This window comes from Oncorhynchus tshawytscha, linkage group LG01 (genome assembly GCF_018296145.1).
Source record: "Oncorhynchus tshawytscha isolate Ot180627B linkage group LG01, Otsh_v2.0, whole genome shotgun sequence".
NCBI classification, from domain to species: Eukaryota; Metazoa; Chordata; class Actinopteri; order Salmoniformes; family Salmonidae; genus Oncorhynchus; species Oncorhynchus tshawytscha.
The window spans coordinates 49,319,143-49,387,000 of NC_056429.1; the positions used below are offsets into that span (position 1 = coordinate 49,319,143).

The 67,858-nt window shown below is 42.0% G+C and overlaps 1 protein-coding gene across 1 annotated transcript; it reads right to left on the minus strand.

The window, feature by feature from the left end:
* Positions 1-12,737: 12,737 nt before the first annotated feature.
* LOC112260678 (peroxisome proliferator-activated receptor gamma coactivator-related protein 1) lies at positions 12,738-49,797 on the minus strand. Its single transcript, XM_024435972.2, has 14 exons — positions 49,673-49,797; positions 45,158-45,295; positions 44,811-44,963; positions 40,208-40,288; positions 37,884-39,966; positions 37,681-37,734; positions 32,563-32,623; positions 32,226-32,293; positions 31,202-31,901; positions 23,635-23,823; positions 22,775-22,853; positions 22,374-22,495; positions 19,042-19,193; positions 12,738-13,440 (listed from the first exon to the last, which is right to left on the minus strand). Exons 1-14 carry the CDS (start codon positions 49,751-49,753, stop codon positions 13,337-13,339), a joined length of 4,065 nt encoding a protein of 1,354 aa, XP_024291740.2. The 5' UTR covers positions 49,754-49,797; the 3' UTR covers positions 12,738-13,336.
* Between the last annotated feature and the right edge of the window lie 18,061 nt (positions 49,798-67,858).

Here is a 67,858-nt window from a genome sequence, read left to right on the forward strand (position 1 = left end):
GCTCTGACCGTCGAAGGTATAAACCGGCTGGACCAGTCTTTTCACCAGCTCCTCAAAATGGTTGAAGTAGTACCGTGGGGGGGTCGTATAAACATGGATGTCGTCGTTGGCTGGGGTGTTTGAGCTCACAACCGATGCATTTTTCTTATATACTCTTCAATCACCATGTCTAAAAGTGCAGCTACAGAGGCCTTGATGGCGTCCACCAAAATAGTACTGACCACCCCATCAAACACATCCTCAGGCGGTGTACATCTAGGTGGTGTTGGGGGTCTTGCCTGAGGGGAGTAGAATGGAGGGCTGTGAAGCATAGAGTCCTTAGGGTCTGGTACCCATGACATATTGGAGTCCTGGTATATGAATATCCATGGTATATGCTGAAATGAAGAACTGGAGGCTTTATGGGCACTCCTTTTATTGTTGAACCAGTCCTTTGGTATCAGGGCGTGGTTAACGTAGCAGCCGCGTACTTAGTTCTTCGGGGGCTGAACCTTCTGAGGATGACCCTTCTTGGGGTTCCTTTTAATCATGCACTTCCTTAGCCAAACAATGCTCTGCCATTGTTGGCTCTGTACAAAAAGAGCATCCACCAACTCACATTTTTAATTCCATTAGATCCCAACTTTTAAAAGGAATAAGCATACGCAACCTAAAATCCCCAGTCAGGCCACCATCCGTGTTGTTGCCGTTGCGGATTTCCTCGTTGCTGATATAGAACTCCACGCCCCCACATGGAAGTCAATTCTTTCTTTGTATTTTCACCCTATGAAATATTCTTCCTGAGGAGTCAGAGGCACCTTCCCAACGGGTCTCGTAGCCCGTGAACAAGCCACCTTGCGAAAAACCTGCCATTCTTCAAGCCTGTAGTCCACTCCTTAAGTCTGGTCTGTATATTCTTCTCCTTCGGCTACGGTATAGAGTTTCACTCTACAAGCCGGGTAATCAAACAGATAACCCCATTACTGTCCATTAGACATCATCACTTGATCTTTCAGCGCCGTTGCGGGCGGTATTTGGGTTCTATACATATTTAGAAACCGCTTTTTTGGTGCATCGTATATTGATGCTTTATACTCAGACCTTTCTCTATGTTTCAACCGAGGTCCTGCTTCCGCTGTTACGGTCTTCACGTGTGTCGCTGCTCACAAAAAACATGTTTAATTTCTTTAGTGGTTTATCATGGGCGCTTGTGGTGTTCTGGGGCTTATTTATAATGCGTCTGTCCCCCCCAATACCCCCAGACATTCCTGTTTCATAGACAACAGCCCTAAGGTCACTAAAACAGGGTGGGGGCCATACTCTTTCAAATGTTGTAACACATCCCTCAGTTCAACGAGGTCACTACACATCAAACATCATGACAGCTTTAAAGGAACAGATGAAATACATGCACAAATTAACACTCACTCTAAAGCGTGAGAACAGGAATGACAGGATGCCCATATATGGGCACTCCCTAGAGCACGTGATAACTTCCAGCAAGGATGTCCTGACAGGATGCCCATATATGGGCATACACGTGACCCATGACAAAGGGTCATACATCACATTTGTTTGACGTGTGCCGTCTACTATATTCTCTCTCACAGCAGTAGGCTATAAGCATGAATGTTTCAGAATGCAATCAATTAGCGGGAAAACACCATTTTTAAAAGCTACCGCAAATGCGATTATGCATGTAATGCTTTATTATAAAAGGTGCATTTTTATGGTGAAAATTATCTTCCCAAAACTTGAAACTCACAGCTGCGTATGTATGCCAGTTAGGCTCTACACCCGTTGTAAAGTAGATAAATGTTATTAATTTAGTTATTTGGCCACTTTAGTTGTGATACAAACCTTAGAGGCCTATGGGCTAGGGAACAGGAGGTGTGCGACTACGATTAGAAAAAGTAGCAAAAAAAGGCTTTTCTTTCCTTACTGTACATAAGCTGGCCATCATTCACAAGTGATAATATATCATACACAAGTGATATGCTAATATTGTTGCCTATCAGACTATTCTTTATTTAATCTGGTCTTTACATATATTAAAAATGAATGGACCATTATCATGCACCTGTCTCGGAGCAGAGGGAAAAAATACATGTCATCTATGGACTTAAATACCGAATGGAGGACGCTTTTCCCTTGGTTAATTTTCATGCCAGCCAGGTAGGCTATTTTATTTGACCTTTATTTAACTATTTAAAGTATTTAACTAGGCAAATCAGTTAAGGAGAAATACTTATTTTCAATGACGGCCTAGGAATAGTGGGTTAACTGCCTTTTGTACCTTTTCAGCTTGGGGATTTGAACTGGCAACCTTTCGGTTATTAGTCCAATGCTCTAACCACTAGGCTACGCTGCTGCCCCAGTGAAGCAATGTGCTTAATATTAGTCAAGTTGATAAATAAATATACAGTATACTAAGGCCTAGCCTATAAAAAGCTGATGGGATTCTCCTCAAAGTTCGTGTTTTCTCACGCAATTGTATAGCCTATAGAAATGTTGAGCTCATGGGCTCTCATGAAGTGTTTGATTCAATTCTCAATTACATTTGCATTGATGTCAGAGTTATTATAGGGAAAATAGAGTGCTGAGTAGCAGGCAGTTAGCAAGTTTGGTAGACTACTAATGACCATCAGCAGCATCAGAGCTTGGAGAAGCCTAGTTTCCATTTTCTGAATGGTCACGTTGGATTTGACTATGGTCATGACTCATAACCACTGGTGTGGCAGTGACCAGTGTGGCAGTAATATGGTCACCATAATAGCCCAAGGCTTGGATTATTGAATCATTATTAGTTTTACACTTCAGACTTGACTCTGCCATTGTGCTGTAGAATTTGTGAATGTTGTTTCTTGTATAATAAATTATATACATTCATTAATACTGGATTAAGTGTACATTTTCGTTCACTGTAATCTCGTTAGTTACAGTGCATTCGGAAAGTATTCAGACCCCTAACCTTTTTCCACATTTTGTTATGTTACAGCTAGGGATGCGCGATAAATCGGTGAACATATCGGAATTGGCCGATGTTAGCGAAAAATGCCAACATCCGTATCGGCCAATGTCTAGTTTAACGCCCAATGTGCAAAATCGATGTCAAAGCTGACGTGCATACCTATATAATGAAGGTACATGACGGAATTCATTGCCCTTGACAATTAACTGTTCTCTGTCGCGTGGGTGATGTTGGCTTTCGCCGACTGGTCGAGTACCGGTTAACACTACCAAGTGCGCTATTTTTCCGATGTTGCCCTACCGGAGTAACACAGTAATAGCATCCCTGCTATTAGCTTCACGACATACATATTATGGAATGCCATTTGGGTCTTTGCGTGTCAAAAAATATACAGTAACACTGTCAAAGCTGTACAAAAAAGTCAGCAATCACCGGCCACGAATGTGTTTACAATACTGCGTTGGTAATAAAGCATCATTAGTTCGACCACAACTTCTGGGGTAGCTAGCTTTAGCCAGCCTGAAAACCTGTTTCTAGTAGAAACTGCAATCATTATCATTATTCTTAGCAATGATTTAGGAATCCTTGTATGTATTTGCTAGGTTGCCACTTGTTCGCCTCTTGAAATTGAATTTAAGTTCATGAAAATAAATAGCTAGCCAGCTACTTAACCCTGTTTCCCAAAGCTAATGTTATAAGCAGCCAGCTAGCTTCATCTGGCTAGTAAGGCTCGACCGGACTGGGTTATGTGTTGTGAAGCTAGACACGATAAGGATTAGGCACAATAGTGGAATTTGCGGGTTGCTTTCAAAATAGAAGTATGAAATTGACAGTAATGCAAATGAATACAAATAGTAGAACCATACCATACTTTTAAATGTATTTTTATTTTACCTTTATTTAACTAGGCAAGTCAGTTAAGAACAAATTCTTAATTTCAATGACGGCCTAGGAACAGTGGGTTAACTGCCTGTTCAGGGGCAGAACGACAGATTTGTAGTGTCAGCTCGGGGGTTTGAACTTGCAACCTTCCGGTCACTAGTCCAACACTCTAAGCACTAGGCTACGTTGCCGCTAACCGCAAAGTCCACTGTTGTGGCTAATCCTTATTGTGGCTAGCTTCACATAGATGGGTCTGATCACCATTAATCAAATAAGAACAGTCTTATAAAATTTGGGTTATTTTAGATGACACCTATCTATAAAAAACCCAGCAAAAATAAATAAACGTCCTCTCACTGTCAACTGCATTTATTTTCAGAAAACTTAACATGTGTAAATATTTGTATTTAACATCAGATTCAACAACTGAGCAGGGACCCTGGGCATCTTTCTTTTGGTGTTTTTCCAGAGTCAGTAGAAAGGCCTCTTTAGTGTCCTAAGTTTTCATAACTGTGACCTTAATTGCCTACCGTCTGTAAGCTGTTAGTCTTAATGACCGTTCCACAGGTTCATAACATTTGTATGATTAATTGAACAAGCTTGGGAAAGTGTTTAAACCCTTTACAATGAAGATCTGTGAAGTTTTTTGGATTTTCACGAATTATCTTTGAAAGACAGGGTTTTGAAAAAGGACGTTTCTTTTTGCTGAGTTTAGTTAGCTCGCTAACTATAGCTACTGAAACAGATTGTCGTTTTGCTATTTTTTTGGGGAAGAACATTGTTTGCATCCATGAGCTAGCTAGCTTTTTTTATGACCAGCACTGTACGTGCGCGAGACAACTTTACCAGCATCACAGCATATGTATTGATGAATCGCTGTGACACATGAAATACGAGTGAGTGTAATCAATGTTTAATAACTATGTAAAAAATGTATGAAAGCGTTAAAATTATTATGTGACGTGCAGTCATTTCAGGTCCTGATTGGTCAATAAGCTTATTTGACACGTCAAAGACCCATACGGTGTTCCATAGAAATCCTGTTTGAGAATGAAACGACTGAACAAATGAACAAAACAGCACAGCAAGAAAGTGAAAGAAATAGGTTGATTGTTTTACTGGTAATGGGGACATACGTAAATGCCAACAAAATCACTTTTTGTTCAGTGTGGTGTGAGTAACCTTTATTTAACTAGGGAAGTCAGTTAAGAACAAATTGTTATTTACAATGACTGCCTACCCCGGTCAACGTTGGACCAATTGTGCGCCGCCCAATATGGGACTCCCAATCACGGCCGGATGTGATATAGCCTGGATTTGAACCAGGGACTGTGGTGACACCTCCTGCACTGAGATGCAATGCCTTAGACTGCTGCGTCCATGTGTGTGTGTTAACTATTTAACTGTACTAGAAAGCTTAGAAGGTTATCGGTATTATTTTGGGGGGCAAGGAAAATATCAGATATCGGCCAAAAATGTCATATCGGTGCATCACTAGCTACAGCCTTTTCCTCATCAATCTACACACAATACCCCATAATGACAAAGCAAAACAGGTTTTCAGAAATGTTGTCAAATAAAAAACACTGAATAATCACATTTCCATAAGTATTCAGACTCTTTATTCAATACTTTGTTGCAGCACCTTTGGCAGCGATTACAGCCTCAGTTCTTCTTGGGTATGAAGCTACAAGCTTGGCACACCAGTATTTGGGGACTTTCTCCCAGTCTTCTCCACAGATCCTCCCAAGCTCTGTCAGGCTGGATGGGGAGCGTCGCTGCACAGCTATTTTCAGGTGTCTCCTAGAGATGTTTGGGCCACTCAAGGACATTCAGAGACTTGTCCCGAAGCCACTCCTGCTTGGCTGGGTGCTTAGGGTCGTTGTCCTGTTGGAAGATGAACCATCGCCCCAGTCTGAGGTCCTGAGCACTCTGGAGCAAGTTTTCATCAAGGATCTCTCTGTACTTTGCTCTGTTCATTTTTCCCTCAAACCTGACTAGTCTCCCAGTCCCTGTCGCTGAAAAACAGAAATACCGGTCATAACTCTCCAAGGCCTCAGATCAGCTTGGCAAATGGCAGACGATGACCAGACCCCTCTCAAATTAGGGAGGGGAATCTCCCTCCTGCTTTTCATTATCAATGAAAGTAATGCCTTTGTCCCCCAGAAGACTTTTGCCGCCAAAACTAACACCCAAAAAGTGAATATTGGAACAATATTTCTAAGATGAGAATGTTAAGAATGGTCATTAGGGAATAATCATGTCACAGTTTATTATTTTGTGATGTCATTAAGAATGGTAGCAAGAAAATACTGTAACTCAAAGTGTACCCATTTTATGTCAAGTTTCCTTCCAATACGTTGTCTATGTAATATGAAAATGGATGAAACTATTTTTTGTTAAGATAGGAATATGATTTTAGTGTCTAATGACAATTGTTTTTCATATAAACTATGCACACTGACTAGCCATGCCCCGAGTGAGATCAGAGATTGTGTCAGCATGATGGAACGCCCCTTTTTAGCCAGAGGGCAAAAGCCTTGGTAAGGAAATTCACACGAGACCAGTGAAGTGCGGAGCAACACGAGTTGAAGAAAATAACCTCACCTACCAGATCAGAAACACTGTCAATCTGCAGCTGCAAGGTGTAAAGTGGTGTGGAACTTTGACTATCTACCCGAGGATGAAAATAGGTGAGAATCTCACCTCAGACAATCCCTAGTACAGCTGATTAGCTTTTCTTGATATCTAATGTCAGACAGCTAATTTAAACAACTATACTACTACGCTCATCACAATTGGAGATGGGACAACTAAGAAGGACATTGTGACTTCTGGTGGACAATCGGAGCATGTACAAGTGGCCCACAGGAAAGACTCACCGAAACAACTTTCCGAGAGGGCTTCGTTCTGACAGAGAAAGGGGAACATTCAACACGTAAATTAATTTCTTATCCCCAAACAGGCAGAAGTTCATGTGCAAGGTATGTGATTAATGTGAGGACAGTCCTAGAATGTATCCACGATAAAGGTCCCCTTTCACTATCTCTTTCCCCAACCCTCTCCATATTTGTAACAAGCAGTCATACCTTGTTAGTCCACTAGGGACTTGTGTCATGAAAGAGTGTATGTGTATTCTGTGTTATTATTTAGTTAGTTAGTAAATACAGTGCCTTGCGAAAGCCCCCTTGAACTTTGCGACCTTTTGCCACATTTCAGGCTTCAAACATAAAGATATAAAACTGTATTTTTTTGTGAAGAATCAACAACAAGTGGGACACAATCATGAAGTGGAACGACATTTATTGGATATTTCAAACTTTTTAACAAATCAAAAACTGAAAAATTGGGCGTGCAAAATTATTCAGCCCCCTTAAGTTAATACTTTGTAGCGCCACCTTTTGCTGCGATTACAGCTGTAAGTCGCTTGGGGTATGTCTATCAGTTTTGCACATTGAGAGACTGAAATTTTTTCCCATTCCTCCTTGCAAAACAGCTCGAGCTCAGTAAGGTTGGATGGAGAACATTTGTGAACAGCAGTTTTCAGTTCTTTCCACAGATTCTCGATTGGATTCAAGTCTGGACTTTGACTTGGCCATTCTAACACCTGGATATGTTTATTTTTGAACCATTCCATTGTAGATTTTGCTTTATGTTTTGGATCAGTGTCTTGTTGGAAGACAAATCTCCGTCCCAGTCTCAGGTCTTTTGCAGACTCCATCAGGTTTTCTTCCAGAATGGTCCTGTATTTGGCTCCATCCATCTTCCCATCAATTTGAACCATCTTCCCTGTCCCTGCTGAAGAAAAGCAGGCCCAAACCATGATGCTGCCACCACCATGTTTGACAGTGGGGATGTTGTGTTCAGGGTGATGAGCTGTGTTGCTTTTACGCCAAACATAACGTTTTGCACTGTTGCCAAAAAGTTCAATTTTGGTTTCATCTGACCAGAGCACCTTCTTCCACATGTTTGGTGTGTCTCCCAGGTGGCTTGTGGCGAACTTTAAACAACACTTTTTATGGATATCTTTAAGAAATGTCTTTCTTCTTGCCACTCTTCCATAAAGGCCAGATTTGTGCAATATACGACTGATTGTTGTCCTATGGACAGAGTCTCCCACCTCAGCTGTAGATCTCTGCAGTTCATCCAGAGTGATCATGGGCCTCTTGGCTGCATCTTTGATCAGTCTTCTCCTTGTATGAGCTGAAAGTTTAGAGGGACGGCCAGGTCTTGGTAGATTTGCAGTGGTCTGATACTCCTTCCATTTCAATATTATCGCTTGCACAGTGCTCCTTGGGATGTTTAAAGCTTGGGAAATCTTTTTGTATCCAAATCCGGCTTTAAACTTCTTCACAACAGTATCTCGGACCTGCCTGGTGTGTTCCTTGTTCTTCATGATGCTCTCTGCGCTTTTAACGGACCTCTGAGACTATCACAGTGCAGGTTCATTTATACGGAGACTTGATTACACACAGGTGGATTGTATTTATCATCATTAGTCATTTAGGTCAACATTGGATCATTCAGAGATCCTCACTGAACTTCTGGAGAGAGTTTGCTGCACTGAAAGTAAAGGGGCTGAATAATTTTGCACACCCAATTTGTCAGTTTTTGATTTGTTAAAAAAGTTTGAAATATCCAATAAATGTCGTTCCACTTCATGATTGTGTCCCACTTGTTGATTCTTCACAAAAAAATACAGTTTTATATCTTTATGTTTGAAGCCTGAAATGTGGCAAAAGGTCGCAAAGTTCAAGGGGGCCGAATACTTTCGCAAGGCACTGTAAATGATGAAACCAATGTGTAGTACTGAATAATCAGCAAAAGTTTGGGTTCTTGCGAATGCAAGGTCATGCCTGTTCAGAATGAGAACTGATATGAGGTAATGATTAATAAGTGATGTATCAATATATTGTTCTCTTCTACAGTTTAAATCGGGAGATGGTATCTCGTTAAACAACTTCCGTTGTGCCCCAAATTCCTAATGAGTTAGTTACATTAATTTAAATCAGGTAACAATTAAACATAGTGGATTGAATAAACAAGTCATTACATTAATGAAAGTCACGACATACCTTGAAGTATTCAGACCCTTCACTATGAGACTCAAAATTGAGCTCATCCTGTTTCCATTGAGCATCCTTGATTAGATTAGATTTACCTGTGGTAAATTTGACATGATTTGGAAAGGCACACACCTCTCTATATAAGATCCCACAGTTGACAGTGCATGTCAGACAAAAACCAAGCCATGAGGTCGAAGGAATTGTCCGTAGCTCAGAGACAGGATTGTGTTGAGGCACAGATCTGGGGAAGGGTACCAAAAAATGTCTGCAACATTGAAGGTCCCCAAGGACACTGTGGCCTCCATTGTTAAATGTAAAAAGTTTATAACCAAGACTCTTCCTAGAGCTGGCCACGTGGGCAAACTGAGTAATCGGGAGAGCAGGGCCTTGGTCAGGGAGGTGACCAAGAACCCGATGGTCACTCTGACAGAGCTCCAGAGTTCCTCTGTGGAGTTGGGAGCACCTTCCAGAAGGACAACCATCTCTGCAGCACTCCACCAATCATTGCTTTTTAATAGAGTGACCAGAAGGAAGCCCCTCAGTAAAAGGCACATGACAGACCGCTTGGAATTTGCCTAAAGGACTCACAGACCATGTGAAACAAGATTATCTGGTCTAATAAAATCAAGATTGAACTCTTTGGCCTGTATGCCAAGCATCACATCTGGATAAAACCTGGCACCATCCCTACTGTGAAGCATGGTGGTGGCAGCATCATGTTGTGGGGATGTTATTCAGCTGCAGGGACTGGGAGACTAGTCAGGATAGAGGGAAAGATGAACGGAGCAAAGTACAGAGATATTCTTGATGAAAACCTGCTCCAGATCACTCAGGACCTCAGACTGGGTGAAAAGTGTACCTTCCAACAGGACAACGACCCTAAGCACCCAGCCAAGACAACGCAGGAGTGGCTTCGGGACAAGTCTCAATGTCCTTGAGTAGCCCAGACAGAGCTCAGACTTTAACCCGATCGTACATCTCTGGAGAGACCCTGAAAATAGCTGTGCAGCAACGCTCCCCATCCAACCTGACAGAGCTTGAGAGGATCTGCAGAAAAAAAAAAAAAAATGGGAGAAATTCCCCAAATACAGGTGTGCAAAGCTTGTAGCGTCATACCCAAGACTCAATGCTGTAACCGCTGCAAAAGGTGCTTCAACAAAGTAAAGCGGCTTAATACTTTTCTAAATGCTTTTTTATTTGTATAAATTAGCAAACATTTCTAAAAACCTGTTTTTGCTCTGTGGTTATGGGGTTTTATTTCTCTCAATCTACATGATCTAATAAATGTTTTATCAATAAGGCTTTAACCTAACAAAATGTGGAAAAAGGAGTCTGAATACTTCCTGATTATAATTTACAATCATGTTCATTGACTGGGTTAAGACAAACCGTCTCTCCAAAACTAGCGGACCACTGAAGACTCATTGTCTACGCCTCCCTCTATACCCCACCCTTCACGGAAAAATAATGCCAAAACTCGCAAATCGAAAAGACTGGTAGTGAAAGCAAAGAAACAGATATCGAAAGCAAAAGATATGAGTAGCGTAACCAAAAGGCAGTACATGCAGGCAAGAGCGTAGGCAAAATGTATTCAATAGGATTGGTCGTTGGTAAAGTTTAACCGAATACAATTTTTGCATATATTTTTAAAAAATAATTTTGCTCTAGCTTTAAAATGACTTGCTTAAGACGTTTTGCTTTTGAGGTCTTATTCATTTACAATTATATACATTTTGCTTTCAATTGTTTGGTTTTTGATAAACATTCATTACTTCACCTGTCCTTGAGAATGTTACATTCAACTTTATTTCATGTTCACTATTTATTTTATTTTGAATTCAATACATATGGTGTGAAATTGACCCCATAATCGCGCTGCATGAGGCAAATGGTCACACCAGATACTGACTTGGTTTCTGATCCACACTTACCTTCAAAAAAAAAATATATATATATATATATATATATCTGTGACCAATATTATATCTGTATTCCCAGTCATGTAAAATCCATAGATTAGGGCCTAATGAATTGATTTCAATTGAGTGACTTCCTTATGAACTATAACATCTTTGCATTTATATTTTTATTCAGTATAGATCCATTCTCTGATCCTTTTATTGGGTGTCAGATCATGCCGCAAGAGCTCTGATTGGTTGGAGGATGTCCTCCGGAAGTTGTCATAATTACTCTAAGTCTATGGAAGGGGGCGAGAACCATTAGCCTCCTAGGTTTTGTATCCAAGTCAACGTATACTGAGGAGAGAAACTAGCTGGCCTTCGGCTCCATCATAACGCTACCCTTCTGAGTGCTGTTGATGCTACTGTAGACCTAAAAAAAAGTGTTTGATATCAATTATTGTGACATGAAAATATTTAGTAGTTATCTAAAAAGGACAAATCTAATGTTAATCAGTTTCTCATTTCCTTATATATTTTTTTGTTGCTTTTAATCTTTTCATACAAATCTTCACTTCAATAGAAGGTGTAAGCTTGCAAATACAAAAGAAACAACCAAAACAAAGACTAGTAGCTACAGTGCATTTGGAAAGTATTCAGACCACTTGACTTTTTCCACATTAGTCTTATAAAATGGTTAAATTATTTTCTCATCAAATCAACACAATACCCCATAATGACAAATCAAAACAGGTTTAGACATTTTTGCCAAAGTATTAACAGATACCTTAATTACATAAGTATTCAGACCCTTTGCTATGAGACTCAATTGAGCTCAGGTGCATCCTGTTTTCATTGATCTTCCTTGAGCCGTTTCTACAACTGGGATTGGAGTCCACATGTGGTAAATTAAACTGATTGGACAGGATTTGGAAAGCACACACACACACACCTATTTAAGGTCCCACAGTTGACCGTGCATGTCAGAGCAAAAACCAAGCCATGAGGTCGAAGGAATTGTCCGTAGAGCTGGGGCACAGATCTGGGGAAGTGTACCAAAAAAAGTCTGCACTATTCAAGGCCCCCAAGAACACAGTGGCCACCATCATTGTTAAATGGAAGAAGTTTGGAACCACCAAGACTATTTCTAGAGCTGGTCGCCCCGGCCAAACTGAGCAATCGGGGCGTAAGGGCTATGGCCAGGGAGGAGACCAAGAATCAGAGCTCAAGTGTTCCTCTGTGGAAAGCAAAACCTTCCAGATGGACAACCATCTCCGCAGCACTTCACCAATCAGGCCTTTATGGTAAAGTGGCCAGACGGAAGCCACTCCTTAGTAAAAGGCACGACAGACCGCTTGGCGTTTGCAAAAAGGCACCTACAGGAATCTCAGACCATGAGAAACACGATTGTCTGCTCTGATGAAACCAAGATCTTTGGCCTGAATGACAAGCGTCATGTCTGGAAGAAACCTGGCACCATCCCTAAGGTGAAGAATGGTGGCAGCATCATGCTGTGAGGATGTTTTAGACTGGGAGACAAGTCAGGATTGAGGGAAAGATGAACGGAGCAAAGTACAGAGATCCTTGATGAAAACCTGCTCCATGGAGCTCAGGACCTCAGACTGGGACAAAGGTTCACCTTCCAAAAGGACAACAACCCTAAATACACAATGAAGGAGTGGCTTCAGGACAAGTCTCTGAATGTCCCTGAGTGGCCCAGCCAGAGTCCGGATCTGCAGAGAAGAATGGGAGAAACTCCCCAAATACAGGTGTGCCAAGCTTACAGAGTCATACCCAATTAGACTCGAGGCTGTAATCACTGCCAAATGTGCTTAAACAAAGTACTGAGTAAAAGGTCTGAATACTTCAGTTTATTTTGAATACATTTGCAAAAATTTCAAAACGGATTTTGCTTTGTCATTATGGGGTATTGTGTGTAGATTGATGAGGGGGAGAAGTTTTATTAACCCATTTTATAATAAGGTTGTAAGGTAACAAAATGTGGAAAAAGTCAAAGGGTCTGAATACTTTCCGAATGCACTGTATATCACAAAGCAGAAAAATGTGTTATACAGCTAACATGTCGAAACATTCAGAAATAGCATTTTAGAGTTCAAAGATAGACAGGCTTGAAATGAACATGGCATGAATGATTTCACACTTAAACAACCCATATTAAAAAGGCAGACTTCCTCAATTCAACCATTTCCAAATAATGATTCTGATATATTGCTTCAATCAATGACATAGATTACATTTGATTCTTGAATAGAACTATGCCTTATTAGCTTCGTACAATGCTTTAAACCAAGATGTAAAGGTTCCATTACTCTATAATTTCTGATTGCAGCTTTAAACTGTCTTGTATGAACCAGAAAAGAGCTATCTCTGCATGTAAATTAATGTTAGCTGGCTAATGTATCGACCGTGCGTTGTGGTCCACCCCTCGGTCAAGGCGAAGCCAACGATGATAGTGGGAGGAGCCTGCCAACGGCTCTGAGGTAAGTCTTAGTGTGGCGCCCCCAGTGGGCTGACCTCTGTTACCTCTTCAGACTCTTCTGGGCCTGCTTCAGTAAAGTGTCAAAGTCAAGGGCATCAAACTTCCCAGTCACGGGGGCCGACGGGTCACACTCGCGGTTAGAATCTGGAGGAGTGAAGAGGGAAAGAAGATTAGTATTAGGCGGTATACCGGGGTATTTTGAAATACCCACTATGATTTAATGCCATAATTAGTATTTTTATTTTAAGTCAGTATTTAATTGAGAAAGTCACATGGCATGTTTGTTAACAAAGAGCACACGGCGCGATCTAAGTTTCTTGACATGACGATCTACTGTTGAGCAGCGCAAGAGGTGATAAAGTTACACTTGAAAGTCCCACAACTAATGTTACCCAGCTAAATATCTTAACTACCTAAAATGTGCCAAATACATTTTCTCCAGCTCTGGGCCCGATTTCCTGATAGCGAGGGAACTTGGGCTTACAGGTGTTTTAATGATGCAGCTTTCCTACAAACGACCGGAGACGTAACATGCGTTTCTCAAAACACCACATAGAAAGAGCGCTCGCCAAGTGTGTCGCTGAGGCGCACGTCGATACGGATAGGATCGACAGGCAGCGCTGCTCTCAGATCAGCTTTCTCCATTCAAATCTTACCTTAACATAATTATTCTACAACACTGACAACAGATCAGCTCCTAGAAAGATATCAACTATGGCTGCAAATATTGAGTCATCTAATACTAATGCTTAGCCTATAATAGGCACCTCATTGTGGCAATGTTACACATCATGCAACATACAACATACTGGGGCAAAAATTAGATGAGATCCATTTGAAAAATTGTAGGCTAAATGAATGAAAATGACATTTCATTATTATATAGGCCAATAATGTAGGCTATTTATCTTTTAATGCAGTCATTTCAGTTTTAATTCAAAACATATTTTTATTCTTTGCTAGTTTGTAGGGATGTGCATTGTTATTTTAATATCCGAACAGACATTAGTATTCGAATACTTGTGAGATATTAAAGCCCTAACACTGAAAAGACTATACAAATAAAGTATACACGTGACATTGTTGCATACATGAATATACCATGACCATTCAAATTATTAATTTGAAATGCGCCCCGTAAAAGTACCTCGTAGCAGACCGGAAGACTTCATGTGTAGCTTGTTGTTTATGTTGGACAATCAAAAAGTGAAAGTGGCAAAGACACTCAATGTGTAGCAAGTGGAGTGATGGTTCACTAATGCAATATAATGCAAGATGAAATAACATTTCGGAATGAGGTTAGCGAAATGAGGAGTGGGCAAAAACGACCAACCAATAGGTAGGATGCAGTTTTATCTGAAAGGGTTTGGGGAGCACGTGGCCTCAACTAGCCCAGCTAGCTACAGCTACCCAGCTTAGCTCGCAAGCCAGCTCGTCTCGGCTGCTCCATTAAAGACAGTAACTGTTATGTGATAACATTGTGGCCGCTACAAGTTAGCTAGTCTTTGCTGTAACCGAGTTGCCTCGGCATCTTTCTCATCTGACATCTGATCACTCCCATCTCATACAATTGAAGTCGGAAGTTTACATACAACTTAGCCAAATCACAATTCCTGACATTTAAATCCTAGTAAAAACCCCTGTCTTAGGTCAGTTATCACCACTATTTTAAGAAAGTGAAATGTCAGAATAATAGTAGAGATATATATATATATTTCAGTTTTTATTTCTTTCATCACATTCCCAGTGGGTCAGAAGTTTACATACTCAATTAGTATTTGGTAGCATTGCCTTTAAATTGTTTAACTTGGGTTAAACGTTTCGGGTAGCATTCTACAAGTCTCCCACAATAAGTTGGGTGAATTTTGGCCCAATCCTCCTGACAGAGCTGGTGAAACGGAGTTAGGTTTGTAGGCCTCCTTGCTCGCACACGCTTTTTCAGTTCTGCCCACAACTTTTCTATGCGATTGAGATCTGGGCTTTGTGAGGGCCACTCCAATACCTTGACTTTGTTGTCCTTAAGCCATTTTGCCACAACTTTGGAAGTATGCTTGGGGTCATTGTCCATTTGGAAGACCCATTTGCGACCAAGCTTTAACTTCCTGACTGATGTCTTGAGGTGTTGCTTCAAGAATGCCACATGTTCCTACCTCATGATGCCATCAATTTTGTGAAGTGCACCAGTCCCTCCTGCAGAAAAGCACTCCCGCAACATGATGCTGCCACCCCCGTGCTTCAAGGTTGGGATGGTGTTATGCAGCTTGCAAGCATCCCCGTTTTTCCTCCAAACATAACGATAGTCATTATGACCAAACAGTTCTATTTTTGTTTCATCAGACCAGAGGACAATTCTACAAAAAGTATGATCTTTGTCCCCAAGTGCAGTTGCAAATCATAGTCTTTTTTAATGGCGGTTTTGGAGCAGTGGCTTCTTCCTTGTTGTCGATAGGACTCATTTTACTGTGGATATAGATAATTTTGTACCCGTTTCCTCGAGCATCTTTACAAGGTCCTTTGCTGTTGTTCTGGGATGGATTTGCACTTTTCACACCAAAGTATGTTAATCTCTAGGGGACAGAACGCTTCTCCTTCCTGAGCGGTATAATGGCTGCGTGGTCCCACGTTGTTTATACTTGCGTAATATTGTTTGTACAGATGAACGTAGTACATTCAGGCGTTTGTAAATTGCTCCCAAGGATGAACCAGACTTGTGGAGGTCTACAATTATTTTCTGAGGTCTTCTCTGATTTCTTTTGATTTTCCCATGATGTCAAGCAAAGAGACTGAGTTTGAAGGTAGGCCTTGAAATACATCCACAGGTACACCTTCAATTGACTCAAATTATGTCAATTAGCCTATCAGAAGCTTCTAATGCCATGAGAGCATTTTCTGTAATTTTCCAAGCCGTTTAAAGTCACAGTCAACTTAGTGTATGTAAACTTCTGACCCACAGGAATTGTGATACAATGCATTATAAGTGAAATAATCTGTCCGTAAACAATTGTTGGAAAAATTACTTGTGTGATGCACAAAGTAGATGTCCTAACTGACTTGCCAAAACTATAGTTTGTTAACTTTTTATGGCTGCAGGGGCAGTATTGAGTAGCTTGGATGAAAAGGTGCCCATTGTAAACAGCCAGCTCCTCAGTCGCTAATATATGCATATTATTATTGGATAGAAAACTCTAAAGTTTCAAAAACTGTCAAAATATTGTCTGTGAGTATAACAGAACTGATATTAGAGGCGAAACCCAAAGGAAAATCAAAACAGGAAGTGGCTTCTATTTTGAAAACTCCATGTTCCATAGCCTCCCTTTGCTGGATGTAAAGGGATATGAACCAGATTCCTTTTCCTATCGCTTCCTCAAGGTGTCAGTCTTCAGACATAGTTTCAGGCTTTTATTTTGAAAAAATTAGCCAGAACGATATCACGTCAAGTGGTCACATGAGTTTTGCTCATGCAAAAGAGTTTGGATAGGTATTGCTTTTCCCTCTCCTACTGTGAAAGACATTTGCAGTTGATATATTATTGATTATATATATTTAAAACAACCTGAGGATTGATTATAAAAAATGTTTGACATGTTTCTGTGGACATTATGGAAACTATTTTGAATTTTCGTCTGCGTTGTCGTGACCGCTCTTTCCTGTGGATTTCTGAACATAACGCGCCAAACAAACGGAGGTATTTTGGATATAAAAATAATATTTATGGCACAAAAGGAACATTTGTTGTGTAACTGGGAGTCTCGTGAGTGAAAACATCCAAAGAGCAAAGGTAAACGATTAATTTGATTGCTTTTCTGATTTGTGACCAAGCTACCTGATGCTAAGTGTACTTAATGTTTTGTTGTGCGATCAATAAACTTAAACGCTTGGATCGCTTTCACTGTAAAGCATAATTTCAAAATTTGACACAACAGGTGGATTAACAAAAGGCTAAGCTGTTTTCCTATATTGCACTTGTGATTTCATGAATATGAATATTTTTAGTAATATTTGTTGAATGTAGCGCTATGCTATTCAGCAGTTGTTGATGACACTTATCCAGTTAGTGGGATTGCAGCCATAACAAGTTAACAAGAAATTTGCGGAGTGGTTTAAAAACGAGTTTTAATTACTCCAACCGAGTGTATATGTAAACTTCCGACTTCAACTGTATGTTACAAACTGGCCCATCTGTAGCAATATAGCGCAGCAGTGCTCAAGTTAAACTTGTTAAGTTCCTTCAGAAAGTATTCATACCCTTCGATACTTCAGAAAGTATTCATACCCATTCTTGCGTTGGACGTAATTTTTAAAAAAATCTTAGAAAGTTAGAAAATCCAAAGTGTAATTAATATCTTCCCAATGCTCGAATGGATATTAAATGTCTTCATTTTACCCATCTACAAATAGGTGCTCTTCTTTGCGAGGCATTGGAAAACCTCCCCGGTCTATGTCGTTGGGTCTGAAATTCACTGCTCGACTGAGGCAACTTACAAATCATAATAAACACTATTATTGAACAAAGAGTGAGTCCATGTAACTTAAGCAAATGTTTACTCCTGAACTTATTTAGGCTTGCCATAACAAAGAGGTTAAATACTTGACTCAAGATGTCAGCTTTAAATTGATAAACATTAAAACATTTCTGAAAATATAAATCCACTTTGACATTATGGGGTATTGTGTGTTGGCCAGTGACATAAAATCTCAATTGATTTCATATTTACATTTAGGCTGTAGCAACAAAATGTGTAAAAAGTAAAGTGGTTTTACATACTTTGAATGCCCTGTATTTCGAATATCCGGATATCCCACAAAAATGAATCATACTATTCGAATAGTGACATTATTTCAAACCCCCGCTCCTTGTTCGTAACAACTACAAAGACATTGGCAACTTTGTTGTGAAGTGGGACAGGGTAGCCTAGTGGTTAGAGAGTTGGACTAGTAACCGGAAGGTTGCAAGTTCAAACCCCCGAGCTGACTAGGTACAAATCTGTCATTCTGCCCCTGAACAGGCAGTTAAACCCACTGCTCCTAGGCCGTCATTGAAAATAAGAATTTGTTCTTAACTGACTTGCCTAGTTAAATAAAGGTTAAAAAAAATACAAAAATAAAGTTTGCGTTAGACAGAATCAAGATGTTTAGCGGAAACATTGTATAAAGTAATGAAAAAAAAAAAAGACCTAAATGACGCAGCTGTTCTATGAGTGGTCTGAGGAAGCTTGTAAATAAGTGCACTATGCATTTGGTTTGTTAATGTGCCAGCTAGCCACCTATATAGCTTGCAAGATCAAGCATCTTGGTTCGAGCAGAGCATCAAAATGTGAGATAGTTACACAACTAGGAGCATGTTGTCTGTCCATGGAATTCGCTTGAGCTTGTTAGCATTTAGCTAGCATCCACTATAGGAATTTGCTAGTACTTTAAGCATTTGATTGCATTTTTTGGTTAAGAAATAGCACCCCTTGTGTGCATTTCCGGTAATACCGTATACCCTGGTATGGTACAGGAACAGTAGGTATGGAAATCTGAATACTGTCCAACCCTAATTAGCATCACCTGCAGGATTTTTGAGGGAACATAATCTTTTCTAGCTCTCCTTGCATCACTGCAATCAGATGTAGGTGTATACCAAGAAAGGTGACAGTACAATATGATAATTTTATCGTAATACTGACAACTAGTACCAGTGTTGACAACCCAAAAAAATGGCATTCATATTTACACAAATTATTTCTATAAGCCATGTTTTACCTAGATCAGCATAGCTCGTCTTGCAGAACTGTCTCCTTCCTCCGAAGCAAAGGTCAAAGGGGAGTTCGTCAGGCTTACGGAGCTTGCTGCCGTTCTCGATGGCCGTGAATGCATCCTTCGTATCGTAGTAGGTCACAAACCCATAGTTATCCCTGTCACAGAGATTGAAAAGCAAATATTAAACATGCAGGAGACAGAGGGTTGGAAGACATTTTAAAATTCAAAAGACAAACATTTGCATTAATTAGTGGACAATGTTGGGTAGTCCCTCCTTGTTGGTTGGTTTTCTGCTGCTTGGTGACATGAACACTACTAGATCGTGTTGAGGTGTGAGTTCTTAAAAGAGCCACTGGTGGTTTAGCCTGGTTGTTGCTGTAGCAGCTGTAGTTTGGCCTGAGAGACCACGGAAAGGGTCAAGCAAGGGTTGGTGTTCTGGGTCGGGGAAGAAAATTAGTCTTCCAGATGTGTTCAGCAAGCACAAAATGTTTAGCGACGGAAGTGGTAAGACCATGGATGTGGCGGTCATCAAATTTTGTCATAACCATCATGCAAGTAACTGCTGGTCTTACAGTCATTTACTGTTAATTAACAAACATGTTTAGCATCTTCGGGGTTCCACACTTAGCCAACAAGCAACTAATGCAAACCTTTGAAACATCTACACTTCAAAAAAGTCAAATAAAACCATTCAATATAGCCTAGACCATCACAATCGATCCATTTTAGGCAGGCCTAAAAAAACAAAGAAAATGTAGCACATTTTACAAAACAGAATAGCATATTCTGAGCCGTCCTTATGTTAGGCTCTGCCCTTGATATGCCATGTGACTAGACTATGGGGCTACACTAGTTTATTAAGCAGACAAGATGTGCTTATAATTCCCATGGCATTATTTTATAGTAAGAATCAAATTCAACATAGCTGAAAAAAATAAAAATGATATTTTTCTCCAAACGATTTCCCATGGAGTGCGCACATGCTGCAATTTGGTGTTGAGAATTTGAAAAAAAATTGTGTGAGACACAAATCTTGTTTTGATTTCTAATACATTAAGGCTGCATGATGCGACTAATGATGATTTGAAAAAAGTGAAGCCATGCACTCTGCTCCGTTTCTTGTGCAGGCTGCACAGACTTCACCTTTCTCATTCGCAATTTGACAAGCACTTCATAATATTCTCACCCATCAGACTATTCAAAGTAATCTTGTCTTTACTCATGACCTAAATGTGTGTAATTAGAGGACCATCCTCGGTGAATTTTGTAAAAACTACATTTCAAACATTTAAAAAGTAAACAATTTTAGATTACACTATACTAAATATAATCACGTATCACCAAATAATTGATTAAAACACTTTTTCAAAGACGGTCTATAGTAGCCTCAACAGGACTGTAGGGTAGCACCATGGTACAGCCGGAGGACAGCTAGCTTCCGTCCTTCTCTGGGTACATTGACTTCAATACAAAACCTAGGAGGCGCATGGTTCTCACCCCCTTCCATAGAATTACATAGTATTTATGACAGCTTCCAGAGAGGTCCTCCAACCTATCAGAGCTCTTGCAGCATGAACTGACCTGTTGTCCACCCAATCAAAGAATCAGAGAATGAATCTAGTATAGAAACCATAAGCTATAGCTAGCTAGAACTATGGTGCATTAAAATGTAGTGAGTAGTTGAAAGAAAGATGATAGTTGAACAGTTAACAAATTCATTTCTTCAAAAATGGATTAGTGAGAAAGTGTCCCCTCCCCAGTTTCACTTAGCTAGCTATAGTCACCTACTCAAACACCCTGCTGAAACAGAGGGATGTTATGTTAGCTAGCTGGCTAACGAGAAGTCCACAAGCAAAGGGAAGAGGTAAAGCGCATAAATGCGAGAAGGAATACTACTGCTATAAAATATCACTGTGCTTTCACGTGATCAGGGTTGTATTCATTCCACTGATTCTGTTAAATGTTACTTAAACGGAAGAAAACGGAACAACAGGGATAAACACCTGAATTTGTCCAACAGAAACGCTCATTTGCAACTGTTGGACTAATGAATACAGCCTATATCAGCTAGATGCAGGCAAGAGTGTGCAAGGCGGTATTGAATGACACCGTCTGTCCATGTGTTACTGTCTGTCACATCAAATTTGTTGTAGCAACCTGATGGGTATAGGGAAAATTTGAGTACTCTAAACCTATCGCTGTTACATTGAACTGGGTGAATGGAATTTGAGTAACAGTCACCCAATAGGTTGTTAATAGAAATGAGACCACTCATGAGAAACAAATCGTCCTCTTAAAACGGCACTGATCGCCACAGGTGCAATTATTTCTTATTTAGAATGGGCCACAAAAAAAAGTAATCTGTTGCCTGCACTCAAGTAGCGAATATGTGCGATTATGTTTTTAATATGCCAGGTAGGCTTTACCAGTTGTAAAGTGGAATGAATGTGCTTAATTTAAGGTATTTATCAATAAATATAGCAGGACGAGAAAGCTGGGACCCTCATATTGAGCAGTCAAAACACTTCACATGCAATTGCGCAATGACTAGCCTTATAAGAACACATTTCACTAGGCTCTGTAGGCTATGGGCTCTCCAGACTATTCAATTTAGTCTTGTCTTTACATGTACTAAATATTATGTGTGAAATCACATTTGATTTAGAAAATAGGCCATTATGCACCTGTCGAAACAGGGGCATAACAAAGACATCTGTACACACTTGAATAGCGAATGGAGGACATTTTCCCGCGGTTAATTTTCATTCCAGCTAGGTAGGCTACTCCAGTTGTGCTTAATATTATCAACATTAGGAAAATTGAGAAATAAAATAGGCCTAGTCTATAGAAAGCTGATGGAGGCCATCAAAACTGTTCTTACACAATTGCATAGCCTATAGAAATGTTGCACAACGTGGGCTTATAGGACCACTTATTTAATTGCATGCATCAACCAGCTATGAGGAGCTGGCTCTCGCTACACAACAAGTGATCCTATTCCACTTAATCTCAATGCCAGGGCTCTCATGAAATGTTTGATTTTCAATTGCATTTACATTGATGCCAGCGTGATTAGAGGGACAATAGAGCATTGAGTACCAGGCCATTAGCGACTTGCCGTTAGCAAGTTTGCCATCAGAGAAGCCTCTTTACCATGACTGCAATCATGACTCGTGACTGGTGTGGAGGTAAAATGATCACCGTAACAGCCCTAGGTAGGATTCAGACCTGTTCAATAGAACTCGTTTTTAGTTTCAAAATGTTTTCCATATTGTGCCATTCCAGGCATTACTCGTTATTGAAACAAAACATGACTGGTGTTTCAGAGTACTTACCCATGGCCTCTGAAATGTAAAGTGCACTCCTCAATCTCTCCGTACAGAGAGAAGCGTTCCTTCAGCTCTTTATGAGTCATTGTCTCTCGGATTCTCCCTACGTAAACAACCCTACGCTCCTCCTGAGGGGAGAGAGCACGGCATTAGTCAGCTGACAATTATTTATCTTCACCATACACACACACGGTATCAGACAAGGCACTATTGACTTCAATGTCTGAGAAGGGGCCCTTCTCAGACAAATGCCTATGTCTTCAATTGAAAAGGAGACGCTGCTCTGGGGAACTGAACCCAGAGACAGAACGTGACCTTGACCCAGTGACCCCCAGAGACAGACTGTCCTGACTTATCATCGTATCATCACTAGCCAACTTCACTTTAATAGAAAAGTATGTACTCACAATGGCTTTATCTTTGAGTCTCTTCACCACCTCACCGTTTTCTCTAGATTCAGGCCGGTAGCCTGGTCTGAAAAACGGGCTGTGGAAAGAAATGGAATAGGAGACGTGGTCAATGTTATACAATTGAAAAAAAATCTGTATCCATGAAGCTAAGTACAGTGCATTCTAAAGCATGAAAACATGCTCCAGAGTGCTCAGGACTTCAGACGGGGACGAAGGTTCACCTTCCAACAGGGCAATGACCCTAAACACATAGCCAAGACAATGCAGGAGTGGCTTCGGGACAAGTCACTGAATGTCTTTGAGTTGACCAGCCAGAGTCAGGACTTGAACCCAATCAAACATCTCTGGAGAGACCTGAAAATAGCTGTGCAGTGACGCTCCCCATCCAACCTGACAGACCTTGAGGATCTGCAGAGAAGAATGGGAGAAACTCCCCAAATACAGGTGTGCCAAGCTTGTAGCTTCATACCAAAGAAGACAAGGCTGTAATCGCTGCCAAAGGTGCTTCAACAAAACAATGAGTAAAAGGTCTTAATACTTACGTACATTTATATTTCATTTTTTATAATTTTGCAAACATTTCTAAAAAACAGTTTTTGCTTTGTCATTATGGGGTATGGGAAAAAACAATTTCATCAATTTTAGAATAAGGCTGTAACGTAACAAAATGTGGAAAAGGTCAAGTGTTCTGAATACTTTACGAATGCACTGTAAATTACGTTATCCTATCCCAAGTAGTCAGGAAAACATACACTGATCTGACTGCACTGCATGCATTTTTGGTTCATTTGAACTGACCAATACCATAGAAAAAAAATGAAACTCATGGTTGTTTATGAGGAAAGTGCTTAAATTACCTGCGTTGTCTGCTGCATCTACTCCACGCCCGTCTGTGGGGAGAGCGGGAACGGGACCTACTCCATGATCGGGAAGAGGAGTAGGAATATCGCCGCCGCCTTGGAAAGCAGTCCAGGGAAGGAGAGGAGGAACGAGAAGAGGAGCAAGATGAGGCACTGAAGCTGCTATCAGAGTGACGGGGCCTGTACCTGGAGGAGAGATGAACGGGAAGGAGAAGGGAATCTGTCAGTATTGTCAGATTAGGATGGACTGGATATCACCATTAGTCATATTGGTTTAAGCCAATGACATCACCTTTTTGATTGCTACATTGGTAGCAGATGGAGGGAGGGACAGAATGGAATCATGTAGTAACCCAAAAAAAAAAGAAGTGTTAAACAAATGAAAACAAAGACACGGCTGTTGTAACCAAAAATCTCAAATTTGGACTCAGACCAAAAGGATCGATTTCCACCACTCTAATGTCCATTGATTGTGTTTCTTGCCCCAAGCAAGTCTCCTCTTCTTATTTGTGTGCTTTAGTAGTGGTTTCTTTGCAGCAATTCGCCCATGAATGCCTAGTTCACACAGTCTCCTCTGTTGATGTTGAGATGTGTCTGTTACTTGAACTCAAGCATTTATCTGGGCTGCTATTTGAGGCTGGTAACTAATTAACTTGTTAACTCTGCTGCAGAGGACTTTGGGTCTTCCTTTTTCTGTGGCGGTCCTCATGAGAGCCAGTTCCATCATAGCACTTGATGGTTTTTGCAACTGCACTTGAAGACAATTTTAAAGTCCTTGACATTTTCCAGATTGACTGACCTTCTTGTCTTAAAGTAATGATGGACTGTCATTTCTCTTTGCTTATTTGAGCTGTTCTTGTCATAATATAGACTTGGTCTTATACCAAATTGGGCTATCTTCTGTATACCACCCCTATCTTGTCACAACAGAACTGATTGGCTCAAACGCATTGAGGAAATAAATACCATAAATGAACTTTTAACAAGGCACACCTGTTAATTGAAATGCATTCCAGGTGACTACCTCATTGAGCTGGTTGAGAGAATACCAAGAGTTTGTAAAGCTGTCATCAAGGCAAAGGGTGGCTACTTTGAAGAATCTCAAATACATTTAGATTTTTAAAACACTTTTTTGTTTACTACATTATTCCATGTGTTATTTCATAGTTTTGATGTCTTCACTATTATTCTACAATGTAGAAAATAGTAAAAAATAAAGAAAAATCCTTTTGACTGGTACTGTATTTGTTCAAAACAGATACAAATTCATCTCTGCTAGAGGTCGACCGATTAGTCGCCATGGCGATTAATTAGGGCCAATTTAAAGTTTTCATAACAATCGGTAATCAGCCTTTTTGGACACAGATTACATTACAATCCATGAGGAAACTGCATGGCAGGCTGACCACCTATCACGTGAGTCCAGCGTCAAAAGGACCCTGGTCATTTGCTAGCTAACATTAAACTTACCTTATAAAAAACTATCTTCACATAATCACTAGATAACCTAGTAATATCAACCATCTGCAGTTAACTAGCTTGTCCTGCGTTGCATATAATTCATTTAATGTTAATTTATCATCAAATCACAGCCTACTTCAACTTTGCCAAACGGGTGATGATTTAACAGAAGCACATTTGTGAAAAAAGCATGTTTGCTGCACATATGTACCTAACCATAAACATCAATGCCTTTCTTAAAATCAATACACAGAAGTTATATTTTTTTTAAACCTGCATATTTAGTTAACCTTTTTGGGATAGGGGGCAGCATTTTCACTTTTGGATGAATAGCGTGCCCAGAGTTGGGAAAATCTTGTGCAATACACCGACGCATGTCTTGTATTCAAGATCCTTAATGGCCTGGCTCCCCCTCCACTCAATATTTTTGTTAAACAGAAAACCCAGACATATGGCAGCAGATCCACAAGGTCTGCCATGAGAGGTGACTGTATAGTTCCTTTAAGGAAAAGCACCTTTAGTAAATCTGCATTCTCTGTGAGAGCTTCCCATGTCTGGAATACACTGCCATCAGACACACATAACTGCACCACATATCACACTTTCACAAAATGCTTGAAGACATGGCTAAAGGTCAATCAGATTTGTGAAAATGGTCCCTAGCTGTGTGTTGCCGCTCTCCATGTTGTCTGTTGTCTGTAGCTTGTGAGGTGTGGAAACACTTTGTTGCTTTTATGAATTTTGTCTTGCTGCTTTTTGTTCTATGTTGCTCTGTCTGTATGCTACGTCTTGCTTGTCCTATGTTGCTCTGTCTGTATGCTATGTCTTGCTTGTCCTATGTTGCTATGTCTTGCTTGTTCCATGTTGCTATTGTCTATATTGTAATTGTTTTTAATAACCTGCCCAGGGATTGCGGTTGAAAATTAGCCGGCTGGCTAAAACCGGCACTTTTACTGAAATGTTGATTAATGTGCACTGTCCCTGTAAAAATAAAAATAAACTCAAACTCAGAGTGAACCGTCTCCTACTCTGTCCCAGATGCTAATATATGCATATTATTAGTAGTAGTATTGGATAGAAAACACTGAAGTTTCTAAAACTGTTTGAATGATGTCTGTGAGAATAACAGAACTCATATGGCAGGTGAAAATCTGAGAAAAATCCAACCAGAAGTGGGATATCGGAGGTTTGTAGTTTTTCAAAGCTTGGCCTACTGAATACACCTTGAGATAAGGATAGTTGCACTTCCTACAGCGTCCACTAGATGTCAACCGTCTTTAGAAACGTGAATGAGGATTCTACTATAAAAGGAGGGGCTCATGAGGCCTGTTTGAGTCAGTGGTCTGGCAGAGTGTCTCAGGCTCGTGACGAGAGCCCCGACAGAGTTACCTCTCCTTCCAGTGCTTTTCTGAAGACAAAGGAATTCTCCGGTTGGAACATTATTGATGTTTTATGTTAAAAACATAGTAAAGTTTGATTACATACATCGTTTGACATGTTTCTAAAGGACTAATGGAACTTTTAGAGTTTTTGTCGGATGAAGTGCCTGCGCCTCATGAAGATGGATTACTGGGCTGAACACGCTAACAACAAGTGGCTATTTGGACATAAATGATGGAACAAATCAGTCATTTATGTCTAACTGGGTTTCCTGGGAGTGCCTTCTGATGAAGATCAAAGGTAAGTGAATATTTATGGTGTAATTTCTAACTTCTGTTGACTCCAACATGGCGGATATTTCTCTGGGTGTTGTGGGTTCTGAGCACCGTTCTCAGATTATGCTTTTTCCATAAAGTTTTTTTGAAATCTGACACAGCGGTTGCATTAACCTGTTGAGACTCTAGGGGCAGTATTTTCATTTTTGGGGGAAAAAATGTTCCCGTTTTAAAACAGGATATTTTGTCAGGACAACAGCTTTGGATAGAAAACACTCAAACGTTTCCAAAACTGTAAAGATATTGTCTGTGAGTATAACAGAACTGATGTTGCAGGCGAAAGCCTGAGAAAAATCCAATCCGGAAGTGCCCCAGGTTTTGAAAGCGCTGCGTGCCAATGAGTCCCCATTGACCTGTGAACGTGCTATGAACCAGCTTACGCTTTCTACGTATTCCCCAAGGTGCCTACAGCATTGTGGCGTAGTTTTACGCATTTATGTTGAAGAATACCCGTAGGGGGCTACATTGCGCAAGTGGTCACATGATGCTCCCGGAGAGAAAATCTCACGTAAAGTACAGAGGTAGCCATTATTCCAATCGCTTCTACTGAGAAACCAATTGTCCCGGTGGATATATTATCAAATATATATTTGAAAAACACCTTGAGGATTGATTCTAAACAAAGTTTGCCATGTTTCTGTCGATATTGTGGAGCTAATTTGGAATATTTTCGGTGTTGTCGTGACCACAATTTCCGGTCGATTTCTCAGCCAAACGTGAAGAACAAAACGGAGCTATTTCGCCTACAAAAATAATATTTGAGGAAAAAAATGAACTTTGGCTATCTACCTGGGAGTCTCGTGAGTGAAAACATCTGAAGTTCATCAAAGGTAAACGATTTAATTTGATTGCTTTTCTGATTTTCGTGACAAGGTTGCCTGCTGCTAGCAAGGCATAATGCTATGCTAGGCTATCGATAAACTTACACAAATGCTTGTCTAGCTTTGGCTGTAAAGCATATTTTGAAAATCTGAGATGACAGGGTGATTAACAAAAGGCTAAGCTGTGTTAAAATATATTTCACTTGTGATTTTCATGAATAGGAAGATTTATGTCCGTTGCGTTATGCTAATTAGTGTCAGATGATAACGGTCCCGTTCACGGGATGGGGTGTCACTAGAGGTTAAGGAGAAGTATATCTTAAATTCTGTGAACAGTTGCATCTTTTATCAATGTTTATTATGAGTATTTCTGCAAAATCACTGGATGTTTTGTAATCAAAACATTACTGCACGTAACGCGCCAATGTAAACAGATATTTGGATATAAATGTGCACATTATCGAACAAAACATACATGTATTGTGTAACATGATGTCATATGAGTGTCATCTGATGAAGATCAAAGGTTAGTGATTCATTTGATCTATATATCTGCTTTTTGTGACTCCTCTCTTTGGCTGGAAAAATGGCTGAGTGCTTTTATACTTGGCTATGACCTAACATAAACATGTTGTGCTTTCGCTGTAAAGCATTTATTTAAAAGAATTTTTTTTTAAATCGGACACGATGGGTAAATTAACAAGATGTTTATCTTTCATTTTCTGTATTGGACTTGTTAATGTGTGAAAGTTACATATTTCAAAAAAATATTTTTGAATTTCGAGCGCTGCCTTTTCAGCGGAATGTTGTCGAGGGGTTCCGCTAAGGTTAAGGAATTCATGTTAGCAGGCAATATTAACTAGTGAAATTGTGTCACTTCTCTTCTCTTCACTTCTCTGTGTTCATTGCAAGCAGAGTCAGGGTTTATGCAACAGTTTGGGCTTCCTGGCTCATTGCGAACTGTGTTTCTTACTAACAAAGACCATATCAATTTGCTAGAATTTTACATAACATTGAAGGTTGTGCAATGTAACAGCAATATTTAGACTTAGGGTTGCCACCCGTTCTTCAAAATACGGAATGGTTCCGTATTTCACTGAAAGAATAATCGTTTTGTTTTCTAAATGATATTTTCCGGATTTGACCATATTAATGACCAAAGGCTCGTATTTCTGTGTGTTTATTATAATTAAATTTATGATTTGATATTTGATAGAGCAGTCGGAGCGGTGGTAGGCAGCAGCAGGCTCGTAAGCATTCATTCATTGGAGCAGCGCTTAGCAAACCTTGAAGCACAGCTCTGTTTATGACTTCAAGCCTATCAACTCCCGAGATTAGGCTGGCAATACTAAAGTGCCTATAAGAACATCCAATAGTCAAAGGTATATAAAATACACTGCTCAAAAAAATAAAAGGGAACACTAAAATAACATCCTAGATCTGAATGAATGAAATATTCTTATTAACTACTTTTCTCTTTACATAGTTGAATGTGCTGACAACAAATCACACAAAAATGATCAATGGAAATCAAATTTATCAACCCATAGAGGTCTGGATTTGGAGTCACACTCAAAATTAAAGTGGAAAACCACACTACAGGCTGATCCAACTTTGATGTAATGTCCTGAAAACAAGTCAAAATGAGGCTCAGTAGTGTGTGGCCTCCACGTGCCTGTATGACCTCCCTACAACACCTGGGCATGCTCCTGATGAGGTGGCGGATGGTCTCCTGAGGGATCTTCTCCCAGACCTGGAGTAAAGCATCCGCCAACTCCTGAACAGTCTGTGGTGCAACGTGGCGTTGGTGGATGGAGCGAGGCATGATGTCCCAGATGTGCTCAATTGGATTCAGGTCTGGGGAACGGGCGGGCCAGTCCATAGCATCAATGCCTTCCTCTTGCAGGAACTGCTGACACACTCCAGCCACATGAGGTCTAGCATTGTCTTGCATTAGGAGGAACCCAGGGCCAACCGCACCCGCATACGGTCTCACAAGGGGTCTGAGGATCTCATCTCGGTACCTAATGGCAGTCAGGCTACCTCTGGCGAGCACATGGAGGGCTGTGCGGCCCCCCCAGAGAAATGCCACCCCACACCATGACTGACCCACCGCCAAACCGGTCATGCTGGAGGATGTTGCAGGCAGCAGAACGTTCTCCACAGCGTTTCCAGACTCTGTCACGTGCTCAGTGTGAACCTGCTTTCATCTGTGAAGAGCACAGGGCGCCAGTGGCGAATTTGCCAATCTTGGTGATCTCTGGCAAATGCCAAACGTCCTGCACGGTGTTGGGCTGTAAGCACAACCCCCACCTGTGGACGTCGGGCCCTCATACCACTCTCATGGAGTCTGTTTCTGACCGTTTGAGCAGACACATGCACATTTGTGGCCTGCTGGAGGTCATTTTGCAAGGCTCTGGCAGTGCTCCTCCTGCTCCTCCTTGCACAAAGGCGGAGGTAGCGGTCCTACTGTTGGGTTGTTGCCCTCCTATGGCCTCCTCCACATCTCCTGATGTACTGGCCTGTCTCCTGGTAGCGCCTCCATGCTCTGAACACTACGCTGACAGACACAGCAAACCTTCTTGCCACAGCTCGCATTGATATGCCATCCTGGATGAGCTGCACTACCTGAGCCACTTGTGTGGGTTGTAGACTCCGTCTCATGCTACCACTAGAGTGAAAGCACCGCCAGCATTCAAAAGTGACCAAAACATCAGCCAGGAAGCATAGGAACTGAGAAGTGGTCTGTGGTCACCACCTGCAGAACCACTCCTTTATTGTGGGTGTCTTGCTAATTGCCTATAATTTCCACCTGTTGTCTATTCCATTTGCACAACAGCATGTGAAATTTATTGTCAATCAGTGTTGCTTCCTAAGTGGACAGTTTGATTTCACAGAAGTGTGATTGACTTGGAGTTACATTGTGTTGTTTAAGTGTTCCTTTATTTTTTTGAGCAGTGTAAAAATGATAGAGAAATATTCGACGCGTCATAATTCCTACAGTAACTACAACCAAAAACTTCTTAACTGGGAATATTGAACCACCAGCATTCATATGTTCTCATGTTCTGAGCAAGGAACTTAAACGTTAGCTTAAATTTTTTTATTTTTTATTACATGGCACATATTGCACTTCCTTCTCCAACACTGTTTTTGCATTATTTAAACCAAATTGAACATGTTTCATTATTTATTTGAGACTAAACAGATGTTATGTATTATATTAAGTTAAAATAAAAGGGTTCATTGTTCATTCAGTATTGTTGTAATTGTCATTATTATAGATAGATATATTTTTGAAAAACGCCCGATTAAATCGGTATCGGCTTTCTTGGTCCACCAATAATCGGTATCGGCGTTAAAAATTCATGATCGGTCGACCTCTAATCTGTGCCCATGAACCAGCCTTTTCCCTCACTGAATAGAGATGACTGGGATGAATAATGACATTCTCTTTTCCCCTGCCAGATATAAGACTCTGTGCCATTAGAGGACACCGCCTTGCCCAGTGACAGGGGGGACAAATAGCTATAAAGACAGAAATAAAAGAGGGGATGAGCATCTCACCTCTTCCTCGGTAGAGAGCGAGATCTAGACTGAGAAGAGGAGTCCGACTCAGAGTCAGTAAAGCCAGGACTGGAGGAACGGTGGATTCTCCTTTTCCTCCTCCTTCCTCGCTTTCCTTCCCTGGGGCAGAAGGTATTATTGTAGCCCCGGTAAGACCTCCCTGCCTTGGGACTCCTCTCCAGGGGACCAGCCTGGTCCATCAGCCTGGTGGGAGAGGCATCAGGGGTCTCCAGCACAGAGCTAGTCCTGTCAGTCTTCACATCCAGGGGCTGGGGACCTAGGGGGGCCTGATGGTTCTTCATACCCAGGGCAGTTGTGAGGGTTTGGAGGGAGGGGGCAGGGATACTCTGGGGTACCCAGGTAGTGTTGCTGCCAAGTGGCTCGATGGTGATGGCTGCTTGCTGTTTGACATTCCAGCGCCTGCCTGGCTCTCTTGCAATAGCCATGGGTTCCTTCTGAAGGAGGGAGTAGTCGTGGTCTGAGAAGGCCAGGGTGAGAGACACTGGATTGGGGGTGGGAGTTATAGGGGGGCTGGGGGGCTTGCTCTGAAGCTTGTTGGAGGGCAGGGGCTGTGCGTCAATCTGGATTGCCTTGGAGGGCGATGATTTGGGGGCTTCAGTGGCTCGACTCTTACCAAGGAGGGCAACTGGGACCAGGGGCATCCACATCTGGTGAGGAGGGGTAGCTGGAGGAGTCAGACCTGGTAAGAGATGGGAACAGAGTAGTCAGCTACTGTTCCATCTGAAGCAGAATACCTCTGGCAGCCATTTGAAGGTAGATTTCATAAGACAAATGGATATAAAGCATTTTACCAAGAGAAACAGGTAACTTTTAATTTACTCCATTGAGTGACAGTGCGATTTAGGTTAGTGGTGTAAACTTCTTCCTTGTTTTTTAGTTTTTTAGTATGTTAGCAGTGTATTATTAGCAATGTACAGGGTGATTGGTTTGTGATTAGCATTTGCACTATAAAATTACCATTAGCAGCTAACAGGGTGACCAGTGTGTGTACAATAGTTCGTACCTGCAGTGCCTGTCAGGTCGTGCGCTCTGACTCTCTCCACAGGGGTCCTATCACATGGCGGCGCCACACTGTGATAGAAACAAACCTTCAACACAGTGCTGTATTGAACATGTACATTCTAAGAGGAGTCTATGGCTTAGTCCAGAAACCACAGACGAAGACAGTAGAACATTTTCGAACTGCTGAACAGAAACAAAAAAAAAGAAAAATGGTTGAGCGCTTGGCCCATTGTGGGGTCAGAAGTCAAGGTCTTCAGTTTGCGGTAGGTCTTGGCGAAGGCCCTCCATACACACACAAATACCGACCCAGAGCAGCATGGGGCTGTAGGGTAACTCACCTAGAGTTTCCTACAGCGGCTGCTCTACCAGAGACCTCCGGAACACACTGCTCCTCTTTTGCTGGAGAGAGGGGGGAAGAGAAAGCATGAGTAAAATCAAGGGATGGAGGAAGGGGGTAGGGGAGCACATTAACCATTCTCCACCAACAAAACATTCATAAGGACTTGTTTCCATTATATAATTTAGATTTCGGGACATCTACATGGAGGTTTCAGCCATTTTGCTAGGCCTGGACTAGTCAGTTGTGGAGTCATTACACACGCGCCAATGTAGGGGCCGACACAAACACACCTGGTTCCTTGATCTAGCTGGGGCCTGTACTTCCAGCCAGAGAAAGGCAGCGGTGTGCGAGTTAAGTGGAATTGTGGACAGGGCAGAATTCCAGCAGCTCAGCCAACATGACCACATACCAGCTGCCCTGACTAAGCAACAGGACTGTTTTGCTAGCACAGACTGGAATATGTTCCGGGATTCATCCAATTGCATTGAGGTGTTTAGCAGATCTGTCACCGGCTTCATTAATAAGTGCGTCGACCACAGAGTGAACGTACGTACCAGAAGCAATGGATTACAGGCAACATTTGGACTATGCTAAAGGCTAGAGCTGCCGCTTTCAAGGAGCAGGACACTAAATCCAAACGCTTATAAGAAATCCTGCCATGACAAGCCAAACAGGCAAACCCTCAATACAGGACAAACATACATGAAAGCACCAGCTGTTCTAGACACCTGTGTGAACACGCTCGCCATAGGCTATGCGAGCAAGGCAAACTGGTTAACATTCACAGGGCCAGACGGATTACCATGAGCTGACCAGTTTGCAACTGTCTTTACTGACATTTTTAAACGCTCCCTGTTTCAAGCAGACCACCATAGTCCATGTGCCAAAGAACACCAAGGTAACCTGTCTAAATGACTACCTGTAGCCATAAAATGCGGCAAATGTCAGGTCATGACTCACAACACCATCATCATAGACACCCTGTATCCATTCCAATTCGTATACTGCCCCAACAGATCCACAGATGACGCAATCTTAATTGCACTACCACCTGGACAAGAGGAACACCTAAGTGAGAAACTGTTCATTGACTACAGCTCAGCGTTAAACACCATAGTGTCCTTCAAGCTCATCACTAAGCTATGGACCCTGGGACACCTCCCTCTGTAACTGGATACTGGACTTCCTGACGGGCTACCATCAGGTGGTGAGGGTAGGCAACAACAGATCTGCCATGCTGACCCTCAACACAGGGGCCTTTCAGGGGTGCATGCTTAGTCCTCTCCTGTACTTCCAGTTCACCAACGACTGCATTGCAGCGCAATGTCTTTGCTGAAGACACGACGGTGGAAGGCCTGATCACCGACAACGATGAGACAGCCAATAAGGAGTTGGTCAGAGACCTGGCAGTGTGGTCTCAGGACAACAACCTCCCCCTTAACGCCAGAAAGATGAAATGAGCTGATCGTGGACTCCAAGAATTGAAGGGCCGAGGACGCCACCATTCACATTACAGTAGTGGAGTAGGTCGAGAGCTTCAAGTACCTCAGTGTCGACATCACGAAGGATCAATCGTGGCAAAGACAATGCCTCATCCACTCAAGAGGCTAAAAAGACTTGGCATGGGCCCTCAGATCCTCAAAAAGTCCTACAGCTGCACAATTGAGAGCATCTTGACTGACTGCATCACCACTTGGTGTGGCAACTGCTTGGGATCTGATCTCAAGGCACTACAGAGGGTAGTGCGTACGGCCCAGTACATCACTGGGGATAAGCTGCCTGCCATCCAGGACCTCTACGCCAGGCAGTATCAGAGGAAGGCCCTAAAAATGGTCAAAGACCCCAGCCATAGACTGTTCTCTCTACTACCGCATGGCAAGCGGTACCGGAGTGCCAAGTCTAGGACAAAAAGGCTTCAACAGCTTTTACCCCCAAGCCATATGACTCCTGAACAGGTAATCAAATGGTTACCCGGACTATTTGCAGTGTGTCCCCCCAACCCCTCTTTTTAAGCTGCTGCTACTCTCTGTTAATCATATTTGCATAGCCACTTTAACTATACATTCATGTACATACTACCTCAATTGGGCCGACCAACCAGTGCTCCTGCACATTGGCTAACCGGGCTATCTGCATTGCGTCCTGCCACCCACCACCCCCTCTTTTACGCTACTGCTACTCTCTGTTCATCATATATGTAGCCTCGCTACTGTATATGGCCTGTCTTTTTACTGTTGTTTAATTTCTTTACCTACCTATTATTCACCTAACACCTTTTTTGCACTATTGGTTAGAGCCTGTAAGTAAGCATTTCACCTGTTGTATTCAGCGCACGTGACAAATAAACTTTGGTTTGAAATATTAATTGAGTGCATGTAAACTTCTGACCCACTGGGAATGTGATGAAAGAAATAAAAAGCTGATATAAATAATCCTCTACTATTATTCTGACATTCCACATTCTTAAAATAAAGTGGTGATCCTAACTGACCTAAGACAGGGAATCTTTACTCGGATTAATCGTCAGGAATTGTGAAAACTGAGTAAATGTATTTGGCGAAAGTATGTAAACTTCCGACTTCAACTGTATCTACCAAAATTACCTTGTAGCCCTGAACATCGACTCGGTACTGGTACTCTGTTGTATATAGCCAAGTTATTTTTACTCATTGTGTATTTATTATTATTATTATTATTATTATTATTATTATTATTATTATGCGTTATAATTTCCCTATTATTTCTTTACTTTCATTCTCTGCATTGTTGGGAAGGGCCCGTAGTAAAGAAGCATTTCACTGTTAGTCTACACCCTGTTGTTGACGAATACAATTTGATTTCACTACGCAGCACCTTCACACATTAAAGTAGTAATGGTAGAAAATGTTAACCCAATTTCCTCCTTGGGGATAATTACATGGGAACAGGTTACTAAAAAGCATAGTGTTCTCAAAATCCATCTCCTGAAACAGCCATATCCCATGTTTCCAACTGACACCTCAATGTTTGGACCTGAAAACCAATGCTTTCTAAAATGCCAGAGGTGGCACGTAGCTAGATTAGATAATGTCACCACCATGTTCATGTGTAGAATATACACTAGCATAAAACAGTATATGAAGTAACCAACAATGAACTCAATTGCCTTAGTGTGTTGGAATGGAAAAACTAGGCTAAAACACAGAAAGGCCTCCAGGAAGGACATACTGATAACCTACTGAGAATGCTCCTTACATGTGAACAGTTGATAATGGAATGTTTCTACATGACAAGACTTAACCAGCATCCTCACTAACCAAAGGAAAATGTGGTTCTCAAAACCAAAGTATGAACGCCCCTCTAGATAACCCATGAATAATAAAGACAACGTCTAGCGCTGTTTCTCAAGCTCCTAACCTGCACCAAAACACCCAAGACAATGAGCACGTTCCAGATCGACCTGCAAAGCCAAATGCTTGGGTTAAATTCTTAAGGACCATAAGAGTCTTGGCACTAAATTCCTCCAACCATCTCATCAGTCAATTAAGGCCAGAGGTAGTCCTGCAACCCTTCACCCCGCTTTTCCATCACACAATCCAGTGAAAGTGATCCTGGAGACTAGAGGTCGACCGGTTAATCGGAATGGTCGATTAATTAGGGCCGATTTCACGTTTTCATAACAATCGGAAATTGGTATTTGAGCGCCGATTTGCTGATTAAAAAAAAAATATATATATACCTTTATTTAACTAGGCAAGTCAGTTAAGAACACATTCTTATTTTCAATGACGGCCTAGGAATGGTGGGTTAACTGCCTCGTTCAGGGGCAGAATGACAGATTTTCACCTAGTCAGCTCGGGGGATCCAATCTTGCAACCTTACAGTTTACTAGTCCAATGCAATAACCTGCCTCTCTCTCGTTGCACTCCACACTGACTGTTACGCGAATGCAGTAAGCCAAGGTAAGTTGCTAGCTAGCATTAAACTTATCTTATAAAAAAACATCAATCATAATCACTAGTTAACTACACATGGTTGATGATATTACTAGGTAATATCTAGCATGTCCTGCGTTGCATATAATGTGACTGAGCATACAGGCATACAAGTATCTAAGTATCTGACTGAGCAGTGGTAGGCAGAAGCAGGAACGTAAACATTCATTCAAACAGCACTTTCGTGCGTTTTGCCAGCAGCTCTTCGTTGTGCGTCAAGCTGTGATGGGGCTGGTGTAACCGAAGTGAAATGGCTAGCTAGTTAGCGCGCGCTAATAGCATTTCAAACTTCACTTGCTCTGAGCCTTGGGGTGGTTGTTTCCCTTGCTCTGCATGGGTAACGCTGCTTCGATGGTGGCTGCTGGTGGCTGCAGTCGTTGTGTTGCTGGTTCAAGCCCAGGGAGGAGCGAGGAGAGGGACGGAAGCTATACATACTGTTACACTGGCAATACTAAAGTGCCTATAAGAACATCCAATAGTCAAATGTTAATGAAATACCAATGGTATAGAGGGAAATAGTCCTGTAATTCCTATAATAACTACAACCTGAAACCTCTTACCTGGGAATATTGAAGACTCATGTTAAAAGGAACCACCAGCTTTCATATGTTCTCATGTTCTGAGCAAGGAACTGAAACGTTAGCTTTCTTACAGAGCACATATTGCACTTTTACTTTCTTCTCCAAAACTTTGTTTTTGCATTATTTAAACCACATTGAACATGTTTCATTATTTATTTGAGGCTAAATAGATTTTATTGATGTATTATATTAAAATAAGTGTTCATTCAGTATTGTTGTAATTGTCATTATTCTATAAAAAAATGTAAAAAATAAAAATCGGCACAGATGTTAGCCAAGGCTAAGACCATTAAGCCACTAGTATGCCATTAAAGGGTTACATGGATTTTACTTCAGTGGGAAACAGTCAGCCATTTTAAGCAGAATTCTTGGCTGTTTTCTAACAGAAATGCTATTTTTCATTACTATGTCATATATGAAATATCAGCAATGCCAAAGAAACATGGAAATGTAAAAGAAATGGCAACTACTGAATAAATTTAGCAGTTTTTTTTTTTTTAAACGGTTTCCCCTACAGCCAGAGAGAACTCGTGTCAATAGCTCCGAGTCCATATCACTCACCTTGTGTCTCTTCAAACTGCTCCAGCAGGCTGGTGAGGTCTGCAGCTTCAATACCTGTGAGAGAGAACAACCACTCACTACTATACCAATAAACCACAACAACTACAGCCAGGAGAAAACACTTTACATGCTTGTAATTGCTTTTACGGATGTGGCATCCAAGCAACCAGAGGCTCAGTAGTAAATCCAGTATATCCTCTCACCGATTTCAATGGTGAAGGCCTCCATCGGCTCCTGAGTAGGACTCTTGGCTTTGGGGGCCTCCTGGGCTGGAGAACACCTCACTGGAGGTTTGAAGGGCTGGGCGTTGGAGGGCTTGGCTGGGGTAGACACAGGAGTGATGGTAGGTAGTTCGGGCACCCTAGGCTGGGGCAGAGCAACTACTCCCTTCTGGAGATTAGTAGCCACCTTCAGAGGAGCAGCAGGGGTAGGTTTCTGTACACAAACAGCAGCAGCAGCAGCATTGGGGTTGAAAGTTTTCTTGGGTACAGTAGTAGCGACAGGGATGGGTTTTTGGGGTATAGGAGCAATTAAGGTGGACCTGTGGGCATCTGTAGTGGTTTTAGAATAGGCTCCTTTAATAAGGGCCACGGGCTTCAAGGAGGGTAACTGAGACTGGAGCAGGGGGTTTGAGAGTGCAAGCTGGGGGGCCTGGGGTATACAACACTTCACAGAAAGGGTCTGGGGTGGTATCACCTTCATAGTACTGGATGCAGGCATAGCAGAGATTAGGGGCTGGAGTTGGCTAGCTTTAGATGACTGTGGAGTAGGAACAGCCGCTTGCTGGGGAGGGGTGGTAAGGGCCGCGTTTGCACTAGCAACTTTGCTAGAGGAATATGATTTGGGGGACTGCATGTAAGTAGGATGCACCAGCAGGGCTTCAGGTGTAGGAGGTGCTCCTGGCCCCATGGGCTGCCAGGCTGCTTTCACTTCCTCCATATCATTCTTCCCCAGGGAGGGGTGGGGGCCTTTGGAGGAGGGCGTGAGGAGGCAGGGGATGGGGGGCAGCTCTGTAGGGGCCTCAAGGAGGATGGGCCACTTGACACTCTGGTCCACCAGTCTCTCTAGGGGGGCAAGTTTCTTCTGCTGGCGCAGCAGCCGGTACTGCTGGAGGGACAGGGGCTTGGGTTTGGGTTCAATAGCCTGAGGGGCCTCAATGGGCTGTGGGATCGCCTGGGGGGCCACTAGAGGGGCAACGTTGAGCTGCATCATTGGCTGAGGGGCCACTGATACAGGGTTGGCACTGGGAGCTTTAATTGTCATTTCCTGGGGGTCTTCCATCATCTGGTGGGCAGTTGGGTTAGCTGTAGAAGCTGGGGGGCCTTGAGGCTTCCTGCAGGCTGTGGTTGGTTGGGAGACCTTCTCGGGGGTCATAGTCATTGGCAACAGGTCAGAGGCGGGGATGACCTTAAAGCGGAGTTGTGTGGGTTGTACTAGGGTGGTGACTTCCACATGGCTCTGCCGTTGTGTTTCGGCGGCATGTGTTGCACTCGTCTTGGGTTTTGGGGCCTCGGGGGCGGCCGTAGAAATGGCGGAAGTTAATGACATGACCTTGTCCTTTTTCTTTGATTTGGTTGTCTCCTTGACAGGCTCGAGGGGCGAGGATTCCTGGGCTACTCTCCTCAGGACCCTCCCCTCTGCCTGGTCAGGTTCAGGTGTGACTTCAGGAGGTGAATTCTCCATTTTGTTTTTCCGTTTCCTTTTCCTACGAGACGGACATCTCTCTGCAGTCTCCTCCTTTGGTCTCCTGTTGATGACCTTCTCACCCCTTGCCTCTGACCTCAGGGTCACCGCGGGGTCAGAAGGGCCGGCCACCTCTGCTGGGTCATCCTCAACTACGACAACATCATTTGCAGACTCTGGCGTCTCCAAAATGGCGGCCTCCAAAACTTCATCTGGAACACTCTGCTCCCCTTCGGACGGGTCTTCTACTCCAGACAAGGAGAAAGAGGGATGACAGAGGCCCATATCTGGGAGGGCAAATATAGATTCTCGATGTGCTCCCTGGTCCACCACCTCCAGCAGTATCCTTTTCTCTGCCAGCATCTGTTCTTCCCCTTCTCCATTCTCCATGCACACAGCCATGCAGCAAGGGTGCATATGTCTGACCAGCTCTCCTAGACTCACTGACATGCTTTCTCCATCCTCGCCTTCTTCCTCCATGTGCTGCTCCAGAGCCAGTGGGAAAGGCCGGTTCAGGCCATCCCAGTTCAGGAACTCTTGCTCTCCACCCTCTTCCTCCTCTCCGTCACTCCTCTGGACAGACTTCTGTGTCCTGGGGAGACTCTAGATAGAGGGGAAACATCAGGTCAACATCTGGGGCTTTCTCCATTCAGCTTCGAGGTTTAAAATGCCTGGACCACCTGTATATGCAGACTCTCACCAGCTACACTATTTGTTATGTCTAGCAATAATTATGATTTGCATGAACTTCATATGCATTTGTCAATATGAAAATAACAAAATAACTAAAGTGATACAGTCTAATGCATTTACAACTGGGATGTAATGAAAGCAGATGAACTACCTTTCCTGTGGAGAACTGTCGTGTGTTGCAGAGTGTCTCTCTCTCTGGAGGCGAGCAGGACAAGCACAGCATTCTCCTCAGCTGCAATATGAGAAGAAACAAACATTATAATCACACATAGGACAACCTCAACAGTGAATCAACACAACACAGTTTAAGCATAAAACGTCATTAATTCCAGTTGCCTATTAATTTAGACAGCCTTGCTTCTTAAAGCTGGGTCCATCTTATCCTCCACTAGATTATACTCAGTGTCCATTCAACCTTCTGCAACCAAGTGACTAAGACATATGCACTACTACATGGCATATCCAAATTATAAAGCCTAAAGAAATGCTAGTCCTCAGTGAGCTAATTATCTTGTTTTGAAAAAGAGAACTGCAGCAAAGATGTCAGGAGAAAAAATGCAAAGAAATAAATAAATACAACAGCAGTGGCAGCTGTACAGATAACTCATCCAATGGGCTTTGACTTCTCAAACATGGCAGAAAGCCAACACAATATGATGCCCAGTCACCTTATTAATTCAGCCACTTAGGTAACTAGCAAGTTAAACTTATTTTTCCACGCAGGAAAATAAGATAAAAGCACAAGAAATACACTATGTATGCACAAAAGTATGTGGGCACGCCATCAAATTAGTGGATTCGGCTATTTCAGCCACACCCGTTGCCGACAGGTGCAAAAAGCCATGCAATCTCCATAGACAAGCATTGGCAGTAGTACTTTAGAGCTCAGTAACTTTGAACACCGTACCATGCAACCTTCCCAACAAGTAATTTAGTCAAATTTCTGCCCTGGTCAACTGTAAATGTTATTGTGAAGTGGAACAACTAAGAGCAACAACAGTTCCACAGCAAAGTGGTAGGCCACACGAGCTCACGGGACTGCCTAGTGCTGAAGCGTGTAAAACACGTGTACTGTCTCAGCTGTTACAGGGGAAGATTAGAAAGCTTCATAATGTGACAGGTTAAATGAAGATCAGTCTGCGTTATCTTCTAACATATTGCACAAGTTGACTGCAGGTATTTACTTAACGTTTTGAAGCCAGGGGGCACTATTTTTATGTTTGGAAAAATAACGTTCCCAAAGTAAACGGCCTATTTCTCAGGACCAGATGCTAGAATATGCAAATAATTGACAGATTGGGATAGAAAACACTAAAGTTTCCAAAACTGTCAAGATATTGTCTGTGAGTATAACAGAACTGATATTAGAGGCGAAACCCAGAGGAAAATCAAAACAGGAAGTGGCTTCTATTTTGAAAACTCCATGTTCCATAGCCTCCCTTTGCTGGATTTAAAGGGATATGAACCAGATTCCTATTTCCTATCGCTTCCTCAAGGTGTCAGTCTTCAGACATAGTTTCAGGCTTTTATTTTGAAAAATGAGCCAGAACGATAACATCACGTCAAGTGGTCACATGAGTTTTGCTCGCGCAAAAGAGTTTGGATAGGTATTGCTTTTCCCTCTCCTATTGTGAAAGACATTTGCGGTTGGTATATTATCGATTATATATTTTAAAAACAACCTGAGGATTGATGATAAAAAATGTTTGACATGTTTCTGTGGACATTATGGAAACTATTTGGAATTTGTCTGCATTGTCGTTGCCACTCTTTCCTGTGGATTTCTGAACACAATGTGCCAAACAAATGGAGGTACTTTGTATATAAAAAAATCATCTTTATGGAACAAAAGGAACATTTGTTATGTAACTGGGAGTCTCGTGAGTGAAAACATCCAAAGAGCAAAGGTAAACGATTAATTTGATTGCTTTTCTGATTTGTGACCAAGCTACCTGATGCCGAGCGTACTTAATGTTTTGTCATGCGATCGATAAACTTACAAATGCTTGGATTGCTTTCGCTGTAAAGCATAATTTCAAAATCTGAGACGACAGGTGGATTAACAAAAGGCTAAACTGTGTTTTGCACTTGTGATTTCATGAATATTTTTAGTAATATTATTTGACTGAGGCGCTATGCTATTCAGCGGTTGCTGATGACAATTATCCCGCTTAAGGGATGGGTAGCGTCAAGAAGTGAAAACCTTTTTGGGATAGGGGGCAGCATTCTCACTTTTGGATGAATAGCGTGCCCAGAGTTAACTGTCTCCTACTCTGTCCCAGATGCTAATATATGCATATTATTATTAGTAGTATTGGATAGAAAACACTGAAGTTTCTAAAACTGTTTGAATGATGTCTGTGAGAATAACAGAACTCATATGGCAGGTGAAAATCTGAGAAAAATCCAACCAGAAGTGGGATATCGGAGGTTTGTAGTTTTTCAAAGCTTGGCCTACTGAATACACCTTGAGATAAGGATAGTTGCACTTCCTACAGCGTCCACTAGATGTCAACCGTCTTTAGAAACGTGAATGAGGATTCTACTATAAAGGAGGGGCTCATGAGGCCTGTTTGAGTCAGTGGTCTGGCAGAGTGTCTCAGGCTCGTGACGAGAGCCCCCGACAGAGTTACCTCTCCTTCCAGTGCTTTTCTGAAGACAAAGGAATTCTCCGGTTGGAACATTATTGATGTTTTATGTTAAAAACATAGTAAAGTTTGATTACATACATCGTTTGACATGTTTCTAAAGGACTAACGGAACTTTTAGAGTTTTTGTCGGATGAAGTGCCTGCGCCTCATGAAGATGGATTACTGGGCTGAACACGCTAACAACAAGTGGCTATTTGGACATAAATGATGGAACAAATCAGTAATTTATTGTCAAACTGGGATTCCTGGGAGTGTCTTCTGATGAAGATCAAAGGTAAGTGAATATTTATAGTGTTATTTCTACCTTCTGTTGACTCCAAAATGGCAGATATTTCTCTAGCTGGATTGGGCTCTGAGCGCCGTTCTCAGATCATGCTTTTTCCATAAAGTTTTTTAAAAATCTGACACAGCGGTTGCATTAAGGAGAAGTCCATCTTTAATTCTGTGAATAACACTAGTATCTTTTATCAATGTTTATTATGAGTATTTCTGCAAAATCACCGGATGTTTTGGAATCAAAACATTACCGCACTTAACGTGCCAATGTAAACTGAGATATTTGGACATAAATGTGCACATTATCGAACAAAACATACATGTATTGTGTAACATGATGTCCTATGAGTGTCATCTGATGAAGATCATCAAAGGTTAGTGATTCATTTTATCTATATTTCTGCTTTTTGTGACTCCCATCTTTGGCTGGAAAAACAGCTGTGTTTTTTTGACTTGGCTATGACCTAACATACTCATATGTTGTGCTTTCGCTGTGAAGCATTTTTGTAATTTTTTTTTTTTTTAAATCGGACACGATCCGTAGATTAACAAGATGTTTATCTTTCATTTTCTGTATTGGACTTGTTTTAAGTTCCTCGGCGTACACATCACAGACAAACTGAATTGGTCCACCCACACAGACAGCATCGTGAAGAAGGCACAGCAGCGCCTCTTCAACCTCAAGAGGCTGAAGAAATTTGGCTTGTCACCAAAAGCACACAAACTTCTACAGATGCACAATCGAGAGCATCCTGTCGGGCTGTATCACCGCCTGGTACGGCAACTGCTCCACCCACAACCGTAAGGCTCTCCAGAGGGTAGTGAGGTCTGCACAACGCATCACCAGGGCAAACTACCTGCCCTCCAGGACACCTACACCACCCGATGTCACAGGAAGGCCATAAAGATCATCAAGGACAACAACCACCCGAGCCACTGCCTGTTCACCCCGCTATCATCCAGAAGGCGAGGTCAGTACAGGTGCATCAAAGCGGGGACCGAGAGACTGAAAAACAGCTTCTATCTCAAGGCCATCAGACTGTTAAACAGCCACCACTAACATTGAGTGGCTGCTGCCAACACACTGACTCAACTCCAGCCACTTTAATAATGGGAATTGATGTAAAAATATATCACTAGCCACTTTAAACAATGCTACTTAATATAATGTTTACATACCCTACATTACTCATCTCATATGTCATATGTATATACGGTACTCGATACCATCTACTCCATCTTGCCTATGCCGCTCTGTACCATCACTCATTCATATATCTTTATGTACATATTCTTTATCCCTTTACACTTGTGTGTATAAGGTAGTAGTTTTGGAATTGTTAGTTAAAATTACTCGTTGGTTATTACTGCATTGTCGGAACTAGAAGCACAAGCATTTCGCTACACTCGCATTAACATCTGCTAACCATGTGTATGTGACAAATAAATTTGATTTGATTTTGATTTAATGTGTGAAAGTTACATATTTAAAAAATATATTTTCCCTCGCTGCCTTTTCAGCGGAATGTTGTCGAGGGGTTCCGCTAGCGGAACACTTACGCTAGAAAGATTAAGTAGCTACAAATATTAAAATAGAGAAAGTTCAAAGAAACAGTTTCAACGGTATTGAAAAACCACAATGGGGCTATTTCCATATACCCCAGTACACTGCCCAAGCCTAGTGCAAGCTGTGCTTGCACGTCGGCCAGGTCCAGCTGGGAACTCATGGGGTGTGTTCCCTGAACTGATAATAGTTCAGAGTCGGGCAGTATGTCAAAGAGGGATACAGTCACAGTTCCTATGTGTATGGTGTGCATTAGGACTCACCGGAGAGTGTTCCCGACGTTTCTGGCCAGACAGTAGGTCTGAGTCTGACAGTGTGTCAAAGTGTGATATGTTCTCATTGTCCACGTTATCCAGGATCTCCGTCAAAGCTGTGAGCAGCGTAGCCTGGTTCACCTCATCAAGTCCAAAATTATTCTGAGAAAATTGGAGGGGGGGGTGTTACATTTCACACAATTCAGCTAAGTAGTAGACAAGCTTGTTAAAAGTTAGAACTATTGTACAATCACCAAAAAGTAAAATTACTACATAAATGTGTCTCTGGTCTGAAGTAAAGTAGTGTACTATATTGGAAACACTGCGTGGTTTGACCTTTGTCCTTGGGGCCTTACCTCTCCTGAGGGTGTGTCCTCAAAGATGGACAGAATGGAGGGGTCCAAACAGCAGTGGAGGGCCTCCAGGGCCTCTCCTGTATCCAGCTCCAGTCTGGCCAGGCTTTCACTGGACAGACCCCCATGGAGATCCACCACCTGATGAGGGGGGGGAGAAAAATTGGGTCAGTGAGCCCGGAGACAGTCAAACCATCCAAAAATCGCCCCCCAAGCAAGTCATGTCTAAGTCATATTTGAAGTATATCCAATAGTTATTGATAGCTTCATCTTGCCATTTGACAGGCTGGGTGGTGTTTATTTTTCACTGTTTTTACTTTAACCATGCTCCATTCCTCTCAAACCTACACATGGAGAGAGGGCCTACCTACACACTAGCAGATGATGAAGTCCGTTAGGGCTGAAATAGGGATGTTAGCTGTCAACCTTTAAAATTGGTTAGCTGCCGAAAATACATTTTACCGGTCATTCTTATCAGTCTATAGGTCAATTTGCATAATTTTGTGGAATTTAAATTGACCCATGTATTTTCGTTAGTTGTCACACATGCATAGCATACAGAGCCTAGTTCGCAGAAGAAAATGGCCCATCACCTGTCAGACAGCGTGAGAGCAGCTCCTCAAAAAGCTGATACTGGAGTGTAATGGTAAAATAATTATTTGATGAACATTAAAATAGGGGCCTTACTGTTACTGCCATTAGACCATAGAAATGCAGAGTGAAGGAAAAGCAGCCAACAAGTGCTCAGCATATGTGGGAACTCCTTCAAGGCAGTTGGAAAAGCATTCCAGGTGAAGCTGGTTGAGAGAATGCCAAGCGTGTGCAAAGCTGTCAAGGCAAATGGTGGCTACTTTGAAAAATCTAATATTTTGATTTGCTTAACCCTTTTGGTTACTACATGATTCCACGTGTTATTTCATAGTGTTGATGTCTTTATTATTCTACAATGTAGAATCTAGTAAAAATTTAAATATATTTTAAAACACCTGGACTGAGTAAACATCCAAACTGTTGACTGTTACTGTACATGTTTGTGAATCTCACCTTCATAATGGTTTGTAGGACAAATAGTTCAGACGCTAGATATTTTCATGAGAAGACAGATTTTAGGGATGTCTCATGGTCTGAAAGACCGCTGTTGCTCTGCCACCTTTCACTGCAGATGCAGAAGGCCAATATTGACAGACAGACCCAACCAATGTATAAAAAAAATAATGAAAACGTTTTTTTTTTAATTAGGATTTTTTAAATTATAGTAATTAAAATTCTGTGGGGCAGTGGAAATTGACTCTAGGAATAACCAGCATTTCTCTCCTGTTGCATTGGTTTTCATAAACTTTCTTTGTCCAGAAGCCCCCCAAAGGCACAATCCTTGTCATATTAGCAACACATCCTTGTTGTTTCTACCAAGACTCCCCCCTCTAAATGTTTAAAGGAGATCTTCATATCGGTCACATGTATGTACCGCTGGCATTAGATGCGCTGTTTAGAAGTGTTTTCCTGCGAAAAGCATTTTTGGAAAAAGCTGCTTCATCAGAGCAGTTGCGTGTTCAATAATGGGCTATAGCCTTTTGACTGTACAACAATATGCAACAATAGCAAGCCTGTTTTCATTAAGCTCTTAATGAAAAATGTAAGTTACTTGCACAGTATTTTCAATTGGTCACGTTTTTTTTTGTACCATATAGCAAAAATGTGACTGTTTGTCGACCCCTTAGAATTTCCGCAGCAAAATTGACCAAAATTTGGCTGAATCGATGGACAGGACAAACAAACTCCACCCCTCAACAAATATGAAAATGAGCCATGGGGGGAGCATTCGGACGCAAATTACCAACTGCCCACAGAACGTGGAGTAAAGGTATACAAAATAATGACAGCGAAATCCAGATGGTGTGCGAGGGGGCGGCTATAAAATCCGGGATGCGGAGAACACGGCCGTTAACGGGGAATCCAGACAACCATATGCTAACTTCGTAGGGAATCAACTTAATGTATTGACAAATAATTAGCCCAAGTTTATCATAAGACATTAATAGAATGGATCAGTGTTTCGTATTTCCTGCAACCTTCTGAAGAGGCCAGGTGAATTCCGCGCCGAGTTGTCGGACGAGTTTCATAACCGGTATGGACAATATTCCTGATACAAAAAGTACTCTGTGGTTAATCGTAATTATCCACGACCGGAAAAAATATAATTCTCAGGTGCCCGCACACATCTTTCAATCAAGTGCGATGTGCTACGGGATCTAAATAAATTAAATAGATATCTTTACAGGCAGGCAAGCTAAGTGCGCTCGCTGTACGTTGATCCTGCTGCTCTGATTTGGATGGAGGAAAGCTGTATTACTCCATCCACTCCTGTCGCGTCATAATTCCACCCGATCACTTTTCCTCACATGTTCCAGTCTGATCAGTTAGATTGCTGTTGCCTCCTGTTAGTCTGCTACTACGATAAATCAAATGGCAAGGACGTTTGATAGCCTAGCAAGCTATCCAAGTGCATAATATCTAACAAGCGGGGTGAGATGACCAGCCGATGCGCATTCTGACTCGTGACAACAAACATGTTGAAATGACATATGGGCAAGCCAACAACAATGAACTTATACATAGATCGTTCAGGGATAAGCAAAGGCTGGAAGTAGTTACGCGACATTTCTAAGACAATCGAAGTAGATCCAGATTAATTTATCTTGCTCGCCTGCCATCTAACCAGCAAAGAAGCTAAGGGTAAACAGTCTGTGTTAGCAGGTCGGGTAACAAATTAGAGTGGCATAATAAATATCATGAATTAACAGTAGGCTTAGTATAGACACCAAGAAACTTGAAACTCCCGCCGATGTTAGTGTCACCAACAAACTCATGGTCCAAACAGAGTATCAAGTGTAACAGTACAACTTTAGACGGTCCCTTCGCACATACCCGGGCGCGAACCAGGGACCCTCTGCACACATCAACAGTCACCCCTCGAAGCATCGAACCCATCGCTCCACAAAAGCCGCGGCCCTTGCAGAGCAAGGGGAACGACTACTTCAAGGTCTCAGAGCAAGTGACGTCACCGGTTGAAACGCTATTTAGCGCGCACCACCGCTAACTAGCTAGCTATTTCACATCCGCTACACAAGCATCCACCATATATGTAACCCACGTGTCATTATGTGCACCATTGAACTGAACCCTGCCCAGAAGGAAATGTTGCTACCACACACCTTGCCCCAAGAGATCTCCTTCCTAATTATCACGTTTTGCACTGCAACAAACCGGGCTCCGCTATCGCAGAAGCAAGGTACCTCGTGGAATCTAGACAGGCAGTATAGTAAACACACTTGTGCTCATAATACCGCAAATATATTTTTTGTGGTCTGAAATGTACACAATGACTGGTATAATGGTTTCTGAGTTGAATTAGTAAATGTATAGCTGTTTGAATCCGCCAACATGTGATGCATTCCCCACCACGTGTTTCTCATAAATAAGCATGGCAGAGGATTGTTTTTTTTTTACAAACTATTATAATCATATACAACTTCAGGCAAGAGGAGATGTGTTGCCAATCACCCAAGGTGGTGCCAACATATTTATTTAAACAAAAAGTCCTGCAAGTTAGCTAGGGATTTCGTTCATTTCAACACATCAAGCTTGAGTTACCTGCAGCCAACTGTAAAAAAACGTAACCGGTAGTGACCATTTTGTACATTACATATTGTAACTAGCTATTAACAATACGTCTAATAACGAGAACGCAGTCTAATTTAGCGTTTTACGACGGCATGCATCTAGAACCACGTGTAAATGACTCCGACTCGAGACTGAATTTGAAGAGGCACAGGCTAAAGAAACATCCATCAAACACGAGGCATATAGATAGATGTTAAAGGTTCCTTAAAATCAGCACATTTGGTTCAATCATGCCATTGCCAGACATTGACTTTCACGATGTTTTACAGACTTCCAACTAGCTGTCAATGGCCTCATCTCGGACGAACAAACTGGACATCTCCCAACTTAAAGCTAACGTTACAGTAGCTAGCGAACGTTACTCGTCCAAGTGGTTTTACGTTTGCTATATTTGTACATTAAAGAACGGCCATTGGATAACTACACTATATAAATCATCCACTTTCGTGTGACCGAGGCAGTTAGTAAACAATGAAATCCAAAAGACTGAGTTCAACACATTTAAAGCCAAAAAGCACGTTGTCTAACTGTTAGCTATCTACATAACCGGGCTAGCAATGCATTAGTTAGCCAGCCGGCAACTTCACATACGGTTTGGATGCTACCGAGTCACTATAGCAGTTAAAACAAACACATATCGATCTACTTATCAAGGGATTAGATGTAATCGGTATTCTCCAACCGGCTGCTAATAATCAACCATGCCATGATTGTTCTGGACAGTGGCTGTATCCACGTGTCACTTTTCCAGCGCATCATTCCCAGCACACGAGACATTCCCATACAGCACAGATACACGGATGATACCAAATATACAACAGTATCACTGTACTTTACCTCGTCTAGTGTATTTGTAGAGAAAAATTCCATGTTGCAGGCAGCTAAAATCTCATCGCCTGCTCCCCACCGCGCCGCCATTTTAGTTTACAACACTCTCGCGCTGTGAAAATTATTCTTCTATGAGGTTTAACGGTGGTTGACATCCAATTTGTTGCATTACCGCCACCTACTAGACTGGAGTACAACTCCCTTGCACTTTTCTTGAAAAATACAAATGTACTTAATAAATACCCTACCATCTAACACTACACTCACTAATTTCCAAATTTTATAAAATAAAATTAACACCACCCTACTCCACTAATTCAATGTATGTATTCCTACCTCATGACATCAACCTGAAAGGATGGAATATCACCACTTAACACACCCTGTAAATCAATCACACTCTTCTGATGTCAAGTCTCACACACCCAAATACCTCTCTGCAGCAGCCACCACAACATACATTTTCTGCGACTTCCGTTCCATCTCTGCAGTACAGTTGATAACCATTGCTATAAATGCTAAAAATCCAATCTTACTGAAATTTATATCACTTTTTGGCCTATCCCTCTGTACTGGTATATCTCTACTACTCTCACCACTCCTCCCCTTAACCCATCTTCCTCTACTTTCTTCACTGCCTCAGCATATGACAACTTCTGCACTACTCTAACCCTGGAAACATCAACCTGCCTCTCTCGCACGGAACATGTCTGATCCCCAGCTCCATGGGCACCCCTACAATTAACACATTCCACAACTTTCCCCAATACTACGCATTCCTTTGTCTCATGCCCTTCTGCCCACTTATTTACGTTTAAAAATACCTGAAGTTGGATTAGAAAAGTTGTTTGAATTGTTTGGAACAAGTTTACAGGTAACTAATTAGATCATGTGTTGTCATGTTGCGCGAGTTGGAACCAGTGTATTTTCTGAATCATACGTGCCAAATAAATTTACATTTTGGATATATAACGACAGAATTTATCGAACAAAAGGACGATTTGTGATGTTTAATGGACATATTGGAGTGCCAACAGAAGAAGATCTTCAAAGGTAAGGCATGCATGAAATGTTATTTCTGACTTTTGTGTTGTGCCTGGCGGGTTGAATTGTGATATTCATGTGTATGTTTGCTGGGGTGCTGTCCTCAGATAATAGCATGGTTTGCTTTCGCCGTAAAGCCTTTTTGAAATCTGACACTGTGACTGGATTAACAAGAAGTTCATCTTTAAACCCATGTATAACACATGTATGATTTATGAATTACTATTATGAATATTTCTGTTTTTGAATTTGGCGCGCTGCTTTTTCACTGGGTGTTGTCAAATCAATCCCGTTAACAGGATTCGAGCGGGGGTGGGATAGAAGGGATCTGTATTAAGGTAAAAACAAAACAAAATGTGTCCACTAGATGTCAATCTGACTTGACTGTAGAATACACGGATACTCAGTGAAATAATAAAAAGCTTCAGTTACGTAGATAATACAGACCGCATTAGACAGCTATTCATGAAAATGTGATTATTAATGACCGTCATACAATGTTAGCTTAATGAATGGGTGTACTTTATACTAGATAGGACATCACTGCTCACTTTACTGTTACTAACTCATTTTCTGCACTGAATTAAAACATTAAAGAAGTTATGGAATAAGAAAACAACGTTGACATTTTCAACATGCATTTTGTATGCATTAGCAAGAGGCAAAATAAATCTTACATGCGCAACAGTTATTGAACATTTGAGGACCCAAGGAAAGATATGACTTGAAGAATGTCAATACCTAGGCCTGCTCTAGAGCCTCTGGAGGAAATTAATTTGCTCGACAAGTAGTTGCATGTGAGCATTGTCCTAAACAAATGGGTTTTGAGGTAAAATCACTCTCTCTGGCCAGGCTACAACAGACTCTTCTGCTGTAGAATGGTCTCCTGTCCCGGAAGCACCACCATCTCCTGTCCCGGAAGCACCGCCGTCTCCTGTCCCGGAAGCACCGCCGTCTCCTGTCCCGGAAGCTCCTGTTGGTGTTGGTAGATTGTTCATTAACAATCTACCAACCTTCAACTTCTGAGGGTATGGCAGCAAACAGGTCATGCATTGCAGTGTTTGGTAGTCTTTGCTGTGCAAGGCAACCCCTAATAAAAATTTGCAGAGGGGACTGGTGCATCTCAGTCCTTAAACCATGATGGTTCCACTGGTTGCAGAATTCTGTTAAGTCTCTATTGATTCTCGGCAGGCACATGTAATACAGAGCCCAGAGGTGCATTTCATTGTCCACATCCACAATACATTCGCACTTAAAGAAATTGAACAGGCCATGGTACACATTGGTCATACCAAACCACAGGTCACCCCATAGTCTCTCAATCTGCTGATTGTGCATGCTCCTTCCTCTCAGAGCACTGCCTCTCCCAGAGCCTCTGAAAATGTTCATGAACAATGACCTCCATGGTCCATCCTAACTCGGGAGGGAATGCCATATCTAGAGACAGCAGTCATGAAGCAATCCATTACAATACTGCTGTGTTTGTTGCTGGAAGCACGGAGAAACACAACGAGGCGGCTGTACCCATCAATGCCACCATGTATGACTCCACCTAAATCAGAAAATACAGCACTGGTTGATACAAAAGCTGAAGACACATTAAATATACAAACATCACCATCCTCCTTTACCACTTAGATGCTGCAAAAGGTTCCTGCAGTATATAACAAAGCAGCAGACCAAATATTAAATTAACATCCAAAATGTGGAACAATTTTAATGAACAATCTACCGCGGATCACAACTATAAGTACTTCCGTTAGCCCTCTACAACAAGGGTTTGTGCAAGACTGTTTCCTGCAGCGGTAAATGTGTGATTACAATATCTACTTCAATTGGAAAAAATAACCATGTTTATCTTGATGAGTCAAAAGGACAGACTTTCCTGTTGTTCACACTTAGGCACAAATACTTTTCTCCAACTGTTTTTACCTCCGTATGTCCTCAATGTGAGCATGTTTGTTAATTTCATGATGCAGATATTCTATCAATCACAGAAGTAACAGAACCACAATAAATCAATTATTATCCATGAGTGACATATGGTATCAAGGGCTGAACTGTTAGTTGTTGATGAACAAGTTGATGAACAATTTGAGACGTGACAATGTACAATGTTACAATGTACGGTATGACCTTCTATGCAGCCTCTGCGACATGGCCGAGGGCAGCCGCACTTAGGTTAACACAAAGCATGCTGTCCCTCACTCTGCGTCTCTGCACCCGGATTCCCATTGTCCTAAATTGTGCTCGAACAGCCTCCGGTCCAAGTTCGTTGTTCCCAGCCACAAAGTCCTTTAATCTTTTCTGACATGTTAGAATATAACGGTGCATGTGACAGATTGAAGTGTCTGGATAAAAAAAGAGTAACAATGGCCAGGGATGAGGTAACATATATCATCATAGTATTTTAAAGGCCTGTCTTGATTGTAGTCATTCAAAATGGTTTGATTGGTAAGAAACTGGAAACCATGCATCGAAAGTCTTTGTAGTTTATTTTATTAAAAAATATATTTCACCTTTATTTAACCAGGTAGGCTAGTTGAGAACAAGTTCTCATTTGCAACTGCGACCTGGCCAAGATTAAGCAAAGCAGTTTGACACATACAACACAGAGTTACACAGGGAATAAACAAACATACAATCAATAATACAGTAGAAAAATCTATATACAGCATGTGCAAATGAGGTAGGATAAGAGAGGTAAGGCAATAAATAGGAAATGGTGGTGAAGTAATTACAATAAAGCAATTAAACACTGGAATGGTAATATGTGCAGAAGATGAATGTGCAAGTAGAGATTCTGGGGTGCAAAGGAGCAAGATAAATAAATAAATACAGTATGGAGATGAGGTAGTTGGATGGGCTATTTACAGATGGGCTGGATGGGCTATTTTGTAAATGACATCGCCGAAGTAGAGGATCAGTTTTACGAGGGTATGTTTGGCAGCATGAGTGAAGGATGTTTTGTTGCGAAATAGGAAGCCGATTCTAGATTTAATTTTGGATTGGAGATGTTTAACCTGAGTTTGGAAGGAGAGTTTACAGTCTAACCAGACACCTAGGTATTTGTAGTTGTCCACATATTCTAAGTCAGAACCGTTCAGAGAAGTGATGCTGGACGGGCGGGCATGTGCGAGCTACGATCGGTTGAAGAGCATGCATTTAGTTTTACTTGCATTTAAGAGCAGTTGGAGGCCACGGAAGGAGAGTTGTATGGCATTGAAGCTCGTCTGGAGGGTTGTTAACACAGTGTCCAAAGAAGGGCCAGAGGTACACAGAATGGTGTTGTCTGCGTAGAGGTGGATCAAAGAATCACCAGCAGTGAGAGCAACATCATTGAGAAGAGAGTCGGCCCGAGAATTGAACCCTGTGGCACCCACATAGAGACTGCCAGTGGTTCGGACAACAGGCCCTCCGATTTGACATACTCATCTCTATTGGAGAGGTAGTTGGTGAAACAGGTGAGGCAATCATTTGAGAAACCAATGCTGTTGAATCTGCCAATAAGAATGTTGTGATTGACAGAGTCGAAAGCCTTAGCCAGGTCGATGAATAGTGCTGCACAGTAATGTCTCTTATTGATGGTGGTTATGATATCGTTTAGGACCTTGAGCGTGGCTGAGGTGCACCCATGACCAGCTCTGAAACCAGATTGCATAGCGGAGAAGGTACTGTGAGATTCAAAATGGTCGGTAATCTGTTTGTTAACTTGGCTTTCAAAGACCTTAGAAAGGCAGAGTAGAATAGATATAGGTCTGTAGCAGTTTGGGTCTAGAGTGTCTCCCCTTTGAAGAAGGGGATGACCGCGGCAGCTTTCCGGCTGTTGACCCGGGGTAGGGGTAGCCAGGTGGAAAGCATGGCCAGCCGTAGAAAAATGCTTATTGAAGTTCTTAATTATTGTGGATTTATCGGTGGTAACAGTGTTTCCTAGCCTCAGTGCAGTGGACAGCTGGGATGAGGTGCTCTTATTCTCCATGGACTTTACAGTGTCCCAGAACTTTTTTGAGTTTGTGCTACAGGATGCAAATTTCTGCTTGAAAAAGCTAGCCTTAGCTTTCCTAACTGCCTGTGTATATTTGTTCCCAACTTCTGTCATGACGTTGCCCTCTTTGGGTACAGCAAGCCCCATCCCCCTCTCCCTGCTTCCTTCAACTAGTTGGCTGTGGTCAGAGAGGTTGTAAATTCCTGAGGAGAGAATCTCCTCATGCACACAGTATAGAGACAGAGTGAATTTTCATAGAGAACAAAGGAATTTCTTCCACCTCACAGAACTTGAGGTCCGAACAAATTTCATGTTCTGGACAAGGTACAAAAGATCGGTGAAGAATCCAGCTACGAACTGGTCCATTTGTTACATTTTGGGGAAGATCATGGGAGACGGTGTGGCTACATTACCATAACGCTGTTTGTATAATAGCCTCAGATATGAGGTTTACATCTAATTGTTGTATACGATGAATGAGTGAGTTTGATACTGGTTGTAAAATTGTGTAATGTGATTTGGGACTGTTTAATGAAGGAATTTCCTATTCCCTTTTGAGTTGAACTAAATCAGAGGACCGCCTATGAGCCCAGTTAGGGTCAGGCATCCTGGGACAGACCCTTTTCTGCAATTCCGAATAAAACCCAACTTTGAGAAATTCTCAAGTAGACCATGTTTCTCTCAATCACGGGAGTACAAAGGTTGTAGACCATTGCTGAATCTTTTAAACATACATGTGGTTAAACTCTTAGACTATCGATACCAACAGAATAAGAACAAGTCTTTGATATTAATTACTAGTCTGCAGCTAGGAATTCGGTATCATTGAAAGCGAAGAACGACAACCGCCGAAACATCCATTCAAACGAATGAAGGAATGTCACTCTAAACAATTCACTCTAACCACAACAGAGAGAGAGAGAGATTCAATTCTACAAAAGAAACAAACTTTTCACCAGCAATCAATATGACACACTGAGCGTAAATATATATATATATTGATTGCAATTGTTCCCGAATGAGTGATCGTTCATGTGCAAAGGCCCTGACTTCCTAGTTAATTACGGTTACATGATTAATCAGTCTAATCACGTAATACTAATTACAGAGAATCTTTGATAAAAACTAAGTCTTCAATTTAATGATAGTAAAGACACAACACTTCCCTGAAAAGTTGCATATCACGGGGGCTGTTCGATGCTAATGCAGACCGCCATAGAATGTTTTTGTGCTGGTCAAGGGCAGTCAGGTCTGGAGAGAACCAGGGGCTATATCTGTTCCTGGTTCTACATTTTTTGAATGGGGCCTGCTTATTTAAGAATAACCAGGCATCCTCTACTGACGGGATGAGGTCAATATTCTTCCAGGACACCCAGGCCAGATCGATTAGAAAGGCCTGCTCGCTGAAGTGTTTTAGGGAGCCTTTGACAGTGATGAGGGGTGGTTGTTTGACCGCAGACCCATTATGGATGCATCAATGAGGCAGTGATCGCTGAGATCTTGGTTGAAAACAGCAGAGGTGTATTTTGAGGGCAAGTTAGTTAGGATGATATCTATGAGGGTCCCTGAGAGAGAATACAGTAGACGGCACGGGTCAAAATGATTGATTGATGACCCTACGTCGCGTGCATGTTTAAATATGGGCCCCCGCCCCGTCCCCCCTGTTCGTGTGGTCATGTGTTAGAGGGTGTGTGTTATTTTATCTCTATATGTCCGGCTTTGAAGTAGTCCAGGTGATTGATGAGTAGGGGTCTGGTGGAACTGGATGGTTTGACTGTTTGAACTTTTGGGGGCCCCTGTATGTCCCCCACCCCCCACAGTTTGTTATCTGATGAAGCAGGAATGTCCTGGGGGTTATAGGGCTGGGGGCATCTGCATTATAAATGTCCAGAACAAGCCATTTTTTAAATAAAGACCTTAATATTAAACATCTAAAATATGTCTACAAGGCCAATTCTCGGAGTGCTCTGCAGCTCATGTCATGAATCCAACGACAAAAGCCTGGAGGATGTTTTGCGTGAGGCTCCAGAATGTTTTAAAGGATTTTTGTGTACAAGCGAGGGACATATTTCGTACATATTCAACCCGGAGGAATCTACGGTTAAGATATTCACAGACAGCGTGTCCCAACCCTTTTATCATGCAGAACCCGAGCTTTTTCTCCAGCGCTAAGGATGCGAGAATGGCTTAAAATAAGGCTAGCTTTGTGTCAAATGGAACGCGCCCTGAGTGCTTCAAGGCTGCCCGGATATGCGTTGGAAGAACAAGTCTGTGAACGAAGTGATCTAATGGCTCTAAGAGTCACTTCAATGGCGTATACCCCGGACTCCAGAGTGACAATTTTAGCATGTGAACAATTTGATAGTGCAAATGCTACGAAAACGGTCAGTTCCTATGTATCCTCCAAAGCATGCAAGGATGTAAATTTTTTTCAAATAATGTTCAGTTTTAAATGGCGCGATTACCACATTTTCCGAACCCTGATGAATAAGCTGGACAGTCTTTTCGAAAATCGTGAACAATTACGGCGATGGCCGAGGTTATCGTTGAGACATACCCAGGACCAACAAGGTCTAAGGCGGCTCTTTCCCTGGAGTGAAAGTGGGCAGAGGTTTCGGTGGAGCGGGCAAAAGACTTTGCGATGGGGAATTGGAAACGGATAATGGTCGTGGCTAACAGGACCATATATATGTAAGAAATAGTAAAAAAATGTTGAATTATAACGGTTGTTAAAATGTATGTGTTAAATATTTAGAATTAAATCATTGTTTTTGAAAATGTATAGCCCCCATATAACTAAGGGGAAGCGCTCTTTTCTCTCACGTTAGGGTCTGGCGCAGACAACTGTAAGATCTGAAAAAACATGTATTATTTTATAGTCTATTCCTACAATGGTATGTTATGAACATTACGGTTTATTAAAGTTTGTAATAATGTACAAAGAACGGCCTCCAAGCTTTTTTTTTTTTTTAACATAAAACACGTGTGAAGCCTGTTTAAATATTATTCAAATGTGTTACTTAATTCAAACATGTCTTAAAGGGTGTACGAAATATTTTTGGAATTCAATAAATGGAATTTTAAAAAACAGTATCTCACCCGTAACTAAGGCAAAGAGTATTTCACATCATCTTCCAGCTCTGTCTCGAAGAAAAAGACCTGGGAAATAGGGGTGCGTGCATGAGTGGGCGTGTGATGGAGCAGCAGGAGGGTGTGTGTGTGTGTGCGTTTCAAGGGTTTGTGTGTGTGGGTTCAACACGGGGTCCCAGAGCTCTATCTGTAGAGAATCGTTTGAAACCAAGGTTTGCCCTATCGGCCATATGGCATGTCAAGATATCAACCGATCACCCCGGGGTTAAACACTGATATCTAATCAACGCACCGGGAGCCCAGCAAACCCGATGCAGACAGAAAGGCTCTATGGGGTTCACAGCCTTTTGGCCTCTAAACCAAAACATACAGCAGGGGTTGCATACATCTCTCCCCAGAAACTCATTCCGTACTTTTCGATAGTTAGGGACAGAACTATTTTTAACGCTGTTAGCACTGCTTTAGCGCAAACCCCAAAGGCCCGAATATTTAGCTGCCCGGACAGATTAAAAAAATATATTCTGAATAAGTGAATCTCTCATAATGGATATTTCTGGAGGTGGGTAAATGAAAAATATATTTTAAGATTTGTTTGAATATTATTGTAATATTAAACCCTAGTTATTTGGATATTTCAGGCCAAAGGCCAATAAAGTTAAAAAGTGTATATATATATATAGCGTATAACGTTTAATATTGTCTAACGGTGGTTAGAATCCCAAACATTTACGCAGCTTTTACGCGATTTACCGGATCTGGAGCAACATGAGGGTGGTTCACAGGAGCAAAAATCGGGCAGTCAGTCGCCATCGGCCTTTTTACGTTGTAAGTCCTTCTAATTAAACACATACCCAAGAATATTTATATATAAAAATAAAAAAATAGTGTGTGTTATTTTAAAAAACTATTTTATGTATTTACAGCCGACATACAGCCAAGAATGATAAAGGATTCGTTATGGACATGTGACCCTGGGGGGGGACTTGGATGCAATTCTACCGTTCTGTACGAGCGATTTTTCAAACTCACCTCGAATACAGGGAACTTCGACTCCCTCCCGACATATTCCAGAACCCAACAGGCAACGAACAACTGTGGCCCAAGTACATTGCTCAGATTCAACACCAACCGAAAAATACTGTTGGGCCGGGAACTTGCGGCTTTAAGATCCGGCGCTCCAGGGACACGGTATGAGATCATTATACGTTTTGTTATTAGTTATAAGCCTTTTTATTAGTTATACCTCTGTTGATAGCATATGTTAAAACAAGGACAAATAATGTTTTTTTTTCAGACTGCCCGGAGACAGCCCCTGCAGAATCTGGAATGCTAGAGGAAAAAAGTCTAGAGCCCTCAGGATCCTCAATTCGTCAGAACAAGCGCCAAAAAAGCCGAGGTATTTTAACTATGTATTGTTAATATATATTATTATACCGGAAAGGTATTTGACATTTTATGTATCTAACATATTTTTATATCTAATAACGTAATTTTGTATGTATTATTTTCATTCAGACTCCGCCCGGCGAAAACGGCACAGACGGCCACATACATCTAGAGCTGGGGGATTCCGGCGCCCCGAACATTCCCGAGGAAACACCCGAGAGACCTGTTTTTAATGACATGTCAGATGTTGACGACCAGCTATTCTGTGACGCGGCCAACCTTATCGACCCAGACAATTCTACGGCCTCAGTACCTGCAGCCGAACAAGAAAGGTTTTTCACATTATTTTCCAGGGCTTTGAAATCGAGGAATGTTTTGCTATACAAACGACTGGAGGATTTAATTGAGAGACAGTACAGAGACGATATGTTATTCTGGCATAGAACAATTCCACGCATGTTAAACAGCAACCCCATTAAAAAACGCAAATACAGACGCTAAAATCATACATGTAACACCAACCATTACAGAAAGACCCAAAAAACGAACACCCTTAATTATCCAAAAATGGCAGAACTACCGCAACAAGGGGAGACAGTTGAAAGCCTCTTAGCCCAGATTCCAGCCGAACTCCTAGAAGTTATTAAACGTATGAACGAGTCAGGATCGTTAGATGAAAGCATATTAACACCGATTCCCGCCAAACTCTTAGAAATGATTAATCGCATGAACGAGTCAGGGGCGCCTGAGGAAAACATGTTATCCCAGATTCCCGAAGCCCTCATAACCTTAATTAATCGGATGAACGAGAGTCAGACATTTTCGACCCCTGCAACCCCAACAGCGATAGACCAACCAGTAACGCCCAGGTCCGTAGAGTCTGAAACGCCTCAAGATGTTTTTGGGGAATTCTGTCTAATAAATCTGGCGGCAGATGGTCTTGATAGACGTGTCAGGGTTGTGTACAGGAATAAATTCAACAATACAGAGATTCGACAGTTTTTCAATTTCCTATGGGTGAATCAGAATCTTGACTATCGGTATTTTACATGATGATAATTGGATCTGTTAGAGACGGCAAGAGATTTGGGAACCACGTGATGTCTTACAGTTGGAAATTTGTGGAGATATACTGTGTTATGCAGGCTCTCTTATTTTACCCAATGGCGAAGCAGATCTTGAACAATTTACCGCGCTGCTAGAACGACTTGTTCAGTCAAATTTAGCCATCATAGCCGATCGGACCCTCGAGCTTGTAGTGCAAATAATACGTCAACCCCAGGGGGGTGGTGGGCAGAGAAGGAAGCTTGATAGCCTAATGCAGTCAGAAATCATAAGAAATAAAAGGGCCTACCTCATAAACGTTCACAATCCCGATAATAAACTATGTTTTGCAATAGGCCTAGCGCATTTACTTAACCCCGGATGTACTGACCTGACGGCATTGCAAAAGGCTAGAAAGATCCAAACGGCGGTGGGCCTCGGTATACAGGAAGGGGTGGCATTCTCAGACATTGTCAAATTTGAAAACTTTCTGAATATCAAGATTGTGGTTTTGTACCACAGTAGAGCTAATGCATCTCTCTTGAAGTTCCAAAACACACCCCAACCGCACCCCCAGATTCTGTACTTTTATGTGCAAAACGAACATTACTATGCCTGTTACCAACATCACGGCCTAAAGCAGCATATGTGTGTCCATCCTGCCATACCGGCTACAGCCGAAAGGGGGGGCACTCGTGCCGTTATAACTGTGCGGTATGTCAGGATGCAGAGTGCCCTATGCAACCCCTAAACTTGACACCCTGTGAGGATTGCCATCGCACATGTCATTCGACCTACTGTTACGATAAACACAAAATTGAAACATGGCACCCTAAGGCCTGTAAATCTGTAAGCATTTGTGCCATTAACAAGAAATGCCCAAAATGTCATTGCAATTACAACCTTAAAATAGATAGCCCTAAACCACATGTTTGTGGAATCATACATTGTCCAATCTGTAAAGGGGCTCTGAAAAGCAGAAATGATGAAGTGGTTCAAGAAGTGCCACACGAGTGTTATATTCAGCCCTTGGCTGAAGATGAACATTCAGAGAAATATGTGTTCTATGATTTTGAGACAAATCAGCAATCGGGGGATCATTTGCCTTTTTTTGTATCTACCATGACATTCAAGGGGGAAAAGTGGTCTGCAGAAGGATCCAATTGTGCACTACTCTTTCTAAAACATTTTAGAAAACCACAGTACCGAAACTTTACGTTTATAGCCCACAATGCTAGAGCCTACGACTCTTACCTTCTTCTGAACCCCTTGATACAGCAAGGGGTGGCACCCAGTGTCATAGCTCAAGGTAGTAAAATCTTGTGTTTTGTAGATCCAGCCTTCAACCAGAGATACATTGACAGTTTAAGCTTCTTACCCATGAGATTGGCTCAAATGCCAGAGGCCTTGGGTTTTGAAAACTCTGTGAAAGGCTGGTTCCCCCACTTCTTCACATCTGAGGAGAATCTACATTATATCGGATCATATCCCAGCCCAGAAATGTACGGGTGTGATCAAATGTCTCCCAAAGAGCGTGAGAGGTTCATGACGTGATATGAGACAGTAAGACATGGCCCCTTTGATTTCCATTAAGAGATGGAATCATACTGTGACAATGATGTGGTTATACTTCGTGAAGGATGCCTCAGATTCAGAGAAGAGGTAATCAAAGATGCAGGCATTGACCCCTGGAGTTGTACAACTATTGCATCGGCATGCATGAAAACATACCGTACACACTATCTGCCTACATCCTCTATAGCTATCCCCTCGCCTGACAACTACCGGCGCCAATTCAAGTCATACTCTAGTGGGTCCATTCAATGGTTAGAGTATATGGCCCAGGATAAAGACATTTTTATTCAACATGCTTTGAATCGAGGGGAGAAGGCATTTGGCTCTTACCATGTAGATGGCTACACCCAGATTGACGGGGTTGAGACCGTGTATGAGTACAACGGTTGTTTCTTCCATGGTTGCAAATCTTGCTTTGTGCCCCAGAACATGTGTGTCCTAACCCAAAAGACTTTTGGGGAAATGTACCAAGAGTTTCAAGACAAAGTTGATTCTTTACAGGCTACTTACGGTCTAAAAGTGGTTGTTTTGTGGGAGCACGAATGGACAGCCCTCAAAAAGTCTGATCCTCATGTTCAAGCCTTCCTTTCCAGCTTTGACACCCCAGAACCTCTGGAACCAAGACAGGCCTTGTATGGCGGCCGTACCAATGCTTTGACATTGAGGTATGTAGCGCAACCCGACGAGACAATAGGATATGTAGATTTTACATCCCTTTATCCGCATGTAATGAGTTCCTCATGCTATCCTATAGGTCATCCGGAAATTATTCATCGTGATTTTGACTTACCTCAAAACTATTTTGGTCTGATCAAAGCAACAGTCTACCCTCCAAGGGGTTTGTTTATACCTGTGTTGCCTTACAGGGGCCCTCAAGGAAAACTTTTCTTTCCCCTTTGTCGCACATGCAGTGAAAACATACAACAAAACCCATGTGATCACACCGATCAAGAAAGAGCCCTGACAGGTGTATGGGTCACAGCTGAATTCTCTAAGGCTTTAGAGATGGGGTATCGTGTGGCCAAAATCTTTGAAGTATGGAACTTTTCAAAGAAATCAGACACTCTTTTTAAAGAGTACATCAAGACCTTCTTGAGATGTAAGCAAATGGCTTCAGGCTATCCTGCATCGGTCACAGATCAAGAGAGTAAAGACAGGTACATTCAAGACTATCATGACAGAGAAGGCATCCTTCTTGACCCTGACAGAATAGAGGTCAACAAAACCAAACGAAATGTGTCGAAATTGTACTTAAATTCGCTTTGGGGCAAATTAGCGCAGAGGTGTAATATGCTAACAACGTCGATTATTAAAGACCCTGAAGAATTCTTGGAATTCGTTTTTTCGGACCAATACGAAATTTCACATTTTTCATTCTTGAGTCAAGACATTGCCTTGGTGCAATGGCGACGTAACAAGAAGTGGGTTCTACCCCCGGGTAATGTAAATGTGTTTCTTGCAGCATTTACCACGGCCTATGGCCGACTTGAACTGTACAAGCTCATGGAGCAGCTTCAGAGGCGGGTTCTTTACCATGACACAGACTCTGTGGTCTATGTAAGCAAACCGGGGGATTGGACCCCCCCACTCAGCAACTATCTGGGTGGCTTAACGAGTGAACTCGCAGAGGGTGACCATATCACCGAATGGTCCTCCTGTGGTCCCAAAAGCTATGCTTTTAGGACTCTAAAGAATCACGTGGTTTTGAAAGCCAAAGGCGTGACTCAAAACTATGAAAATGCCCAGCGTGTAAACTTGGAATCAATCACACGCTTGGTCGAGGGGTTCCTAAAGGACAGGAATAGTGACTTGGAGATTTTGAGCTCCTACAAAAAGATTGTTAGGGATAAAAAGGGGTTCCATCTGAGGAATGCCCCACTCTCTAAAAGATTCAGGGTTGTCTATGACAAGAGAGTGCTTTTGCCTGACGGGACCACCTTGCCCTATGGCTATTGACTTATGCTACATGCCGCAGTGTGTCAGGCGTGACTCAAAAAACTACAAAAAAAAAAAATACCCCGCGTGTAAAAATAGGACTCAATCACAAGCTTGTTCGAGTGGGTTCCTAAATGACAGGAATAGGGACTTGGAGATTTAGGACCTCCTACAAAAAAGATTTTTGGGTATAAAAAAAGGGCTTCCATCTGAGGAAGGCCCCCACTTACTAAAAGGATTCAGGGTTGTCTATGACAAGAGACTGTTTTTGCCTGACTGGACCACATTGTCCCTTTGGCTACTGACTTATGCTACAAGCTACAGGGTGTCTTAAAGCTTAAGATATCATGACTGCTGTAGAAGGTTTTGACCCCCGGTTGCAACTACCACTTTCGGCCTTAATCGCAGGGCCTTCGAATAGTGGTAAAACTTGTTTTGTAAAAAGTATTTTAGAGAATTCTGAACATGTGTTATCTCAAAAACCTGATAATGTTGTGTGGTGTTATTCATGTTATCAACCTCTGTATGATGAATTGTTGAAGACAATAAAAATCACGTTTGTTGAAGGAATACCTGATTCCCTGTCTGATGATGAACTTTTACCTCCTCATAAAAACAATCTGCTGGTTTTGGACGATATGCTATTTGCAGGTAGCGAACATCCCGAAATTGCCCGAGCGTTTACCCAATATACTCATCATAGAAACCTGTCCGTGCTTTACTTGGTGCAGAATGTGTTTCACCAAGGTAAAAATAGCCGCACCATCAGTTTGAACGCCAATTACATGGTTTTGTTCAAAAATCCTAGAGACAAACTACAAATTAACACTCTAGCTCAGCAGATGTACCCGGGAAGGAAATCCTACTTTATGGAGAGCTACGAGGACGCTACCAAAGCGCCATTTTCTTATTTAATCGTGGATTTAAAAGCAAATACTCCAGAACACCTGAGGCTACGAACCGGTCTGTTCCCGTGGGAGTGGCCGGCTGCGTACATTCCTAAAAAGTAGCCGCTATGTCTCTGCGTTTAAAAAGAAACTTGCCCCTCTTGAGAAGCCTAGTTGGGGCTACATCTAATGAACGGAAGGCCATCTTGGGTCACTGTTCTTCAGATCTCATATTATCCCTATGTGAGATTGCTTTGAATCTTCTCAAAGGACGCATTCCACTCACCCTGACACAATTGAAAAAATTAAAGAGACAAAAGACCGCGATCAAGCTCTTTGCCAATAAAAGGGTCAGTCTTCAAAAGAAACGACATAGCATACAACAGTCTGGCGGTTTTATTCTACCTTTACTAAGTATAGCCGTGCCCTTCATCACCAGCCTTATTGCAGCCCGACGTGCTGGTTGAACACATAGGGTGATGGCCAATAAAATGTATCTGGTGCCACAACAAGAGTTGGATAGACTTAAAAAACAAGTGCAGGGTCCCGAAAATATCAGACAAACAGCAGAAAATGATTTGGATAGGGCCATGAAGGATAATTTGAATCAAAAAGGATTGAACCCCTATGATAAGGTCCAAAAATACACAAACCTCTTGCAAAGGTATTTGTCCTTGGTGAAACAAGGGGAGAGAGAGACAGGCCATTTAACTATTTCCCTACAGGACCCTTTAAAAGATGACGAGCCTAGCGAGAGCCACGCCCCTGTAATGCCTGTACCTGCGAGCTTACCGTCTGAAGATCAAATGCCTGTTGAAGATAAAGTTATGCATGACTTGTTAACCCATGTTCCGGCACGTAACAGGAAAAATGTTAGCTACATTATGAACAAGCTAAAAGACTCAAATGGGGCAGCTACTTGGAACGACAAAGGAGAGTTTATCCTTCAGGGCTCGGTTGTCAAGGGTTCACATATACTTGACTTGCTTAAAAGTACCACATCTGCCCACAAGGTTGCTGATGACAGAAGACCTCCAGGGTGGCTTCAGTTTCTTAAGGCCCTGGCCATCCTCAACATACCCCTCTCGGGTGTACCCAACTATAAGATTCGTCAACATATTCACTCTTTAAAACACAAACCTTCAACGAGATACAGCACCCCTAAAGATGCCCCAAAACCCTCGCATCCTTATGAAATGAATGACGATAACCCATTTACCCCCCTGAACGCCTCCGGACCTTTCCCTAATCCCGATCTCTCTGGGTGGTTAGACTTTTGAATGACTTTTTGAATGACTATGATTAAATTCAATAAATTTTATTTGAAAAAATAAGCAATTTAACATTTGTGGCATTCTTGAAACATTTGGCGTGAGCATACGCCTTGATTACACGTTCTTAAAGGATACACATTTGAACACTTTTGATATTTTCTAACAAAACAAGCTACAACGTTATCATTACTTCTTAAATCATCCTTATAAAGAGACATAACATCTTCAAAAGAAACTCCCCGGGCTCTTTGGCATAGGTAGAATACACAGTGTTGTCCGCATGTAGTTGAAAGGTTATCTTGCACCTGTTTGATGTTGTAGTATATCTTTGAGCAGTTTTTGGTCAGAAATTCTTTAATAGATTTGGGGAAATGTGAAAAACCGGGGGGAAAGCCATAGGAATCAAAAAAAGTTGAGATTTTTCTTCCTCCTTCCTCTTCTAATGTCACAGCTAGCCAATGTTCACCCGGCATGTGTTTAGGATGGGTATTGACAATAAACAGGGCAGGCCGCTCCGTCCATTTCTCCATAGGTAATTCATCACAAGCCAACACTCCGCAAAATTGTTTTCCAATCAGTCGGCTCATGAGCCCTTCCAACTCTTGGGTATTCATGTCTTTGCTCAACGATCCTTAATAATAATCTACTAAAACCTGTCTTCGGCTATTCACCTCCAAGATTGAATCAGAGCAGGCATAAACAATCATGCTAACGGTACAGGCTAAAGGTGTACGGAAACGCATTTCCAGCCTGAGGTTACCTTGGGACACCACCGAAAGATTTCCTGAGGTGTCATCATCAGGTGATAAATTGAAAGCATACATTGTGTAACCCTCTGCAAAATCATTTCTGTCAATAGGTAAAGAGAGATCTTTTAGATGCCTCCCGGTAGCCAGGAATAGATTGTAAAATTCTCGCACAGATATGTTGTTATTAAATTGCGGTTGGAAAGCCTTAGCAGGGACCTGACGTCCGTCCTGACACAGAGCTACATACTCTGCATTGAAGTGTTGAAAATTAAATGGGTTTTTATTTAAGGTGCCCGTATTGGAGGCGTGATCAACCAAACCTATAACCACGTATCGCGGTAAAGGGCCTAGAAATAGGTTTTCTTGACTGCAGATTCTGCTGCCCACAGGTATGCTAAAGGTTTTCATGGTTATTCTTTGGAGAGGGTAAAGGGCATTTCCTTTCAGCAAAGCCTGTGAGTGACCCAGACGAACTGCCGGAGATACCGACACTTTTTTAATAAAAAGCGTGGCCCCCAACACTTTTAAGCTAAAGTCCCCATCCGTTGCAGACATTAGGCAAAACTCATTCTTGGCCCTGGTTAATTTTAGTCTTAAATCAACCGCATTTAATAGTAGACGTTCTTGAAAGAAAATATCCGAGTGTATAGGGCCTAGCAGGTGAAACTCTCGAGATCCTGCACAGTAGAGAGCCCGTGCCGCCAGGCCTTTATTTGCACCGGCGGATGGGTCTGTCGATTCCATAGAGACTCCTGCAGTATCCTTGCTAAAAAGCCCTGCGCTGAATTGGGTCTTGAGAGTATCTTCAGAGTAGTTGAGTAAGCATTCCATGATGGCCCGGTATGGGTATGTGGCACTGCTTTGACTGATTAGACGTTCCCCCAAAGTCACATCCACTTGGGAGAAGATGGTGGCCACTGGGTAATTAATGAGACTCACTTTGGCATCGTTTGCAATATCCGTACCATCTCTTTTGGTCACTTTTAGACGCAAATGCACCAAGGTGTTGTTGAGGTCCAGATAGTTGTCACCGTGGCCTGGTATGAAAAACTCTATTGGGCCGTTGTCTGTAATGGCCGAGAGTGGGGCTATCTCCACATAACTGGACCTCTCTACTGAATGTTGGGTTAAGGGGGCCGTGAAAAGATCGAGCTCTGTCTTTATAGCTTCAGAGGACATGCGGTGTAAAAGAGCCATGGTGCTTGTTCTTTTAGAAAATACTTCCG

Bases quoted from the DNA above. Each gene is read 5' to 3' on its own strand.
- LOC112260678 (XM_024435972.2), bottom strand. From the start codon at position 49,753: ATGGCGGCGCGGTGGGGAGCAGGCGATGAGATTTTAGCTGCCTGCAAC. The intron at 23,824-31,201 runs GTGAGATGCTCA...TCTCTCCTCCAG, and splicing joins CGCTCTCTACCGAGGAAGAG to GTACAGGCCCCGTCACTCTG. The intron at 13,441-19,041 runs GTAAAACATGGC...TCACTCCTCCAG, and splicing joins GACGAGCTATGCTGATCTAG to ATTCTAACCGCGAGTGTGAC.